The sequence below is a fragment of the Prunus avium genome, chromosome 8 (genome assembly GCF_965620075.1).
Source record: "Prunus avium chromosome 8, drPruAviu1.hap1.1, whole genome shotgun sequence".
Classification (NCBI taxonomy): domain Eukaryota; kingdom Viridiplantae; phylum Streptophyta; class Magnoliopsida; order Rosales; family Rosaceae; genus Prunus; species Prunus avium.
In genome coordinates, this window is record NC_142291.1 from 8,160,393 (window position 1) to 8,232,481 (window position 72,089).

The window sequence follows — 72,089 nt, forward strand, 5'->3', positions numbered from 1 at the left end:
TAGATGGCAAGGCCCATTCACCGTGGTCAATGTTTCTCCCTATGGAGCTGTGGAGATTCAAAACCCTAAAGATGGCTCAACTTTCAAAGTAAATGGACAACGTTTAAAGCCATTCTATGAGGGAGTTTCAGCTGGCATCCAAACTGGCCATGTGGTAGATCAACTTCCCTTCGTACCATCAACTTAGCTGATTGCACAATGTCTTGCCAAGACAGTAACTAAGGCGCTTCTTGGGAGGCAACCCATGTGTTCAAGAAGAAGGTGCTCGGTAGCAATCGACCTAATCGCATCAAGGGGAAGCATTTCAATCCTTTCTCTTTACTTGTTTTGTTTTTATTTTAGTCATTTTAAGTTTCTGTTCCTTTTTATAAATAAATAAATATAAAAATAAAAAATAAAAATAAATTTTTTTTCATATAAGCTAACTTTTGGTAACCCCAGTGAGCACCTCCGTCAATACAGTGTCTAGGAGTTCTTTAGGCGACACCTTCGGTGTCTAAGAAGTTTGGGTTTTAAGCGGGACCATTGTGACCCCTCCAACCTTCCCGGATCCCCTGGCTGTGTTTTCTGAGGCCCTTAACTGGTCATCCATGAGTTACTTATATATTCATTTTTTTTATTTTTTATTTTTCCTAAACCTTCTTCTAAACTTTTCCCTTTATCATTTGTTTGTTCTCAATCATCTTTTGTATGCTTTCACATTGAGGACAATGTTCAATTCAGGTCTGGGGGGAAGGTTTTCAATTTCAATTTTCTTATCCATTTGTGTTTTCAATTTTCGTTCTCTTGTCACTATTTTTTTTAATTTTTTTTTTAATTTTTTTAAAGAATGTCATACAATCAATGCTATGGAGCTGCTATTTGAGGTTTTCATATCAGAATTTTGCACTTCACAAAGCTTTTGCTCTTAGAATTCTGGTGGCTAAAGTACCATGCTCAAATTCTTGAAGGAAAATAGTGGAGACTACCCTAGTGAGCTATATCGAGCCTAATTGCTTTCTTGAGAGGGTTTAAAGTGTTCTATTTCTCATCCATACTTATTTTCTTCAATTCACTATATTGATCTCATCATTTCATTTTGATTGAATACTAAGGATGATTCTCTTTTACAGATATCATGTGCTTGCTCTCATTCATGAATGAACTCATTGAAGTGATGCTAGGCTATGTGTGTATAACTATTCTATGTGCTTTCTTTTCACCCTACCCATATGTGTGTTCCATTAGCCCTCTTGAAGCCAAACACTTAAAGCCTTTTTCTTCTATCACCCTCATCATTTCCCTACCTTTGTATCTCAATCTGAGATACTTGACCTATTGTAGCCATACCCTAGTAACTTAGAAATATACCAAGGTTTGCCAACATAAAGTTTGAAGCAAGGAAGTTGCAGCCATGTACCTAAATAAAGATGATGTGAATCTGTGCAATGAAGTTAATGAAGATGCAGATCAAATCAACGAAGATGAAAGTGTTTCGATTTGATCTAGGTGTGAAAAATAAAGTCCATGCCAGGTGATACCATGAAGTTTGCTGTCATGCCAATCTAAATCAATGATACCTTGCAGATTAATGAAGCATGCAACCTTGGTGTGTTCTTAAGTTATTTGTTTTTCCTTCCAATTCTTCCATTTCCCCTAAACCTTAGCCTTTCATTACAACCTTGTGAAAGACCTAGCTGATCTTTGAGGATGTATTCATGTGTGATGGTAAGTATGTGTGTATCTCTATTCTTAGTATTTGATTCCTTTCATGAGATCTAACCCAATTTGTGCTTCTATTTCTTACACTCACTTATGCTTTCTTGAGAGAATTAAACCATAGGTTCTGAGTGATTGAGTGTTTTCTGTGAGAACTAGAGTCAAAGCATATTCTCTATTCAAGGTTTGAGTGTGCTTGCTTTGAAACCGTGTGCCTTTGAGCTATAGCTTCCACTTGTACACACTGATTGATCACATATCTTGGCAACTCTATGGTGTTGGAGGTATGACTAAAGTTTTCTTTCATTTTCATTAGTTGATTTCAAAGTTTATTTTTCTAACCACTTTGTTTTGTAGACTCAGTAAAGCGTTTGTGGGTATCGTATCTGTTAAACCCTCAGGAGACACAACTCCTCCTACTAGGGATGCCTAGAGGTTTAAAAGCTTGTTGCATACGCTCAATGCAATCGAGTTACCTACGAAAGTGGTCTAGTTAACTTCTTGTTTTGTTTTTACCTTTGTTTTTCTTTTGTTTTGCTCGAGGACTAGCAAAATCTAGGTTTGGGGGTGTGTTAAGCTCATAATTTCATACATATACATGCCCAATTTACTTACTTCTTTTGCTTAGTTTCCTATAATTCTGAGTTATTTGCCTCTATTTGTGTGTTTTGTAGGCCAATAGAGTAAGAGAGCATAATTCATGCAATTCAAGCATGTTTAGGCCTGATTTGGATGAATGGAAGAAGAGCTTAAAGACAAACTCATTTTGGCTACAGCCCCCTGCCAGTCCAGTTCCGTAGGTTATATTGCAAGCTTTGTTTCAGCAACCTACACAGCTCGGATGAGGCAGAATTCTTCATGAAAGTTGTTCCAATGGGAGTGTACTATAACATATCCAAAATTCAGCCCCATTGGATAAATCTGGAGTCCGTTACCTAGCAAACACAGAACCATGCTCAGGATGGATTTTGTCAGCGAGCAAAACGAGTTAGCAATTTGTTTTGGCCTTAACTTCTTCATCCGAGCTTGGATTGGGCCAATACTTGTGTGGTTGGATCAAACACATTCTGAACTTCACAATATAAATCTTAAAGTCATCATTTGAGTCAGCCTAGCCCAATTCGTAAGCCCAAGAAGTTGCTGGTCATGCTGACATGAGGATGAGCTGGTTGGAAGCTTGGTCATGGTGAGCTAGGCATGAGCTATTATAGCTGGTTGGAAGCTTGGTCATGGTGACATGAAGATGAGCTAGGGCTGCTGGTGGGATTTATTGGTGAAGTGCATCAACCAATTCAGATTTTATAATGCAAGTGTTGTATGCATTAGTGAAGTGCATCAACCAATTCATCTTTTATAATGCAAGTGTTGTATGCATTAGCCATATTGAATTCAGATTTATCACTCCCCTCTCCCTATAAATACCACATCCATTCCACATTCAAGACACAACAAATCCTGGGATTCACAACCCCACAATTCACTCCAACCATCCTCAAACACTCTCACAATCCCAAACACTCCAACAATCACCAAAACAACTCCAGCAAACTTCTCTTCTATTTCCCTACAAATTTCATCTTCCTTAGCCATCACCACTCACTCAAACTCATCCCAAATCACCTCCATATCCTTCATACATCTTTCTAGAAGTGGGGAAGCTCTTGGAGAAGCAATAGAAGTGGAGAAGCACTTGGAGAAGCCTTGGACACCACAAGAACTTCAGAAAAAGGGTTTTTCTACTCTTATTGCATTCATTATGTTTTCTCATTTCTGTTCAAGTCTCTTTTCCATTATGAGTAGCTAAATCCATAACTAGGGCTTCGATGTAACCTAACATGAATATTCTGGGTTTATAAGTTTGGAGTTTCAAGTTTGATTCATGATTCATGTTCTTATTCATTATGCTTATAAGTTAACATGCTTGTTTGAATGATTGATCACCATTAGAACTTGTTTGTTAACTATCTTGGTTTGAATTAAGAGTATACACCATACTTTAATTCAAATTGAACTATGAATAGGAAGAGTATGTATGGACATTCGACAACAGGGATTAGATACATACTTGGTTGTTTAAAATGTTCTTCTATGCTTAATGGGTTCCTAATGCTTAATTTTAGGTTAGACAACAAATGATCAAATTAGGGAATTAGGAACACAAGGTTAGGACCAAACACCATGGCCTAATCATACTTTAGCTAGAGTCAATCTTTGAATCTGAATTAGACTTGTTACTTGAATCTTTATAACCCAGAATTGAATTGTTATGGTGATTCGAATGCCCTAGTCTCAAAATCTGTTTTCCAACTCTTAAAACCACTCCTTGTTACATTTGTTTACTTGTTTTTGTTTGCAATTTCATTTTGCTTCTTTTGTTCAACAATCACAACCACTCTTGTTTTAAATTCTGTTTTAGACATAACCTCCTACTTTCTTGAATTTGGTAATCTAAGTACATAACTAGTTTTAACTTCTCAGTCTTCGTGGGTACGACCTCGTACTTGTCTTGCTATACTACTAATTGCCCCGTACAATTGCGAGTTAACATAATATTAACAACAAGTACCCCATATTTGGATTCAAATAAAAATACTAGAAAATCAAATTCCTACCAAATCAAAATATGAAAAATCGGTGTTAGTGCAAAATACGATTTAGGCTAAAAATGATGGCTCATTAAGTCAATATATACTTCATACTAAAATCTCATAAAATCAAGTTTTCTTATTTGATGTGTAAGGAATAAAAGCCGCCAAAAATTATCTTGAGAAAATGATTATTCCGAAAAACTATTTTTCATACTTAGTCAATATTTTGACATAAAACATTTTTTCATGTATGATATGAATGCATGAAGGGACCTAAGGTTTTTTTAGTTTGTGAAATTTTGATTTTTTCTTTCTATTGGGTTTAATTGGGGGAAAAGCTTTAAAGATATTTGCTAAATCGCTACTATTTGTCTATCTCTTGCAATTTTTCTTGCTCAGAATGTATTTTTCTATCCCTTTGTTGAGGACAATTATGATTGCAACCAATAAGCAATATAATTCTTAACATATGTGATATATATATATATATACTATTTTTCGTATGTATTGTGAGTTCGAATTTTTGATTCTTTATAATTTGTAAAAGGCCCCCACACACATGAAATCCTGGCTTCGCCACTGGGGTGAGGCATATAATTGAAAGTAGGTTGGTAGGTAAATCTAAATGATATGCAAAGTTGTTATTGAAGAAAATTGAGGGACCTCAAAAGCAATTGACAATGGGAAAGTAGCCCAACTCCTTATAAATTCAGACTTAGTCCCTTAATTTTTCAATGTGGGACAAATACTCTCAACAGTTAATAATATCCAGGGCATTGTGCGAATTTAAATCCAAGATTATGGAGCTCTTTGGTTCGAAATTTCTTCAGCATCTTCGTGTCTGAGGTTGGACCAAAATCCAAGATTATGGAGAATTCCTCTTCCAACCTAGAAATCAACATGAACATATACGTGCATGTGATATAATGGGAATACTAGACTACAGAAATCATCTGCTTTCTTCGATTGGGCCATGAGCTATGACTAATTGATCTTGACCAAGTCAACACTCATCCAAAAATCCAAGTAGGTAGGAAACCGTGTAGACTGTAACCGAGCCCACTACACAAGATAGAGCAAACTTTAATAACACAAGTTAATCCATAAAGCAACATCACATTCACATCACAATTTCCACAATGTTCATGGTCTCTCAATCCGACATATCAATATCCCATTGGAAAAAAAAAGTGTAAAGCTTGCTTCTTTTGGTTGTTAAATATCTAAAAATTCGAGTTTAATTGGGTTTAACTTGGAATAAAATGCACTGAGAATTTCTGAATTAAAATATGGTGGTTGGGAAGTAAGCCAAAAGTACTGCATGCATTATTCAAGTTGATATTGCACTAGTGTATTAAACCCGCTCATTTTTTTTCGGAGCAACAAAACCTACAATTAATATGTTCTTTTTATTATGGATAAACGCTTAATATTACACATAATAAGTTTAGTAAGAATCAGTTGAGAACTTGAGATATGGTCGAGTATAATTAGTCTCGTTGAACAATAAGAACCAATCAAGCCTTCTAAATCCAATTTCTAGCATACACTCATTCCACAAAAACAAAAGAACAAAAAAAAAACATAATTTTAGCAAGCGGCAACGGAATGAAAAATACAAACAATTCAAACTAATGTGCTAGCTATAGTAGGGTAGTTAGGAACTAATGGTTTTCCACTTTGGTTCTTATAGTTTCAGCAGTTTGAGTCTTGTATTTTAAACAATAATGATAAAATTGACATAATCCTAAGATTGATGTTTAAAAGTTGCTTTTTAAGATCAAATATATATGTATAATCATGAAATATATGATTCCTCACTCTTCCATTTGTATGATTTGTTCAATTCAAAAAAGAAAAGAAAAGAAAGACCTTTAAGCCAACCATGAATCTCGTGGAGGCCTTTTTGCAGGAACATCATTATTATTTTTGTTCTATCCCACTTTCCTGGTTACTACTACAACATTAGTTATTGGTAAAAGACTTCAAGCCATCAGCGACGACAAAGATTTAATCAAAGCAAAGTGGTGTCCTTTTCCAAATCCAATTAAAGACATTTTCATCATTTGGACGCAGAATCTTTTTTTTGTGCGGTGAAAACCAAGGTATTCCCTGCGCGATTGCGGGGACTAACCCTCGAGGTACTGTCGGGCGCAAAGCGGGGACCTCTCCCAACAAAGTCTGCTCTATTCGCAAGCGCCTGAGAGACGCAGAATCTTTGAGTTGTCCGAAATTACCTGCTTTCCAACCCAAAAATTATAAAATAAGAATACAATGCGTACACATATTATTGTCTGACAAAAAAGGAAGCAATAGTATTTCAATATTAATTGTAAGTAGAGATGATAAAAGACTGAAAGTAAGTTGGTGCGTAAAGCTAAATGACATGCAAGGTTGTTATATAATGTGAACTTGAATCCGAGATTATGGAGCTTTTTGGTTTGAAATTTCATCAACATATCTCTTCACGTTCAATCCAAGATTATAGAGGATTCCTCTTCCAACCCAGAAATCAACATGGCTATACAAGAGCACAGGCCACAGAAATCATTCCTTCTACTGGAGACCAAGTCAAAACTTATTTTTTTTATTTTTTTATTTTTTTATTTTTTTGTGAGATGGACCAAGTCAATACTCACCACAAAATCCAAGTTGGAAACCAACATGTAGACTGTAGTCGGGCCCACTAGACAGACTTCAAAGTCAACAAGTCAATGCATAAAGCACCGCAATAAAATCATGGTTACAACCGAGTTGGGCAACATATGCAACTCTATAAAATATTTTGACAGGCCTTAAAATCCAAATTGTTAGTACTGGCTCTCAATCACGTGGATTTTAGTATAAATTTATAGGTGAAATTACTTCCATATTTAAAAGCATAGTAAGTAACGTATTATCTAACCAAAAAAAAGAAGAAGAAGGAATATAGAGTATTTCAATATTAATTATTCAAAATTTTAAAAGTATAGTTTTTTTACTTAATAATATGTGCAAAGATATGTGTATAATACATAAAGTTTACTTGTATTATCTAAAAGATTTGTAAAAAGATACATATATTAAATGTGAATAATTTGTAAATATGTGTATAATAGAATCACTATATGCAAACTTCCTAACTAAATTTCAAAGGATTATCCACACCACTAAGGAGATCATCACGTTAATTTTTTGGAAAATGAAATTCTCAATCTATAGATTACGCGTCATATGAAATGAATATGATTACCATTAACAAGTCTTTAACTTGGTTTTTTACTGTTTTTTTCTTTTGATAGTTATTAGGCTGTGCCCCTTATAGATACCTTACCTAATTGAAAAAAAGGTTAATTGAAGAAAGTTAGAAAAGTAAAAAATAAATAAAGAGGTCCGATGTCATATAATTGACCACTTTTCCTTTTTGGTTAGGGTGAAGCATATAATTGAAAGTAGGTTGGTAGGTAAAACTAAACGATATGCAAGGTTGTTATTGAAGGAAGTTGAGATTCCGCCTCAAAATCAACTGGCGGTGGAGGGAGTAGCCCAACTCCTTATAAACTCAAGTTTGATCCCTTAACTTTTCAACGTGGGACAAATACTCTCAATAGTTATATAATATAAGGAGCATTATGTGAACTTAAATTCAAGATTATGGAGCTCTTTGGTTCAAAATTTCCTCAGCATCTTCGTGTCTGAGGTCGGACCAAACATCCAATCCAAGATTATGGAGAATTCCTCTTCCAACCCAAAAATCAACATGAACATATATGTGCATATGATATACTGGGAATCCTAGACCACAAAATTCATCTGCTTTCTTCGACTGAGCCATGAGCTATGACTAATTGATCTTGGCCGAGTCAGTACTCATCCAAAAATCCAAGTAGGTAGGAAACCGCGTAAACTGTAGCCGGGCCACTACACAAGATAGGGCAAGACTTTAATGTCAACAATTCAATCCATAAAACAACATCACATTCACATCACAATTTCCACATAGTCTTTCAATCCGACATATCAATATCCCATTGCACAAAAAAAAAAAAAAAAAGTGTAGAGTTTGCTTCTTTTGGTTGTTAAATATTTAAAAATTCGAGTTTAATTGGGTTTAACATGGAATAAAATGCACTGAGAATTTCTGGATTAAAATCTGGTGGTTGGGAAATAAGCAAAAGTACTGCATGCATGATTCAAGTTGATATTGCACTAGGGCTTGTTTGGGAGTGCTTTTGGAGAAGCGAAAAGCGCTTCTAAATGGGTGAAAGCGTTTCTGTCTTTTAAAAATTGTGTTTGGCAAAAATTGCAGAAGCGCTTTGGGTGAGATTCAAAAGCACTTGGAGTGGTTTTGGGAGAAGCACTTGGCTCCCTTTAATAAAACTTTTAAAATACCAAAAATACCCATATTTAATTTTTTAAAATACCAAAATACCGTTTCTTTATTTTTTTTTCTCTCTTTTTCTCTCATATTAAAACCCAAAAAAACCAACAGACGGGATATAAGAGTATGCCAAGGCTGCAGTACCAAGAGTTAAGGCAGCAGCAATGGAGCCCTAGACCCACCTCTGTCTTCTTTCCCTTCTCTCCTTGTCACGCCGTGCCAGATCTACATGAAAACAAACAGAAAAACATACATGAGCTAATAACGGGAGGCATATCCAACAGGACCTAAACTACAGTTGGAAACAGAGAACTTGCACTAATGCACATTGAGTAGGGTATGGATGCACAGGTGCATGGTAGTCAATACATTCAAACCCACTAATTAATGAAACAATACATTCAAACCCACTAATTAATGAAACAATACATTCAAACCTACAGAGGGTTACAAGTTAAGCATGGGGAAAATTACAAAGTTCAACTGAAGCGGACCTTGTGAAGGATTATGATTTAAAATTATACTTGGTGAAGTTCATACTTTTTTAAGTCGTGTTTTTATTTTAGGATCCTGTGAATTTTTATTTCCTATGTTTATTATAATATTTTGGAATTCTTTAAATTTGTTTTAAGTACTTTTAAAAGCGTTTTTACTGTGTCAGCCAAACACTCAACAAAATATCAAAAGCTCTTTTATGTAGTGTAAAAGCACTTTTAAATGTGACATCCAAACGACAAACTATTTAATTTAAACAATAATGATAAAATTGACATAATCCTAAGATTGATGCTTAAAAGTTGCTTTTTAAGATCAAATATATATAAGTATAATCATGAAAGATATGATTACTCACTCTATTATTTGTATGATTTATTCAATTCAAAAAAGAAAAGAAAAGAAAGACCTTTAAGTCAACAAGTCAAGCCAACCATGATTCTCGTGGAGGCCTTTTTGCAGGAACATCATTATTTTTGTTCTATCCCATTTTCCTGGTTACTACTACAAGATTATATTGGTAGAAGACTTCAAAGTCAAGCCATCAGCGACGACAAAGATTTAATCTCATCAAAGCTAAGTGGTGTCCTTTTCCAATTCTATTCTACCATGCATATAATTACATATAATGATATGTATATATTAAAGACAGCACAACCTTTCTTTCTCATCAAAACTTTCCCTCATCAGCTAGCGTCTCTCAAAGTAAAAGGTTTTTCCAAAATGAAAACTTTGCTGCATTACTTGTTCCTCCTCTGCTTCATTATCCTCCTCCCTGCAGTTCATAGCCAATGTATTAAAGACCAGCAACAATCGTTACTCCATTTGAAGAAAAGCCTTCAATTTGATCAACCTTCATGGCGAACCCCGCTCATATCTTGGAATTCAAGCACCGACTGTTGTTCTTGGGGTGGTGTTAATTGCACTAGCAATGGGCATGTTGTTGGTCTTGACCTTAGCGGCGAAACTATCTCCGATCCAATTCCAGGATCCTTTGCCAACTTTCCAAACCTGAGGGAGTTGGACTTGCGTGGGAACTACATCTCTTATATTCCAGGTTCCTTTGCCAACTTTTCAAACTTGAGGGTGTTGCACTTGAGCAGCAACAGCATCTCCGGTCCAATTCCAGGATCCTTTGCCAACTTTTCAAACCTGAGGGTGTTGGACTTGAGCTCGAACAACATCTCCGGTCCAATTCCAGGATCCTTTGCCAACTTTCCAAACCTGAGGGAGTTGTACTTGAGTAGGAACCACATGTCTTATCTAATTCCAGGTTCCTGTGCCAACTTTTCAAACTTGAGGGTGTTGGACTTGAGCTTGAACCACATCTCTAGTCTAATTCCAGGACCCTTTGCCAACTTTCCAAACCTGAGGGAGTTGGACTTGAATTGGAACGACATCTCCGGTCTATTTCCAGGATCCTTTGCCAACTTTCCAAACCTGAGGGAGTTGGACTTGAGTCAGAACCAAATCTCTGATCTAATTCCAGGTTCCTTTGCCAACTTTTCAAACCTGAGGGTGTTGGACCTGAGCTTGAACAGCATCTCCGGTCCAATTCCAGGTTCCTTTGCCAACTTTCCAAACCTGAGGGAGTTGGACTTGAGTTTGAACCACATCTCTAATCTAATTCCAGGTTCCTTTGCCAACTTTTCAAACCTAAGGGTGTTGGACTTGAGGTCGAACAACATCTCCGGTCCAATTCCAGGATCCTTTGCCAACTTTCCAAACCTGAGGGACTTGGACTTGAGTAGGAACCCCATCTCCGATCCAATTCCAGGATTCTTTGCCAATTTTTCAAAGTTGACTTCCTTGAGTCTCAGTAATTGTCAGTTGAATGGAACATTTCCCAAAGAGATCTTTCAGGTACCTACTCTACAAACTATTGACCTTTCGGATAATTTTAAACTTGGTGGTTCCTTGCCAGAATTCCCCAAGAATAATGGATCTCTTCAATTGTTGATTCTACGCCAGACAAACTTTTCAGGGTCACTGCCTGAATCAATTGGCAATCTCAAAATGTTGTCTAGGATAGATCTTTTCAAATGCAATTTCACTGGATCAATCCCGTCGTCGCTCTTTTCTCTTCCCTTATTGTCAAAAATAAACCTTTCCTACAATCAATTCTCTGGTGAACTTGTATTTTCTAATGTCTCTTCCAACTTATATACCCTTGATTTAAGCTTCAACCATTTGGAAGGACAAATACCGGTTTCTATATTTAATTTTCGAGGCCTTCAATCACTTCTTCTTTCTTCCAACAATTTCAATGCCTTTCCGTTCAATGGCCCTCAACAGCTGAAAAATCTTATGAACATTGACCTTTCGTACAATAGCTTGCTGAGTTTATACAATGGTACTAATTCCTCATATTCCTCATTTCCTGAAATTATTTCATTGAATTTGGCTGCTAACAAATTGAGAACAATCCCATATTTCTTGAGAAATCAATCCACATTATCCAGTTTGAGCCTTTCAGAAAACCATATCCAGGGCAAGATACCCCATTGGATTTGGAGTTTCAATCAACTTGATTCCCTAAATCTTTCTTGTAACTCCTTGGTTACTCTGGAACCTCCTTTATATATTTCTACGGTGAAAACTGTTGACCTTCATTCAAATCAACTTCAGGGACAAATCCCCACTTTCCTACCATTTGCCAAGTATTTGGATTACTCAAGAAATAATTTCGGCTCTATACCATCAAATATTGGTGATGTCCTCACAAACACACTGTTCTTCTCTCTTTCGAGCAATAACTTGCATGGGTTCATTCCAACATCAATATGCAATGCCCCAAATATTCAGATTCTTGATATGTCTAATAATTCTCTCAGTGGCATGATTCCCCAATGCTTGACTGCAATACGCGATATCAGTGTACTTAACTTAGAGAGAAACAAACTCACTGGAACTATTTCTAATGTTGAAGTTTCTAAAGATAGTTCATTGGAAATTCTAGAGATCGGTAGAAATCAGTTACGTGGCCAGGTTCCAAAATCTCTAGCTAAATGCACTGAGTTGAAGGTTTTAAACATGGGAAACAATAATATAACAGATAGCTTCCCATGCTTGTTGAAGAGCATTTCCACCTTGCGTGTCCTTGTTTTGCGGTCCAACAACTTTTATGGAGGTATTGAATGTCTCAACACCAATGGCACCTGGCCAGGGCTTCAAATCATAGACCTAGCTCACAATAATTTCAGTGGTGAAATACAGGGAATACTTTGGAGAACATGGCAGAAAATGATGGTTACCGAATTTGGTTTCCCATTGACAATCAAAGGCCACAAGCTTAATTCTCCAACGGGCATGGACAACCATCCAACGCAAATTTCCCGTGAGCCAACGGAAGTTTTTTTGGGCTTTGAGTATGGTATAAGTATAACAGTTACCAACAAAGGTTCAGAGATGAATCTGGTAAAGATTCTTTCTATCTTCACCTTGATTGACTTCTCATGCAACAATTTCAGTGGACCAATGCCTAAGGAAATGGGAGAATTTAAATTACTACATTCCCTTAACTTGTCCAGAAATGCTTTCACAGGCGAAATCCCATCCTCATTTGGTAACATGGGCGCACTCGAGTGCTTGGACCTGTCACAGAACAAGCTGACCGGGCACATTCCACCACAGTTGGGAAAGCTTTCTTTCCTTTCGTTCTTGGATCTCTCAAATAATCAATTGGTCGGCAAGATCCCAACTAGCACTCAGTTTTCAACATTTCCAAAAGCCTCCTTTACAGGTAATAAAGGACTATGGGGGCCTCCTTTGACAGTGGATAACAAAGCAGGATTGTCACCACCACCAACAGTGAATGGAAGGCCTCCAAATTCTGGACATCATCATGAGGTTAATTGGGATCTTATCAGTGTCGAAATTGGATTTACATTTGGCTTTGGAGTTGCCATTGGGTCACTCGTGTTCTGCAAGAGATGGAGTAAGTGGTACTACAGAGCTATGTACAACATCCTTCTCAAGATATTCCCTCAGCTGGAGGAAAGAATTGGTGTTCATCGAAGACATGTTCACATAAATCAAAGGTGGTGGAGACGTTGAATTGATTAGGAGGAACAATGCAAGTTTGGACTCCTTGTTGTGCCTAAGGTATTTTAAGATCCAAGAAATAAGAATTGTGCCTGCCTTTCTGGTTTCATATTTTAATTTAATTATGCTTTTTTTTTTGGTTGGTCAAGAGTCTAGTTAGTCGTGGAAATATGTAGTGTGTATCTTTAATATTTTATTTTATATTTGTGGAATGTAGCAAATATCACAAAAATTATGATTGTATGACTCTGGCAAGCCAGCAACAATCAGGGAGGGCTTTTCCAATTCTACCATATTTAAGTTTAAACGGAATTAGAACTTTTGTCATATTTATAACACGAGACTAAATTGATCGGTATAGATAAAAATATAGGAATTATTTTAACATTTAAGTTTTAAATATCAATAATACTATAGGCACCAACTAGTATATCAACTTTTACATACCGATGTGTCATATGAGATAGACTGTCATATCATGTGCCACATCATCTCTTTTAATTTTATTTAATTTTATCATCTTCTAAATAAACAAAATTCATTCTCACCATTTTAATTCAACCCAAATCGGGGGCATATCCCTTCAAATTTGGAAAAATATTGTTGCTTGGTTGCATATCCATGGAACTGAATACTATTTGAGATTAATCCGTGGTGCCATATCATCCTCTCCATTCCATCATAGTATTTCCCCAAATCAACTTGGAATTTCTAGGCCGTGGTTAAACCAGCAAAAGAGAAAAGCCATATCGGCTCCGTAGATGTTTGAAGGATGATAGTGTGGCGGCGATGGTGTTGAGGTAATATTGTTGTGGCGGGGGAGGGATTGTTAAACTGCTTAATGATTTAAATGAAAATAGTTATAAAAAAATTACTAAATTAACTAAATTAAAATTGATGATGTGGCACGTGACATGACAATCCATGTTATATGCCATATCAGTTGGTAACCAAAAGTTGGTATATAAGTTGATACCCGTAGCGCTACTGTTTAAATTTATGATTTCTGAAAGGGGTGTTCTATAAAGTTTTTAATTTGTAATTCGAAACAAATTGAGGCAAATCATGTGTATCGTATCAAATTTTGAAAATAGTAATTTGAAACATATTGAGGCATTTTGTTGAACACATTGTGCTCGGAAGACATAAAGCGAGACCCGACAAACGTGAACCCGGGCAGGGGCAAACCAATGTGGTCCCAGCCCTTCCCCCTCCCTACTTTTATATTAAAAATAGAGGTAATTACATTTTTGGTCACTAGGTTTATGATCGAATTTAAATTTGGTCACTGAAATTTTAATTTTTTGATTTTGGTCACTGGGGTTAGAGCATATCAAATCCAATTGACCCATTCCATCAATTAAGACGCATGTGGGGAATGCATGCAGGGGCACAATTGAAACTCCACCATTTAAACAATTATTAAATTAAAAAAAACAAAGCAAAAAAATAAATAAATAACTAATAAAGAACAATTAAATGGGCTGGGTTTGTTCGAACCCAAAAACCCCCTCTCTCTTCCCTTTCTCTCTTTTCCCTTTCTGTTTCTTCCCCAACTCTCCCTCTAGGGGTTTTGTTTGAACCCAAACCCACACCCACCTACCCTCATCATCCCACTCCAACGCAACCCACACCCATATACACTCCTCACCGCCTCTCCTTGATTTTTCCCCGGAATCACTAGTTCATCGGACTTGCCCAATCTCTTCGGAATCCATTCTCCTCCGAATTCGCACACCCACTCAACCCTACCATAGATCTACGGCGGAGGTTGGGGTGTTTCAGCTCAAAATTCCTGAGCTTTTCCTTGATGGGTTTGTGAAAATTTTCAATTTTGCTTTCTGGGTTTTGTTGAATCATCTTTTTTACTTCATGGGTGTGCAAAGGAAATGCTTAAGCTTCGTGGGTTTTTTATATCAAATGGAATTTATGGGTTTGAGGTTTTGCTTGAGAGACAGAATTTTTGAGAAATGGGACTCTGATTGTGCGAGAGGAGAGAGGGCATAGAAAGATGGGGTGGGGGAAAAGGCAATAATGCCCTTGTATGCACGCAACACGTGCCAATTAATTGCCAACTTGATTTGCTGACGAAGCTAACCTCAGTAACCAAAATCAAAAAATTAAAATTTTGATGACCAAATTTAAATTCGACCATAACCCTAGTGACAAAAAAATGTAATTACCCTTAAAAAAGATTATATATTAATATCTTTTATACAGTTCTGATCGCTTGGACCACAGCTGTTCAAGAAATTGTGGTTACGGTTCAAAAAAGTTTCTTAAAATGAGTGCAAGAATGAGTAAGTCGTTGAATTTACATCCAACGAATAGTGAACACAAATCTCTTGGGCCCCTGGAGTCCAAGAGATCGAGATTGATCTTTTATAATACTTCTAATGTTTTCTAATGTTTTCTCTTCAAGTTTACATCTTTTTTCATGTTTTAGATCAATATTCTAAAATTTTAGTATACATATTATTATTTTTTACACAAGTCCTTCAAATCTAATAGTCATTTTCACCCATTTCTCTAGATTTGTGGGTATTTATTCTCTTATTCTCCATATAATATATTATCAAGTTAATTTTTTTTTTCTTTTTTGTTGCCAAATTATCAAGTTTCAATTGGGTTCACTCCCTTAATTAATATTGTTAATTTCTCTTTTTTTTTTTTTTTTTTCTCTTTGCCTATGGTTTGTTAGGGTTTGTGAAAATTTGAATTATTCTCTATTGAGTTCAATGGATGTTTCGATTAATTTATAGATTACCAAAGAAGAAAAAAAGTGTAAAGATTTCATTATATATGTATTATTTATGATGTTTTAGTCTTTTTGGTTACTTTGGAATGCATTGTGAATTTGAATTTCTTTTATAAATATTTTGTAAGAGGGTTGCCCATAAAATTCTGGCTCCGCCACTGAACCCAAGAACGGATTAAGGAGTGCATGACATGTTCACAGAAGGTGGACTTGCCACTTTCAAGTGCACCAATCATTATTACCGACATTGGCTTCCAATGCTTTTCTGGTAATGTTAAAAACAACCTCAAAAATGAATAAAGCATTATATAATCTTTATTGATGATGCACTTCCTTGACCTCTAGGGTTGGTTTATCATCAATAAAGTTTATATAATGTTTTACTCATTTTTCAGCTGTTATTGATAACTCTGATCCAACACATTTTATTTAAATTAAAAAGGCTTAGCATATTTTGGGAATTTTTGGAGTATAATCCTCGGGCTTAGGTGTTATATTTTCGGGATCCTCAAGGTACGCGTGCTGTCACGTGTCTCGATTTTGGGGCGTGATTGAAAAATTGTATCAGAGGAAACTTTGTTTTCAAAGGAATTTATGAACAAGAGTTTCAAAGGATTTTAGAAAAATAATTTTCAAGAACTTTGGTTTATATGTTTTAGAAAAATTAGAAGAAATTTTTCAAAAAACCCAACCATCCACTTCCTCATTTCATTTGAGTTCCGTTCTTGAAATTCATATTCTTGATCCATCTGAATCCTATGTGATTAGAAAATATTAAGTCGTTTTGAAGAAAGACTATCGTATTCGTAGGAATTGATTCTTCTCTATAGACTCATCAAATAATATTAAGTTGTGTGCTACTATTTCCACCCACCTGTCTTATTTCCCCACCCACCTTATCTTCAAAATTTAAAAACAAATTTATCTATTTGTAAAATGACTTTTAAGGACTTTAGATTAAAAAAACATCTATTCTTCTTCATCCTTGTCAAACCCCAACCCCTCCCTCTCTCCCTCATCCCGACCAAACCCAAATCAAAAGTCCAATAAAGCTTCAAAATTTCCAACTGGGTCCAATCCAATTCCATCATATTTCTCAGTTTCTAAACCCAAGGGCACAAGCTTTCTGTTCCATTTGCTCAATTTGCTCTTTGTCTTCTTTCTAATTCTGGCATTTCTCTCCGTTATTGTTTTCGTTCTGTGGAGAGACGATGAACATTGAGAGCGATTTTCTTTATTTTTTTTAATTTTTAATAATTCTTTACAGAGGATCCCACGCATTTTGATTGACAGGGGTTGAAGGTTTGAAGTATGCTTTGAATGAAAGTAAGGAGAATTTGCTTGAATTAATAATTAAATGGTATTTTATGAATAATGGTGGTGTAAAAATAGGATTATGTTTTTTCAAATTTACGTGGTGGGTGGGAAGATAAGGTGGGTGGGGAAATAGGACTGCGGGGTGGAAATAGCAGCACTCTATCAAGTTCTACTAGTTTTGTTTCCTACCATTCTTGGTCATGTTGATAAGTCGTTTAATATGGACAATCAAACCAAAGAAGGAATCCTTCAAACTTGGCCGCCATCGTTTAAAGTGGCTATGCCAGATATTCCAGGAAGTAATCCTGACGAAATTAATGCGAAGGTGAATGTGAGCAAAAGAAGCAGAGATTAATATTTTTGGATTGGTTTCTAAAGATGAAACCTTAAAGTTCACTAGAACATCTAAAGTGAACAGAGCTTAAGACTATATTAAACGTATTAAGAAGGTGAACATACCTCATAAAGTAATATGATGTTATACAGTGCTATTTGGAAAGCATATTTTGTGACTCATACCTTGAGTCGAGAACCTTGTCTTGGTCACATCTTAAATCGAGTAAGAATGCAGGATGCTGAAAAAACTACCGTCTCAGTCATTCACTCTCTTGTATTCGAATTTGATCTCTCTTCCTATATAGTAGAGTAATTAAAATACCGATTTATAACTATTTTTTATTAACAAACCAAACAAACATTCACTTTTCTTGTCTGATGAAAAAAATTAATTCATTAAAAAGATTCACATACAAGAACATATCCAATTACACAAAAATTACAATTTCTTTATATACCAATAATCTACAACCCCAATTTTCATCTTTTTTTTTTTTTTCACTTCCCCTTTTTTTCTCTAATGACAATCTTAAAAATTGAGATTAAGAAGTTTTTCATATCGGTTTCTGATTTTTTTGGTCACTTATTATTATGTGCAAAACAAATTTTAGTTAGAGCTTTGATCTGTGTGTGTGTGTAAAGGAACTGGTGCTAGAGCTTGTGCCGTCCTTTTCTTATGTCTGGTTCATTTCTATGCAATTCTTGCATAGAATCAAAAGATAGACAGGAAAATTTGAACCATGAAAAGAGAAAGAATGAAGATCTGATCTTACAGCAGTTGATATGTGATTGGAATTTTTTATTTGTCTTTATAAAACAGCTTAAGATTTTGTTATTTATGAGTTTAACTACTGATTTTCAGGATTTTGGGTTAATCGTTTTATTAGTCCTTGAACTTAGACCCGATTTGCATTTGAGTACCTCAATTTCCAAAATGGTTCCCGTGGTCTTTCAACTTCAGTTTCGTTATGACAAATAGTCATGGCGTTAATTTTGTTAACTTTTCTGTTAAATGCAGGGATAAAATGGTATTTTTGTATCAAAATTGATTAAAATATGAATAAAAAATTAAAATTAAACTCTCTCTCTGCCCCCTATCCCGATTTCTACTCCCCCCAAACTTTTTTGTTTTTTTGTTTTTGTTGTATTTTATCTGATTTTCTTTTATTGTTATTTTAAAGATATGATTTTTTATTCATTTTTTTGGTTTTAATATAAAAATACCATTTTGCCCCTGCATTTAACAGAAAAAGTTAATAAAATTGACGGTAAGACCATTTGTCCTATGAAAGTGAAGTTAAAGGACCAAGGGAACCATTTTGGAAATTGAGGTACTCAAATGCAATTTGGGTCTAAGTTCAGGGACTAATAATATCAAGATTCCAATAGGACTATGTGACGGAGACTGTTAATACAATATAAGAATTGAATTTGTAAACAAATGTTGGGACTAAAAATCAAATAAAAACAAGAGAGGCAGAGAATCCTTGTATGAATAATATGAATTTGGTGACTGCCATTCGTCACCCTAGTTCTCATTTGACCGGTTTGAATAATTTGGTGACACATCTAATCATGCATAATGGTTGTTTGTTTTGACAAGCTTTGACTAGGCTTCTTTGTTTGTGGAATTTTTTTAATTGATTAGGCTTACCCTTTTGGGGCGGTTATCTAGTGAGAACACCTATATGAGAACATTACATGAGAACACCGTTGAATCTAATCTAACTGTTGCGTGAAAAGCAATTATAAGTGAAACTATTGCACTAGAATGAGGCCTTCTTCTCTCTCCTCCCTCCGATCATTATAGGCATCTATTGGTTGGTGGCTGTGATCCATTGGGTGGACACCATTGGAGATGATTTCCTATGCAGTAGACGGGGTTATGGGGTCCCAGTTAATATCTATCTGGGCATCTGCAACGAATCGTCAGAATTTCTCAAAACCTTTGTTGAAAGCCACAGACATTGCCTGGCCATGCTTGTCGCCTCCTTTGTAGGTGCTCAAAGTTTCGTAAATAGCATCCTCCTCTGTCATATGCAAATCCTCTACTTTGTGCTTTCTTCTTTGGACACAAATTATGTGCTTCTCTTTTTTGTAACGCGCTTTGTTAACTTGCTGCGTCAAATAAGCAAACTTCTGTTCAGTTCCAACACACTTTTCAGTCCAATAATGCACCAAAGGAGGAGTTGTGTTCCAGTTTGTTCTTCATATCATTTATTTCCAGAGCGGGATCATCGGAGTCCCCCTCGCTTGCAGAGGAGGCTGGAAGAGGAAGAGTTGGTGGAGGGGACCTTTGGATATTCAGGGGCATATTCTCATTACCCATTGGAGTACCCTTGATTCGCATTGGTGCTTGAACCGGCTGGCATGTTGAACAAATTTCAGATTTGGGGATTCGGCTGAAAATTCAAATTTTAAACGAAAAGTCGATGCACACCAATTGGGGGATTTCACTCATCTTTTAAAAAAGCAAGTAGGCTGGTTCCCTTTTAAGGACTTCAGATCACCTGTACCCAAATTGCATGTGCCCTCCTTGTCTCCTTGCCTAATTTGTTGACATGTGGCCCTTGACTTAACATAACAATGGTTGTTAACTCCCATTAGAGAACAAAAAAGAACAAAAAAGGGCGAAGACTCTTCTTTCTTCGATTCATCAAGTCATGTCATACTCTCAAATCTCACCACCCACCAATCGAACATGCTCTTAAATACTCAAAATCTTTTTTTGTTTTGTTTCATTTGCTCTTATTTTCTCTATCGCTTTCAATTCAGTGCTTGAGTAGATTTGATATGATTTTTTTTTTCTCTATTCATATATTTTGATTTGGTTTTGGTATATATTCAGAGTGGGTTATTTATCCATCTGGTTGTTCATTCATCTATCAACACTTTTTAGAAATATGTTTATGTTTTTAAGTTTTGAAATCGGTAATAGAAAAAGAGATGAAGGAAAAGCAAACAATCACAAGAACAATTAGCAAATAATCCCAACAACAATGTTTTCATAAATTCTGAGAAACCAAAGGGAAATGTGTTCAGTTCAATAGATACGAACTGTACCTGATCAAACACGAGGGAAACCTGCGTTGTAGTTAATGTTACCCTATTTGGGTTTAGAAACCTAACTTAAATCCAAATGACCCTAGATTGGGTCAAGATTTTAATCAATTCGGGCCTAGTGATATAGTTTGGGCCTGAACAAGCCCTTACTTTTAGACTAACATAGCCCTATTCGGGCCTTGACCTCAATTTTGGGTCCGAATAATAGGCTTGAATAAAATAAAGGCGGGAAAGTAGACTATTCTATAAGGATATATGTAAAAACAGTTAAATAGCATATATTTAATGAAATAACTAAGACAAATTTCAAGATCTCTCTATCCAATTTTAACTTAACAGCAAAGGAAAGATAAGAGTCACAGATTTCTCTATTTAACTAATTCAAAACACCGATTACAATATAGGAAAAAACTAGAGATTTCTCTATTCAGTTTGAGCAATACACATGTCTATAACAATTCAAACTGATTATTTTAAAAGAAATCATACCATGAATATGGCAGAGCGACAAAAGATAAACGCAGGAGTTGTCAAATGGTTATCTGAATATTAAGTAAGCTTATTTGAAAAGATCTTGAGCTTTTTCAAGTATTTTTCAAGATGTTGCGTCTAGTTTTTGGAGAGAGTCCCTTTCTGATGTTGCGGAGGCTCTATATTTATATGCAAGAATTCCCAATGATGAAAGCTAAAAGATGATATTTGGCTGCTATCCAAAGTTAGCTGTCAAGTCGCCATTAATGGTGACAATCCTTCTTCAGACCCTCACGTGGGTCGATGTGTAACGGTTACCAATTTTTTTAACTTTAGTGTGGATCAAAGTTAAGGCAGCACTGCTGGCCTCTACTAAATTTTTACCCACTGTTGGCCCAAAATCAAAAAGGTTCTTTTGTCTTTTCTAAACAAAAGATATTGAAAGATATTGGGCATGGGCTTAATAAATCTTTTATGAGAATCAAACCTTTTTTGGCCCATTTTCCAAATACGGTACAAACAGGTTGCCATAGAACATCTATATATAAAGCAAAATGCACTTGGTTAATGCAAACATTAAGAATTGAAATTATTAATTAAATGAGGATAATATGAAAAATTCACACTTTTTCATATTAAAAGAAAAATCAGATCATGGATCCTATTTTTATGGAACACAACTACTTTTTTTTTTTTTTTTTCTAAAATAAATTTAATTTAATTTTTTAAAAAGCCTCTCACAGGCGTGAAAGCGTCTGCGGATAGGCTAGTAAGCGTTGGAATATTAGGTACTGATTTCGATTTTAGGGAGAAGAGGGAAGGAGAAGATAGGACATCAAAATTCTCTCTGCAAAACTGACTGTGCTTGCCCAATATACAACCCAGCCATTCTCATTCATATATATAAAAAACGATTTACATCAGGATTAGTACAAAATTGATATGCCAATGTGTGTATGACACTTGGCTATTTCCTATAGGAATTTTAGCCACAAAATCTCAACCATTCAAGTGATCTAAGATGTTACTTAGTCACCACAAGCAGTAAAACAGTACAAGTAAATATGTAAAACAATTTACACATCAACACTCCTTTCTAAATGTTTTACTGATTTAACTCCAAGTAACTCCCTCAGATAGCAAAACCTTTCCCTTGGCACTGCCTTTGTGAAGATGTCTGCAATTTGATCTTGAGCTCTGCAATATATCAGATCCACCACTCCTTGAATTGCATCTCTGATGAAATGAAACTTTCTTCCTATGTGCTTTGATCTTTGATGGAACACCAAATTCTTAGACATAGCTATAGCAGAAGTATTGTCACACATAATTCGTGTAGCTTCTAGTTGCTCCTCTCCAAAATCACACAACACAAATCTTAGCCAGATTGCCTGAGTTGTTGCTTCAACAGCACTTACATATTCAGCCTCTGCAGTTGACAAAGCAACACTGCTTTGTTTCACTGAGGCCCAAGAAAATGCACCACTGCCAAATGAAAAAGCATACCCAGATGTGCTTTTCATATCATCCTCTGAACCACTCCAATCACTATCACAAAATCCAATAAACATAGCTGATTTTCTAGACTCATATTCAATACCAAAGTCCAGAGTTCCTTGTACATGCCTCAATACTCTTCTTGCATCTCCAAAATGCTTCTTTCAAGGACCATGCATAAATCTAGCAAGCAAACTAGCTGAATACATGATGTCAGGCCTAGTTGCTGTTAGATACAGTAAGCTTCCAACTATTTTCCTGTAGGTCTCCTCATCTGCAAGTTCACATTCATCTTCTCTTTTAAGCTTTTCAGTTGGAACCAGTGGTGTGCTCACTGGTTTGCAGTCCTTCAAGCCAAATTTATTTAGCAGAGTCTTGGCATATTTCTGTTGGTGAATGAAAATTCTCCCTTCTTTCTGGATTACTCCCATTCCAAGGAAGTGATGCAACAAGCCAAGATCAGTCATCTCATACTTGTTCATCATATCCTCCTTTAACTCTTCCAACATCTCACTACAACTTCCAGTGTAAACAATATCATCTACATATATTGACACAATAACCGCACCCATACCTTCTTTGATCTTCACATATAATGTAGCTTCACTTATGCTTCTTTGAAATCCACACTTGAGTAGATGAGTGTCAATGTCACCATACCAAGCCCTTGGTGCCTGCTTCAAGCCATAGAGAGCCTTTCTTAACTTATAGACTTGTTCGTGACTCCCTTCCAACTGAACCAGCCATGTGAGATTGAATCGATTTAGGATATGAAGATTTTGCGTTGAAATCTTCGAATACCCGCAGCGGAATCAACACCTAGATTCAAGAACGAACATGGACCATGTTGGAATATTAGGTACTGATTTGGATTTTAGGGAGAAGAGGGAAGGAGAAGATAGGACAGCAAAATTCTCTCTACAAAACTGACTGTGCTTGCCCGATATACAACCCAGCCATTCTCATTCATATATATAAAAAACGATTTACATCAGGATCAGTACAAAATTGATCTGCCAATGTGTGTATGACACTTGGCTATTTCCTATAGGCATTTTAGCCACAAAATCTCAACCATTCAAGTGATCTAAGATGTTACTTAGTCACCACAAGCAGTAAAACAGTACAAGTAAATCTGTAAAACAATAGACACATCAACAGTAAGTTATGATCCATGAATATCTAGAAAAACTCCTTTATGGTTAAATTGAAATTGAAATATGAGAATGCTCCACACAATGAACTTGAGAAACAAACAATCTATCATTTGGAGATATCCCCAAAGCTGTTTCCAAGATTTAAAAATAAAAAATAAAAAATAGGGTGCCAACAGTTAGTATCGAAAGCTTGATCTCCAACAACTATCACTTTCTTTATGAATCCACTGTACTGAAAATGCTACTTGTTTTCTATTCGCATACACAACTTATTTAGATGGATCAAAACTAAAAAATATCTACATATATTAAAGAGCCGACATTTTCTCTTCTCAGAACCCTAACTAAGCCAAGCACCGCCATCTTCTTCTCTATATCCATGGAACGTACGGAGCTTTTTATTGAGGAGAACAACGATCTGCCTCGTCCACCGCCGGATCTTGGTGTTGAGGAGAACAACGATCTTGTAGTTCTATATGATTTGGAAAAATCAGAATCTCTCTACATGGTATCTTCTATTCCATTTTTATGCGATTTCCTTATTTCTCTGGTCTCACAGTTCCTTCCATATTAGTATTTCTTAAACTTTTCGTCGATACGGAGTAATTACGACCATTAGATCAATTGTGTGGCTTCATGAACATGAACGTGAACATGATTATCATCATCATCATATAACTGAGTCTGAGTAGGAGTAGAATAGCGATGGTTATTAGAGGGTGAGAGTTGAAGAGGGAGAGATAGAACAGAAGCTTTAATGTTTGCTTTCACTACAACTAAGGGGCTGTTTGAGACAATTTCAATTTCAATTTAATGTTTGTTTATTGCTTTGCTTCTTGTTGTTGGGTTTCTTCCATATCTAGCATTTTTTTAATTCTCATTAGTCTTGTCTGATGTTTCAATGATTGTTGTGGCATTAGGGATTCTCTAAGGTAGCTTATGATATAAACAACAAGCTGGATAAGCTTGTCTCGTTGATTGCAGGCGGGAATTTGCTTTCCTCTCCTTCGCACGAGCCACCAACTGATGAAATTGGCAATCTGGAGCTGCTCAAGATTCTTTGGAAGGTGAGTGGGAAGGTTGACGTGCTAATGCACATGTTGGGCAAGTAGTGAGAGCATAACTCTAAATCCAATTCAGTTCCAAAGCCCTGTTATTCCTTTAAACTCTTATTCCATTATTTCACCCTTCCAAAGAATCTCAAGCTGTGAAATTTCCTCTATGCTGACAAAATGTCGTCGAGATACACTTATCCCGGCAAATTTCCTTTTAGCCCGGAAAATCCGTCGGTAGACTTATCCCCGCAAATTTTCTTCTATGCCGACAAAAATGTTTCTTTACTTCTATTTTGTTCTTATTGACCTGATATCATAGAGAGCTTCGCTTCCACAGCTAAAATTTCAGGGGACATTTTTCAGAAAACGTTTTTTTTTTGTGTGGACGAATTCAGAAAGACGTATAGATTTCTTTCTTTGATAGAATTCATTAAAAATCTGAGAAAAAAAATACACATTGTTTTTAATTTATTGGTTAATTGGGAAAAAAAAGTATTTTTTTTTTGGACGAATTCAGAAAGACGTATAGATTTCTTTCTTTGATAGAATTCATTAAAAATCTGATTAAAAAAATACAATTTTTTTTTTAATTTCTTGGTTAATTGGGTCGGGCTGCAGCGAAAATTTATGAAATGTAATCATAATCAAGTAGACAAGAATGCCAATATTAATTAAAATAAAAAAGAATCATTACCTTCAGTGGTTCAAACGGATACTGCCTCCCTACTGCTTCAAGCTCCTTTTGACAAGTTTCGTTCAAAGTGTCAAATATTGTAACAAATAAACGGTCAACGATATCCATCACTTGCAAAAACAAGCATTTAACTGGTCAATAACTCACATCCATGGTCATATTGGGTACAAGGGATAAGACCTTAGACATTCAAATTCTACCTCAGAATAGTGCCAATAGATCTCCATTTCAACATCAAGACCAGTAAATTCACACAAATGCCTATGGGTATGTGAGTCCTCATCTCTAAAAACACTACTGTTGTTAATATTATGTTAACTCGCAATTGTACGGGGCAATTAGTAGTATAGCAAGACAAGTACGAGGTCGTATCCACGAAGACTGAGAAGTTAAAACTAGTTATGTACTTAGATTACCAAATTCAAGAAAGTAGGAGGTTATGTCTAAAACAGAATTTAAAACAAGAGTGGTTGTGATTGTTGAACAAAAGAAGCAAAATGAAATTGCAAACAAAAACAAGTAAACAAATGTAACAAAGAGTGGTTTTAAGAGTTGGAAAACAGATTTTGAGACTAGGGCATTCGAATCACCATAACAATTCAATTCTGGGTTATAAAGATTCAAGTAACAAGTCTAATTCAGATTCAAAGATTGATTCTAGCTAAAGTATGATTAGGCCATGGTGTTTGGTCCTAACCTTGTGTTCCTAATTCCCTAATTTGATCATTTGTTGTCTAACCTAAAATTAAGCATTAGGAACCCATTAAGCATAGAAGAACATTTTAAACAACCAAGTATGTATCTAATCCCTGTTGTCGAATGTCCATACATACTCTTCCTATTCATAGTTCAATTCGAATTAAAGCATGGTGTATACTCTTAATTCAAACCAAGATAGTTAACAAACAAGTTCTAATGGTATCAATCATTCAAACAAGCATGTTAACTTATAAGCATAATGAATAAGAACATGAATCATGAATCAAACTTGAAACTCCAAACTTGTAAACCCAGAATATTCATGTTAGGTTACATCGAAGCCCTAGTTATGGATTTAGCTACTCATAATGGAAAAGAGACTTGAACAGAAATGAGAAAACATAATGAATGCAATAAGAGTAGAAAAACCCTTTTTCTGAAGTTCTTGTGGTGTCCAAGGCTTCTCCAAGTGCTTCTCCACTTCTAATGCTTCTCCAAGAGCTTCCCCACTTCTAGAAAGATGTATGAAGGATATGGAGGTGATTTGGGATGAGTTTGAGTGAGTGGTGATGGCTAAGGAAGATGAAATTCGTAGGGAAAGGGAAGAGAGGTTTGCTGGAGTTGTTTTGGTGATTGTTGGAGTGTTTGGGATTTTGAGAGTGTTTGAGGATGGTTGGAGTGAATTGTGGGGGTTGTGAATCTCAGGATTTGTTGTGTCTTGAATGTGGTATTTATAGGGAGAGGGGAGTGATAAATCTGAATTCAATATGGCTAATGCATACAACACTTGCATTATAAAAGATGAATTGGTTGATGCACTTCACCAATAAATCCCACCAGCAGCCCTAGCTCATCTTCATGTCACCATGACCAAGCTTCCAACCAGCTACAATAGCTCATGCCTAGCTCACCATGACCAAGCTTCCAACCAGCTCATCCTCATGTCAGCATGACCAGCAACTTCTTGGGCTTACGAATTGGGCTAGGTGATCGGTTCATAATTGTATATCATTTTGTACCCTTCTAGCTTATGATTTGGTTATGTTTTTGAGTTAAACTTGTACTTTTAATCCTTTTTGTGTTTATCTTTCAGCTTTAGGGAACAATGATGGCTTTGGATAGGAAATGATGCAATCCATGCATGTTAAAGCCTGATTTGGATAAAGGGAAGAAGAGCTTAAAGACAAACTCATTTTGGCTACAGCCCCCTGCCAGTCCAGTTTCGTAGGTCATATGTCAAGCCTTGTTTCAGCAACCTACATAGCTCGAATGAGGCCACATTCTTCATGAAAGTTGTTCCAATTGGTGTGTACTATAACATATCCAAAATTCAGCCCCATTGGATAACTCTGGAGTCCGTTACCTAGAAAACACAGAACCATGCTCAGGATGGATCTTATCAGCGCGGAAAATGAGTTAGCAATTTGTTTCGGCCTTAACTTCTTCCTCCGACCTTGGATTGGCCCAAATAACATATGGCTGGAAAGAAGACATTCTGAACTTCAATTTAGAGTGCTTAAAGTCCTAATTTGATTAAGATAAGCCCAAGTTGTAAGCCCTTGAAGTTGCTGGTCATGCTGACCTCAGCATGTGCTGGTTGGATGCTTGGTCATGGTGAGCTAGGTATGAGCTATCATTTCTGGTTGGAAGCTTGGTCATGGTGACATGAAGATGAGCTAGGGCTGCTGGTGGGATCTATTGGTGAAGTGCATCACCCAATTTAGATTTTCTAATACAAGTGCATCACCCAATTTAGATTTTCTAATACAAGTGCATCAACCATTTCAGATTTTGTAAAACAAGTGTTGTATGCATTAGCCATATTGAATTCAGATTTTCACTTCCCCTAGGCCTATAAATAGGGAAGTTCTCTAAGCTTGTAAACACACCCCAAGGGGGGGAGCTCTCAAACACTTCTCTAGAGCTCCCTTCCCTTCTCTCCCTCAAATTCTCTTAGTTTCATTTTCTAGTTTTCAATTGTTGTAATGAAATATTTGTGCTGAAATTCTCCTTAAGTTTTTCTTAGTTCCAATTTACTTTTCATTATGTAAATTCTTTTCTTTAGTTTTTCAAGTTTGATTAGTTTCCAAGTTTCAATTATGGTTCATGTTCTTATTCATTATGCTTATAAGTTAATATGCTAGTTTGAATGATTGATCACCATTTAGGCTTGCATGTTAGCTATCTTGGTTTGAATTAAGAGTATACACCATGCTTTAATTCGAATTGAACTATGAATAGGAAGAGTATGTATGGACATTCGACAACAGGGATTAGATACATGCTTGGTTGTTTAAATTGTTCTTCTATGCTTAATGGGTTCCTAATGCTTAATTTTAGGTTAGACAACAAATGATCAAATTAGGGAATTAGGAACACAAGGTTATGACCACACACCATGGCTTAATCATACTTTAGCTAGAATCAATCCATTAATCTAATTGAACTTGGGAACTTATCTGCTTGAGTTAGTTATTTCTTTCTTCCTTGTTTTATTTTTTTCCTTTCTTTTTCATTTCTGTTTTGTGTAGGGAAACTAAATTGGATCATTCAATCACCAATCCCTGTGGAATCGACCTCGCACTTACATACGCTAAACTACCGAACGGCTCGTGCACTTGCGAGTATCACAAGTTGAGGATGCAGCTTAATCCATTTTGGTGCAGCTGAAATCTACACAACACTAGGCTGAATCAAATGAAGACTTTAAGATGTCCATTGTGAAGTTCAGAATGTGTATGATCCAACCACATAAGTATTGGCCCAATCCAAGCTCGGAGGAGGAAGTTAAGGCCGAAATAAATTGCTAACTCGTTTTGCTCGCTGACAAAAATCCATCCTAAGCATGGTTCAGTGTTTGCTAGGTTACGGACTCCAGAGTTATCCAATGGGGCTGAATGTTGGATATGTTACAGTACACACCCATTGGAACAACTTTCATGAAGAATGCGGCCTCATCCGAGCTGTGTAGGTTGCTGAAGCAGATCTTGCAATGTGACCCACGAAACTGGACTGTAGGAAAAATGAGTTTGTCTTTAAGCTCTTCTTCCATTCATCCAAATTAGGCCTTAACATGCTTGAATTGCATGAATTATGCTCTCTTGCTCTATTGGCCTACAAAACACACAAATAGAGGCAAATAACTCAGAATTATAGGAAACTAAGCAAAAGAAGTAAGTAAATTGGGCATGTATATGTATGAAATTATGAGCTTAACAACCACCAATCTCAAAAACACGGCCAAAGTCACCACAGATGGCCATCTGTTTGTGAAGCTGGGGTGATTGGGCTAGGCAGGCAGGTTGACCCTTGTAGTCGAGTCTAAACACAGCAGCACCGCCTTCACTTGAACCAGGATTAAGTTTTGGCGTGTGGATTTCGAAAAACTCTTTAGATAACAAGAACTGCCTAAAAATCTACACAATAACACAACCAATTACACATAGAACTAAACACTAACAACAAATATTCTTGAACTTACAAAAGAGACAAACACAATAAACACAAAACATGTATCTTCAAACAAAACTTACAGTTCCAACTTGACTCTGGATGCGAAATATCCCCAGATTCGCCGGTGTCCGCAAGTCAAGAGACCTATTATTCAATCGCGTGTCTTGATTAACGCGAACAAATTTCTCTCTAGCCTAAAAACACAACAAACAATGCAATAAATACACAGAACTAAAACAAAACAAACAAAAAAAACCAAGTAATTGACGAAATTTCAAGAATCCAATTCATAAAAACCTCTCATCTTACTCTCTTAAATGATCATTGTACCTGCAAAGCTTTTTCGATTTCAGCATCACTTCGAGCAGCATCCTCAATGTTAATAGGTAGCACAACAGCCTTAGTCACACAATACAATTTCCTCACTTGAACCTCCACCTAATTAAAGCAATATTTCAAATCACTAACCTTCTTTCAAGAACTTGGGCTCAAAACCATTCATTTTAATAATTTAACTGACAACATTAGGAAGAGAGAAAAAAGAGGATTATAATCAAAATTATAAAACAAAAAAATACCTATTGTGTGGTGCCCTTTATCTCAACACTAGGAACAGACACAAGACCTTCAACATCGATGATTGATTCGCGGCTCAAACTAGAGACGTACTTCACCATCTGGCGGCTCACAGTATCAGGCTGGACTGTCACCACACACTGCACGGTGAACTCTCTCTCTCTGAGGACCACAAACGATATGTTCTTCCCGACGGTTCGAATTGTTGGTTTTAATAAACCCAGAACACTTTCAAGAATAAAAACTCACTTAAGATATTGAACTGTTCTTCACATTAATTTCAAAGGAAGGTTACAGTTTTAAAGGGAAAGACTGAAAACAAATAACAATAACTCTCCCACGATCACATACATGATTTTGTGTAGAGTTCTCATCCCTAAGCAACGGAAGCAAACCTAATCGTGGTGAACAACCTCATCCACGACTCCTAACAAACTAGGACTTGTGCTTGACTAAGTCCCTACATAATTAGTCAGCATTATTTAATTTAAAACTTAATTAAAACTTAACTAAAACTCTTAACACCCTCCCTTAAACTGATTTCTACTGAAACAGTTTAGGGTCTTGATACCATCACGAAATCTTCTTCAGCTTCTTTGACCATCACATATCCTGCCAAGTTTTCAGCCCACTCCTTCTCAAGATGTTTGAGTGACTGCACTCTAAGTAGCTTCCTCAATTTCTCGAAAGGAGGCTGCTTGAGTGACTTTGTTAGTATATCAGCCAATTGATTTCCACTCTTGCAATACTCAAGCTCAACTACACCATCATTGCACAGATTTCGCAGAAAATGAAAGCGAACATCAATGTGCTTACTTCTTCCATGCATTACAGGATTTCTTGATAACTTTATGGCAGAAATGTTATCACAGAAGATGATTGTTGAACCCTCTTGCTTATCACCAAGTGCTTCCAGCATCCTTCTCAACCAAATAGCTTGACATGCACATGAGGCAGCTGCCACAAACTCAGCCTCGGTAGTGGATAAGGTCACGATTTGCTGCTTCTTTGAGGACCATGTAATTGCTCCAGAATTTAGCATGAAAACATGTCCTGAAGTACTCTTCCTATCATCGATGTCCCCAGCATAGTCACTGTCAGTGAAGCCAACAAAATCTGAACCTTCTTGACTGTTGTAGAACACTCCATAGTCAATTGTTCCCTTTACATATCTTAGAATCCGTTTTGCTGCATTCAAATGCATCTCAGTTGGTCTCTCCATGTACCTGCTGATGACACTCACACCATACATTAAATCAGGTCGTGTGAAAGTCAAATACATAAGACTTCCCACGATTTGCTTGTAGAATGAACTGTCCACTGCTACTCCATTGATATCTTTACATAACTTCAATCCAGGCTCTAATGGTGTTCCAATCTCTTTGCAATCAGCCATTTTAAACTTCTCAAGGATTTCCTGTGCATATTTCTTCTGACAAATAAAATTCCCAGCAGCCTTTTGAATGACTTCAACTCCCAAAAAATAACTCATCAGCTCGAGATCAGTCATCTCGAATTCCTCCATCATAGACTTCTTAAACTCTTTCATCATCGCAACATTGTTACCAGTATATATCAAATCATCAACATATAAGCAAAGAATTAACATTTTACCTCCAATTTCACTCTTGACATAGAGTGAGTGATCATAGGGACATCTCTGAAACCCAAGCCTTCCAAAATGATTATCAATTCGACTGTACCAAGCACGGGGTGCTTGTTTCAGTCCATAAAGTGCCTTCTTCAGTTTATACACTTTTTCTTCTTCTCCCTTCTTTACATAACCTTGTGGTTGATCGACGTACACTTCCTCATGCAGTTCTCCATGCAAAAACGCTGACTTTACGTCCAATTGATAAGTCAACCATGAATTTTGAGCTGCAAGTGAGATTACCAACCTTATTGAGTCTTGTTTAGCCACGGGAGCAAACACTTCCTTGTAATCAATGCCATGCTTTTGCTTGTATCCCTTTGCCACCAAATGAGCCTTGTGCTTGTCTATTTCTCCTTTCTCATTAAGTTTGGTTCTGAAGACCCATTTGACGCCAATAGTCTTGTGTCCCTTAGGCAAACTTGTCAGCTCCCATGTATTGTTCTTTTCAATAGACCTTATTTCACTTTCCATGGCATCTTTCCACTTCACCTCCTTTGAAGCTTCTTCAAATGTGATCGGATCACTGTCTACAAACAGTGCAAAATGAGCACTGTCATCATCTGAGCTTGTGTAGATTGTATCGTAATCCATCATCCAAGCTGGCCTTTTTCTCGAATCTTCACCCCTTAGATTGTATCTATTTTCTTCAACTTGCTGTGGTGCTTCTTCAATTTGAGGTGAGACTTGAGCCGTGGTGTTTTCACCATCAAAGACATCATCAACATCATCAACTTGTATCTGTTGCATGGTTGTTTTGTTTGTAGACCAACTCCATTTTGCATTCTCAACAAACACCACATCTCGACTAATAATGATCTTCTTAGTTTCAGGATTGTATAACCTGTAGGCTTTGGACACATCACTTACACCAAGAAACACACATTTTTCACTCTTGTCGTCCAGTTTCTTCCTTTTCTCATCTGGAATGTGTGCATATGCTATGCACCCAAACACCTTGAAATGCTCTACAGAAGGCTTTCTTCCATTCCAAGCTTCTTGGGGTGTCATATTTTTAACAGAAAATGTGGGACTTCTGTTAAGAACATGAACTGCCCAAAGAATTGCTTCAGGCCAGAACTGCTTTGGAACTTTTCCCTTTGCTAGAAGGGTTCGAACCATGTTGAGTATGGTTCTATTTTTCCTCTCTGAGACCCCATTTTGCTGTGGCGTGTAGGCTGCAGTAAGCTGCCTTTTTATTCCATTTTCATCACACAAAGCTTCAAATTCTTTTGAACAGAACTCTCCTCCACGGTCAGTACGCAAGCACTTGATTTTCTTCTCAGATTCATTTTCAACAAGAGCCTTGAACCTCTTGAATGCATCACACGCCTCTGACTTCTCATGCAAGAAGTAAACCCATGTTTTTCTACTGAAATCGTCAATAAATGAGATAAAATACCTTTTCCCTCCATTTGAACTTGGATTAATTGGTCCACATAGGTCCGAGTGAACCAATTCCAAAACTAAGTGAGCCCTTGTTGCTTTCCCACTTGGAAATGTTTCTCTTGGCTGCTTTGCTATGACACACTCCTCACAGACCTTAGTTTGGATTGTGATTTTTGGCAAACCAGTCACCATCTTCTTCTCATAGAGTGTTCTTAGTCCATTGAAGTGCAAGTGACCAAACCTGTGATGCCACAGCCAAGTTTCATCATTTTCTTTTGCAACCATACATGTGTTTACACTCTTAAGCTTCAAAGGAAACAGCCTGTTTGGTGACATCTTCACCACTGCTATGGAGCCTCTCTTTGGATCATATATTTCACATTCTCCTTGAAATATGGTGATCCTATACCCTTTGTCTTGAAGCTGTCCAGCACTTAGAAGGTTTGTTTTCAGATCAGGAATGAAAAAGACATTTGAAATTGTCTCAGTGAAATCATTTCTGGTCCTGATTTGAATCTCTCCTTTTCCCATCACGTTCACTGTTGACTTGTCTCCAAAACTCACAGTTGTACGAAAGCTTTCATCCAAATTAACAAAGGATGGTTTACACCCACTCATGTGATTGCTGCAACCAGTATCCACATACCAAGTTTCCTGGTCATAATTTTCCATGACATGAAATGCCATCAGCAGTGTTTCTTCCTCCTTTTTCTCAATGAAATTTGACTTCTCTCCCTTCTCCTTAGGAAGCTTGGTGTAGCACTCATTTTTGTAGTGCCCATAGTTACCACATCTGTAACATTCAACCTGTGATTTGTCAAATTGCTCTTTGCCTTTGCCTTGACGATCATCATCTTTCTTTGAAACATAAGATGATTTGCTATCATCTCTATTTCCAAACCGTCCACCATCTTGATTTCCTCAACCTCCTCTTCCACGACCACGCCCACCTCTTCCACGTCCTCTTCCTCCTCTTGAACTTGAAGATTTAGTGAAGGTGGAAGCCTTCAAAGCTTGCTCTTGGGAGCCTCCACGGTTGAGCTTCTGCTCATGAACTATCAGGGAGCTTTGTAGCTCATCAATTGACATATTCTCTATGTCATTTGACTCCTCAATGGAGCAGACCACGTAGTCGAACTTGGGAGCCATTGATCTCCAGATTTTCTCCACGACTTCATTGTCTCCAATCTTGTGATCATGGATTCTCATCTTGTTAGCCATTGACATAGCTTTTCCAATATACTCATTCACAGATTCTCCATTCTTCATTTGAAGAGTTTCAAAGTCTCTTCTTATGGCTTGAAGCTGTGCTCGCTCACTTTTTTTGATCCTTGGTACTTCTTCTTCATTGACTCCCATATTTGGTGGGAGGTATCCTTCTTGAGAATGGTTTCAAGAATGGATCTATCAATCGCCTGGAATAGGTAATTCTTTACCTTTAAATCTTTCAGTTTTAGGTCATCGACCTTCTTTTGTTGTGCCGCTGTCAAAATACCTTCAGGTATATCAATTTCCATTTCCACAAGGTCAAAGTACTCTTTGGACCTCAGGAAATTTTCCATCAACATGCTCCAATGGTCGTAATGACCATCAAACTTGGGAATGGCTGGCTGCACAAAGCTTTCAGTTGCCTTCTCACTTGACATTGTTTCTTGCTGAGATCCCTAAACCTGGCTCGTATACCAAACGTTGGTTTTAATAAACCCAGAACACTTTCAAGAATAAAAACTCACTTAAGATATTGAACTGTTCTTCACATTAATTTCAAAAGAAGGTTACAGTTTTAAAGGGAAAGACTGAAAACAAATAACAATAACTCTCCCACGATCACATACATGATTTTGTGTAGAGTTCTCATCCCTAAGCAACGGAAGCAAACCTAATCGTGGTGAACAACCTCATCCACGACTCCTAACAAACTAGGACTTGTGCTTGACTAAGTCCCTACATAATTAGTCAGCATTATTTAATTTAAAACTTAATTAAAACTTAACTAAAACTCTTAACACGAATTGTCTGCGCTCGGCCTCGAATCCACACTGAGCAATTCTCCAATGCATTGGTCAGAGCGCCGACCTTGGTCGGTCAGCTGACGTCCTCCACTCTCTTCGATTGTATCTCCTTGAGCGGAACGTCTCCGTAGTTGGCTGCAAGTCGGTCCTCCTCGTCGACGGTAAGAGAGCTTGCTGAGGCGGCCAAGGCTTCTTGCTCTTGGCGCCTGCATAGCTTCTCTTGCTTCGCCGCTTCCTTCTTGGTGGCATTTTTGCTGACGGAGGCTAAGTCTTCATTGGTCGGAGTTTGTGAACTACCTTCCATACCTGATATTTAAACCCTAATAACAGCAAGCATCACAAGTTAACAACAGTTTATTGCAAAAAAACAAAAACCATCCAATTAACCTAATCCAAAAAAATATATCGTTGACATACTTTAATTTAAAAAATAAAAATAAAAAAGCAAGAAACCTTCATCATAACAGTCAAAAAAACAGAAAGCGAGAACTTAACCATCGAAAAAAAATAATTGAAAACCAAAAACAGCAAGCAATCATTCATCATAAGTAATTGGAATATTATAGCACATTTATCAGCTGCTCATCAAATCAATCATTCATATTCAGACATAGGCAGCAAGTCCACAAACAAAAATATCAACACCAAACTTTGCAAGCAATCCTCAAACAGAGAAAAAAAATTGACGGCAAGAAAAAAAATGCAATTTTTTTTAATAGAAACAAAGTTTATTTAGAAGGAACGAGGGAGGTACATCGAAACCAAAAGCCCGAATGAAGTTACAATTTTAAAATGCAGCATCGAAACAAAAAAAAAACAAAAAAAAAAAACATTTTAAAAATCCTATTTTTTTACAATTTTAACCCCACTTTTAAAATAAGTTTGAACAATTATGGGTTTAGGGTTTTACCTTGAGTTGACCGGGCACGGTGACTATCTTGAAAGTGTTCAAGTCGTTGACGAACAAATTAGCGGATTCCAATCTCTGAAAAATAAAATACATTGGAGTATTTATAGCGAACTAAAACCTGAAGACAATAGGATAAAAATCCCTCATAAAGCAGAAATCATAACCCAAATAAATTAGAAAACTAAAGGTCTATTTAGGGAAATATTTTTGCTCACTACTTTAACCTAAGGTGTACTAACTGAAATCATGGAAAATATCATTAAGAAAGAAAAGAATGAAAACACCTTAAAGTTGCAAAACTCCAAAACCCTAGCAATTGCTCTCCACAATGTCACGTTCAAAAACCAAAAAGAAGTCCAAAAATTGTCGTGAAAAAGAACTTAAATACCTCCTAATACCCAGCTGCCCAATCCCCACAAGGAAACTAGGTTAAAATAAAATAATACTAGGATATAAAGTCCAAATTGGATTAGGAGAATCTGCCCACAATCTGCCCAGCCAAGTTTTGGCCTCAAATCTCCTCCAAATCCGGCCCAAGATAGCTTGTTTTAAAGATAAAAACGTTCTGAACACTTCTATAGAAGGCCACGAACCCATCTGAGGTCATCTTGGGCTCCAAAAATGCAATAAAGGCCAAAAACATCACTATCCCAGCACCGCACATTGCTCTTTTATTTTATTTCAATAAAATAACCGCTTGGTAGAAAAATCTGAATTTTCGATACGATCAAGCTAAGTGACTCACGAACATCCTCCAACTGGAATCACTCCAAAATTCGTCCATTTGATTATGTTTTGCTTCAGAGGAAGTCGAAAGTCCTATATTGGAAATATAATTCAAAGTATCAAAATTCTTCCAAATATTAACCAAAATATACTAAGAATTGGGTTAAATATATAATATAAAATATACCCATCAGTTATGTCAATGGACACGTGTCAAGTGTTGGTGAGGGTTTTCCCAAAACATACTGGAATCCCTAAAATTGACGCTAGCTTATTGTGATTAATAATTGTAATTTCACTTAAAATGAACACCACGTCTTAAGAGTTGCATGGTTTTTCAAAGGGTTTTCACAAAACATAATGAGTCTTTCATGTTCAGATTTGATCTGAACGTCCGGATGGGTTGCATGTTAGATATACGTTCTATGTTGGAGGTTCCAAGTAGAATATAAATTAGGAAAACCTAACCTTCAAAGTGGCATGTACAAGTCATAAGTAATTGGGTTAATCCAATTTCTTAACGTCAAAACAGATTTAAGTCAAAGGCCCAAAAAACGTGTTTGGTAGGTCAATCAGGCAAGCCTCCTAGGTAAGGAATTAAAAAAGTACAGATTAAAGTGCAAATACTGTTCCAATACCTGTTGTAAACTTGTAAGTTGTAAACATCTATGTTAAGACATAAACACCCAAATCACGTCAGACTTCAAACACCCAAAAGACACAAGAACATAACAAAGTCAACTAATTTTTTGAAACTAGGGATTTTAAAAGCACGTTATGAAATTAAAGATAGTGGGAAGTAGGAATGAATCACATATTTCTTGATGGTGACAACAAACCTGTGGGACAAACAAATTTGTCAGGGTAGAAAAAGAGAATCACATATTTCTTCCCAATGTATTCAGTTGCAACAAACCCAAAAATTAAAATTACAACATTCGATTGCATGACAAAAACGAAGAGTTAAAGATTTGATTTGACCTTGATGAATTCTTGGTGAAAAACAACCTCAGTCTCAAATTCAGGAGCTGCGTTTCAAACCAGGAAGCCTCAAAATCCAAATACAAACAAAAAGTTGTCCAGGCATCGTTTTGTTGCTGCTTAGGTGTTGCTGTGCTGGGCTTTTAGCCCCCTTGTTACCAAAAAAAAAATACAAACAAAAAGTTAACTTAAAGCTCTCAGATGTGAGATGAGAATAGATAAAAAGTGAAGGAAAGTGAAGTTGCCTTCTCTGAACGAAGCGTTGTTCTTACTTGCGCTCAAAGAACAATGATAAAAGGGAGGAATGAGAGAGGTGAAGTAGGGTTATGGAATTGGTTTTGAAAATAAAACGTATATGAGCTTTACAGGTTTTTATTTTTATTTTTTTTTTTGCACAATTATATGGCCCTCAAAGTTGGGCGGTTTATTTGGTTCAACGAGAATTAGGGTAAAGTATGAGACATTTTTAAAATAAATGCATAAAAGAGAAAATGATTAAAAAGTCCCTTGGCTGACTCTATCGTCAAATAACAACTCTTTCCAAATTGTTGTTTCCGGTTGGTGCGACTCGTGTGTTAATTAATCAGGAATTAGAATTAGAATTAGAAATTGAATTCTAATTATGGAGAATTCATGCATTTACTTCACGTCAATGAATTAAAAAGTAAGTGAGGTCCACATAAATTAGGAATTCCTGATTTTGAAGAAATTCAAATCTTGGATGGGGGATGCAATTCTAATTCCTAGATAACTAACTCTTTAGGTATCCATCTTTTTTATTCATTATATCCTCATACAATTTTCAAATTTTCAAATTTGTCATCTACCTTAACCCAACAACGAGGACATTTTAGTAATTAGCATAACTCCTACCTTAATTCCATATGGTTTAGGAAAAAACTTAAATAAGAATTCAAAATCTAATTCTCTTCAACCCAACTCTTCCACAATTCAATTCCTCCTAATTCAATTAGGAATTAATAAACATGTTAAACCAAATCCACTTTTTTAATGAAGTTGGCGCCTTTATTTTACAACAACATGCATTTTACCCTTTTGGCCCATGACGTTGCACAGGCACACTAACTCCCATCTCCCTTTTGGTCAAATGGCATCACTGTTTAAAGCCTATGAATCTGATAACTAGAAATTACCTTGTTATCACGCGCGTATTACCTATTTCGAATTTTTCGCCCAACTCCCTTGAAATCGACTCAGCGATCTCTTTAGCTCTCTCTCTCTCTCTCTCGTTCGCTCAGTATTTTTTTACAGATCTCGTTCGTTTTCTCCATAGAAATCGAACTGAGCTCTCTCTCTCTCTCTCTCTCTCTCTCTCTCTCTCTCTCTCTCTCTCTCTCTCTCTTGTTGACTGTTGGTGTGTCTCTCTGGCTCTGTTGCTGTTGCATTTAACAGTACCAAATCTCCTAGGGCAGCAGATTATTCATTTGAGTTAAGGTACGAAATCTCCTTCTTCAAACCCTAAGTTCTTGTCTTTTTTCTTTTTTTAAAGTTCGACTCGCAATGGCTGCCCTTTCCTATCCATTTCGAATTCTTCGTTCTTACTCAATAGGTTCGTATGTTGTTTCTTTTGATTATTAGCACTGTCGTTTCCTTCTTCTTCATACATTTGGGTTTTATATATTTAGTTTAATTTTTTACTTTATGCAAATGAAATGGAGCAGAATTGGAGCCTCTATTAAAATCATAAACCAGGTTCTGTATGTTTGTGATTCTATGTGCTTGGTTGGTAATTGTTATAGAAATGAATTGTAAGTCCTAAGTCTATGTACTATAATTTTTTGGATTTATATTCTGAAATTATATCCTGGTTTTTTCTTGGACTTTACTGTGATTCTGGGTTTTTCTGTTCATGTTTCATTTTCTTTCTCTAGTTTATTTATTTATTTTTGGATAAGAAACGAAATTTTTATTAAAAACAGTGGAAAAGTACATCTGAACTTGATATACTTATTTTCTGCCGCATTGGATCATTGTGTTTTTTCAAGAGACAATCTTGCTATTTATGATATTATGATTTCATTTAACTGAACTGAGCTTTCACCCTGAAAAATTAGAGTCTGCTTCTTATAGTAGTGATCCTTCTATTAATAGGGAGTGGAAAAAGAAATTTCTTTTGTCATGATGTCATCAAAATGGGAAGAAAGGTTACACTGAGTGAGCAGAGTTCAGTTAGAGCTTTTTTGATGTTGTTGTTGTTGCTGATTTTATTGCCCCATGAGGATGTAAAGCAATTATTGGTGCTGAGAATCTACTTCTTATGGTATTGATGCTCTGTTAATTGGGAGCAGAGGGAGAGAACTTATTTTTGTCATTTTTATAGATAAATATAGAGAAAGTTGAACTCACAAGAATTCTAATTAACTTGCCCTTCCTTAGGCACTTCTTGTAATTAACTTGTCCGAGTTTTGTTTCTTGGTATTTTCTTGTTGTGCAAACTGAAGCGGATTTTGTTTGGATCTAGATTTTACTATCATGTTTTACTTTTAAGTTCTTGGATAAGTTGGTGGGTAAGTGCATCTACATAACCCACATTCTATTGTTTTGTCAGATCTGGGATACAGCTGGCTATGAACGATTTTAAAGTTTTGGTGTAGCCTTTTACTGTGGGGCTGATTGTTGTGTTTGTAAGTTCTTTCATGCCCTTATTCAATAACACTAACCTTGGTCTGACATAGCTTCAGTAGGTAAGATAGAAATCTTATTTTCCTATGCAGTCCTTAAACTCTCTCTCTCTAATGGGGTGAGATTTCGAAAAACTCTTTAGATAACAAGAACTGCCCACTAATGAGTAGGTAATCGACTGCTAGGGAAGGGACCTCTACTTATATGCATTTACTTAAGTTTCCTGCCCATTAAGAAACACATAAGTAATCCAATTTGCATTAGGATAGGTTGTTTTAATCCATATGGAATTAGGAATTCTCTAGGTTGTTGTTTCCTATTAAAACACTCAAAGGAAAAGAACTGCATATAATGTTTAAGTCTATACTCCTAGATCAGTGCAAACTGCCAAGTCCTTATATGATTAGAAGACCATAATCATGTAAGATAAGATTTTGTCTTTCGGTGTTCTTGTCTATGATTTAATTCAATAAAATCAGTTGATAACCTTAACAACTGGAGGGAAGAATTTCTTATTCAGGTATGTTTTGGGGTTTTTATTTTGTGTGTGGCTATTTTCTTAAGAATTGCATCACTTACAAACCCTTCCAATCATCGTTTCTTCTTTCTGGATTAGGTTTTGGTCGTTTATCAAGTACAATACCAAAATCTGGTGAGATGCTAGTTGCCATAGATGCCTATTAAGTTCTGAAAAGAATTATCTCCTTATGTTGATTTTTCATGCAATATCTCTTGAAGGAATTGCATAATAAACAAGACTGTGAAGATAGGAAGAAACATGGTTATCACAAATACTGATGTTAGTGCTCCTTCTTTTGAAATTTAAGACTTGAAATGCTCATGCAACTTAAAAGAAATTTTAATTATTTCTGACTTAAAAAATTGCTGGACAAAATGCTTTGAACATGGAGTTGTAGAAGCAGATGTGGCAATGGAAGGATTTTATATTCGGTCTGGAATCAGAGTCATACTGAAGAATGCAACCATTAAAGATGGAACTGTCATTTAAATCCATCAATTTTACTACAGCGTACTTAGATTGAGCCTTGGTGACAGTACCTTGATGAATTTCCTCATGTGTGCTTTTACTAAATTTGACAGTACCTTGATCAATTTTACTAAGTGCAGTTCTATTTTGTATCCATCATTCTGAAATATTAGCTTGAGTATGAGTTAGGCGGCATACATATTTTGTATTCTATTTTGTATTTTGATTTGTAGGGTGGAGGGCTAACATTGCCAATGTATTAAAGTTCTTATTATATTTTAGAATGTGAAACTTGGAAACATAAGCTTATATACGGAAACATAAACCCAAGACCACTTGAGAGCACACCAAAGATCTGGACCAATCGAACTGACACCCCATTGGTGATGACACTATTTTTTTGGCAACATTCATATGACAACTTTTTTTTTCTTTTGTTTTGCCAAGGTCTAATATATTTTTGGCAACTAATTCAGAAATGTATACAAAGTTGTATCCTTTACGTAAACTGATTCAACCCATTGGTGGTCTTGATCTCATATTCTCAATAAATATGCATCTCAAACATACAGTAAAATCTTCAAAATAAAAATAAAAGAAATAGTAAGAAGAGATAATCAGACATCATAGAAGAGATAGTACCCGAGAGGGAGGGTATAAAGGGTCGGTGGGTGCCGAAGCCTGTGGTCCGTGGATGGTTGACAGAGCTACGCTTGGAGTTGAAGTATTCGGCCTTGGCATGGATGGTAGCCAGCTCCATTGAGCCAGCGTAATTGTTCCATGGGTTACTGTGAACCAAGTACTGGAAGTTAGATTCATGAAGCTCACTTTTGAAGGTGCCGAAGGCAGCACGACTATCTGTCTCTAGGCAGCGAGAATACTCGTTGCTGAAGCAGGCAGCGTACTCCTGAAGAGGCTTGTCCTCACCTTGTCGAATCATATACAGATCGTCTGCGGAATACAGACCATCAGTCTGAATCATGAAATGGTCCAAGAAGGTCTGCTTCAGGCGATCGAAGGAGTTAATGGTTTGAGGGTTTAGTCGGTAAAACCAGTTCAAGGAAGCTCCGGTGAGGGTGGAGAGGAAAAGGAGGCACATGCCTTCATCACTGAGACCCTTGCATCCTAAGGAGGACTAAAAAGAATGGATGTGGGTTAGGGGGTATTCCTTACCTATGTAGAAGGCGATTCGAAGTGGCTGAACGTCCTTTTCCTGTCGATAGTTGAGGATATACTAGGTAAAGGGACCAAGGCATGGCTTCGTCCAAAGGGGCTGATGGATGCGTTGTTGCTCATCCTCAAAATGGTGGACCTTCTAAAAAAGAAGCCGCATGGTATGGTTGGTATGAGGGAAGCCATCTGGTGCCAAAGATTTGTTCTGCTGGGGGTGCGGAGGTGGATAAGTTTCCCATTCTTCGAAAGCTTTGGAATGGTAAGGCTCCCAGTCCTCCAGGTGGTAAGGTTCCCAATTGTCCGAGTCACCAACCTCCTCATGGGTAGGTAAATGAGTGGGCTTCGGTGGGGAGCCAAGGTGAGCGACTTGTGGGTCATCGAGATTGATAGGAATAGGGATGGGCTTTGGCCAAAGCTCTGAGATGCGATCCCTACAATCCTTGTAAATCTTGGTTGGGGCATGAGGCTTATCCTTTGGTGAGGAGATTTGGAGAGGTCGTGACCTATGGATGCCTAGAATCGGAGGTCAACTTAAGTAGAAGTGTCGAGTTTTCAGCAGGGCGAGATGATTTGTGGTCCTTTGGTAAAGGGAGACGCTACAGAAGAAAATAAGGAAGAAACAATTGTCAAGCTTCGGGCACCAGTGTTTTACCTGGGCACTATTCCTCTTTTATAAGGGAGTGAAATTGAGAGTTTGCACATAGTTTCGATGTGGGACTTTGTGCAAGTTGTTGTGGTGGGGACACGTGTCGATGGTTCTAGGTTTTGTAGTTTGATAGCTTCGGCAATTACCTTTGGTAGGCAATTGCTATGTCAGAGGTAGGTGTCTTTGATAATTGAGAGAATGAGGTCACTGATACCTAAGGTTTCTTAGAAGTGTACTACCTTCGACAAGTAATGGGTTTGTTTGCGTGTTGGTCCTCTAGTGCCAGATATGCTCGGTTGATTATAGTACAAATACTCCTTGTGAATGAAGCTGAGTGATATCTCCCGCAAATGTGAACAACTTGTTGGAATCAATGTTTTTCTTTGAAGCTTTAGCCCTTACCATACATAAAATCTTTGATTTATGACTCAAGTCCCTTAAAACAAGTCTAGCATTTCTAAGCTTATTCACAAACTTTGTGACTTCTCAACAATAATGTCAGATGCTTTCCCAAGGTCAAATTGAAAGTCTGCTATTAATATAAAGGGAAATGCCAGAGTGGGAGATTCCTTAAGAGAAACATTACCACCAACTGAGCCTACAACTGGCTCTTCACTTTCCTTTTACTCCCTACCAGAATACTCAGATAGTGAACTTGTTCCTTTCAAGCAGGTATCCCTTTCCTCAGTAATTTGAGAAGCATTATACCCCCAAACTTAGCTTTTTGCTTGTCCTCAAGCAAAACAAATCTAAACAACAAAAATAAATAAATAAAAACTAATAAACGAAAAACTTTAAATAAAACCTAACTAAACAAAATTTCCATTCAAGTTTCAATCCATAGAAAATGCTAAAAATCAGAACATCTTTTCAACAGCTTCAACCAATCCCACTACAGAGTCTAAGCCATTTAGAGTCAATTAGAAAAGAATTCACAAATTTCCTTTGGTGTAAAGTGAACCATCATAGTTAAGGAGACTCGACTAAAACCCTTACCTCTCATCCCTTTTATTCAAACTTCACACACTTATTTCACTTTTGTTTTTTTTTTTGTTTTTTTTGTTTTTTTTTTCTTTCTTTTTTTTTTCTCTTTTTTATTTATTTTTAATAATGGTGGTCATGCAATGTCGGATCACTTAAGCTTTCGATCCAACCCATGTAGCGAGCTTTAGGTCAATGACTCCCACACCAACTAAGGCTTTAGGGCACTAGGTGTAGAACACCCCTAAGGACTTATTAACCCGAGCTGGAAAGGCTACGAAACCAACTAACCACCCTGCCCCATGCCAAAACTCTACCGTTTGACTCGAGAATCACTGCTGATTAGGCAGGACTGGCCCGGTTACTAGCAAAGCGTCGGGTGAGGCAATTATTACTTTATAACACATACTAACTTTATTTTATATAGAACAAAAATTAAAACACACTTGGACAAAAAGTAAGTATTTTGATCTCACTCCCCACAAACCATGTTGGTGTGATGTGCAAATTTCAAAGTGTAATTCATGAATTAGTATCCAAGCAACAATAAATAGAAAAGACTCTAATGAGGGATTGATCTTCACCATGTCCATTTGTTCTAACCTTTAAAATAATCTACGGATATTAACTTAAAACGAAAATTTTAAACAAGACTCAAAAAATTTAAAAATCTAAAATTTACTTTCCCACCCCCAAACTTAAGTCACACATTGTCCTCAAGGTGTGGAAAATAAAATAAGGAAGTTAAGAAAAATAGCAAAGCCAAAAATAGAACAGAGAAAGAAAATGCGAGCACCAATAAAAGAAAGAACCGAAGAAAAAGTTAAAACAAGAAAAGAAGGAGAAGAGCACACCTGGCAAATTGTTGAGGAGTCACTAAAATTGAACAGCAAGAGTGGACGCTGGCCATTACCCACTTGGATGAAATGTTGAAAGTGTTGTCTGTAGCTCTTTTTTTATTTTTTTCTTTTCTTGTCTCTTGTTTTGAATTGAATTGACGCACCCAAATGGGAATGGACGCCAGCTAGTAGCCTCCATCAGTCTCTCCGTCGTCATTTATCGCTCAACTTCTCCTTGGCAGATCAAAAAGAAATCGAAATCTCTCTCTTGTGGTTTTCTCAAAACCCAAACCCTTCCCTCTCTCTGTCAGCTCAATCACCTGCGCCCACGATCGATTTGGTTCTCTCTCTTTTGTCAAAACACAGAACGCTCTCTTCCCTTAGCATCCTTGAAAAGAGTAGGCCAAAACAATCCACTTTGCAAGATTTTAGCTGCTGTTCTTTTAGGGCCAAAATGTCCCCCACAAGCATACTGATGTGCAAACTTTAAAACACTTTCATGCTCTTCTTCTGGAATACACCTGCGAATAACTTGGTCTAAACAATATTTGTACAAATATGGTTCATCCCAAAAATAATACTTTGCATCTGCCAAAAATTTCTTTTTCTGCTGGAAAGTAAAATCTGGATGAAGTACCCCTCTAGCCAAATAATTAACTAAATCAGCAAACCATGGGGAAATGATATGGGCAGCAAATAGTTGTTCATCTGGAAAATTTTCATTCAAAGGCAGCAAGTCTTCTTCTGCAGAAATTGGCACAATCAACCTGGACAAATGATCAGCCACAACATTTTCACTACCCTTCTTATCCCTGATTTCTAAGTCAAACTCTTGTAGTAAAAGAATCCAACGAATTAATCGAGGCTTAGCATCTTTCTTCGACAACAAATACTTCAAAGCTGCATGATCTGTGTAAACAATCACCTTAGCCCCAACTAAGTAAGAACGAAATTTTTCTAATGCAAAAATAACTGCCAACAATTCCTTCTCTGTGGTCGCATAGTTCAGCTGTGCATCATTGAGAGTCCGACTAGCATAATGAATGACTTGGGGAAGCTTATCTTTCCGCTGTCCAAGAACCGCTCCTACTGCGTAATCTGAAGCATCACACATCAATTCGAAAGGTAAACTCCAATTAGGTGCTGCAATAATGGGTGCTGTAGTGAGGAGTGTCTTTAACTTGTTGAAAGCCTCCAAACAAGCATCATCAAAAACAAAAGGAGCATCCTTAGCCAATAAAGTACACAATGGTCGGCTAATCTTGGAGAAATCCTTGATAAACCGTCTGTAAAAACCAGCATGACCAAGAAAAGAACGAACACTTTTAACAGTTGTCGGTGGTGGCAGCTTTGCAATTACATCAATTTTGGCCTTATCAACCTCAATACCCTTGTTAGAAATCAAGTGGCCCAGGACAATCCCCTGCTTAACCATGAAATGACACTTTTCCCAATTTAGAACAAGGTTTGTCTTAATGCATCTGTCAAGAACTAGGGATAAATTGTTCAAACATTCATCAAAAGAATCCCCAAAAACAGAAAAGTCATCCATAAACACTTCAACTACCTGTTCAACCAATCCGGAAAATATGCTCATCATGCATCGTTGAAACGTTGCAGGAGCATTGCACAAACCAAAGGGCATTCTTCGATATGCAAAAGTCCCAAAAGGACATGTAAATGTTGTCTTCTCTTGATCCTCAGGTGCAACTGGAATCTGGTTGTACCCTGAATACCCATCCAAGAAACAATAGAAAGCACGACCAGCCAACCTTTCCAACATTTGATCAGTGAAAGGCAATGGAAAATGATCCTTTCTAGTACCAACATTGATCTTTCTGTAGTCAACACACATACGCCACCCAGTAGTCAAACGTGTAGGCACAAGTTCATTATTATCATTCTTCACAACTGTAATTCCAGAACGCTTGGGCACCACTTGAGTTGCACTAACCCACTTACTATCTGAAATTGGGTAGATCATCCCAGCATCTAGAAGCTTCATAACTTCAGTACGAACAACTTCTTTCATAATTGGATTCAAACGACGTTGAGCATCAATGGTGGGTTTTACTCCATCTTCCATCAGAATTCGGTGCATGCAAATTGTAGGGCTAATCCCTTTAATGTCTGCTATAGTCCAACCAATTGCATCTTGATAATTTCTTAAAATACGCAGCAATTTTTCTTCTTCTGTTGGTGATAAGTCAGCAGCAATAATAACTGGCAGCGAAGAATTTGCACCCAGATAAGCATATTTCAAGTGTCCTGGCAGTACTTTTAAATCTAGTTTAGGTGGTTGTACTCTAGAGGGCTGCAACGGTTTTTTCGGTTCCCCTAAACTCTCAAAAACGTGCCTCCAACGGGGGTGTAGAAAAGGAGCACTTTCCAAAGCTGAAACATACTCAAAAACCTCTTCATCTGCAGTGTTTTTATTCTCCAACCCATGCAACACCTTTAACAATGGATCTGATGTCAAACGGGGCATAATTTCAGCATGCATTAAGCTGTCTAACATGTCAACACGCATACAATCTTGCACATCAGCTGGCCTTTTGGTTACTTCAAATAAACTGAAAATAACGGACTGATCTTGCACTCTAAGTGTAAGTGTCCCAGCCTCAACATCAATTAAGGTTCGAGCAGTAGCCATGAACGGACGCCCCAAAATAATCGGTGTTTGCATATCTTCATCCATATCCAAGACCACAAAATATGCAGGAAGATAGAGATTATCCACTTTAATAATGAGATCTTCAATAATTCCCCTAGGGTAAGCAACTGAACGATCCGCTAGTTGTAGAATAACTGATGTAGGCTTGATTTCTCCTTGTCCTAGTCTTTGAAAAACAGAAAAAGGCATTAAATTAATACTGGCACCCAAATCAATTAAAGCACGTTTAAAAATAGAATTTCCAATTGTGCATGAAATTGTAAAACTCCCTGGGTCTTGTTTCTTTGGAGGCAGTTTGTGTAATAAAACTGCGCTGCACTGTTCTGTAAGAATGACTTTTTCAAAATCCACTAGCTTCTTTTTCTTTGTGCAAACATCCTTTAAAAACTTAGCATAAGATGGAATGTTCTTAATTGCATCAATCAATGAGAGATTTATCTGAACTTTGGCCAACGTCTTCATAAAATCTATCAATTGTTGATCTTTAACTTTGGGCTTCAACCTTTCGGGATAAGGCATTGGAGGCACATAAACACGTTCTGCAGTTTCTGCATCACTTTTTTCACTATTTTCGGATCTGCCAATAGACTTTGTAGAATCTGCAACAATATCAGATTCTGCAAAATTTTCTGAATTTGTTTGTGGCTGTGATGCTGCCTGCGAATTTCCAGCACAAATTTCACCTCTATTGTCATAACTTTTACCCGAACGGAGAACTCGAACTGCCTTACAATCTGCGCCTCCCCTTGGATTATGTTCAGTTTGGCTAGGAAATGTACCCGGTGCTCTTTCTGAAACTTGGAATGCAATCTGCCCCATTTGTTTTTCTATGTTTTTCACTGTTGCTTGCAGATTTTGGAATTCTTGACTGGTGGCGTTTGCTAATTTTTCAATTGCAACCTCCCAAGCAGCCTTAGGCGCAACAGGTTGCTGTACCTGTTGTTGAAATTGTGGCCTTGCAAGCTGATCTCTGTCCCACTTAAAATTAGGATGATCTCTCCAACCCGGGTTGTAAACATTTGAATATGGGTCATATCTTGGACGTTGAAAATTATTAAATGCATTAACTTGTTTTGCTGCAAATTCCGGATAAGCATCTTTATGCGGACAGCTCAAAAAATCATGGGTTGTCACATTGCAAATGCTACAGGCAGCTGGTAAAGGCTGCTGTACAGCAACCTGTGAACCTGGAATTCTTTGTAATAACATGTCAAATTTTGCATCAAATCTTTCAAGCTTTTTCTCCATTTTTTCAATTTGTGCCGACATATATGGAGAACCATTAGACATCTCAAAAACAGACCTTGAATGTGGCTGCTCAACTGCCCATTGCTGTGTATCTGCTGCCATTTTTTCAAATAATAAACAAGCCTCTTGTGCATTTTTATCCTTGTACGAACCTCCGCATGAAGCGTTGACAAGAGTTTTTGTTGTCATATTTAACCCTCTGAAAAATATATGCACTTGATCCGTACTGCTAATACCAGAATGTGGACATTTTCTATTCAACTCTTTAAACCGTTCCGACGCCTCATGAAACTCTTCATTTGGTTTTTGGGCAAAAGATAAAATTTGAGTTCTCATGTCGAGAGTCTTTGAAGCTGGATAATACTTGTTTAAAAATTTCTCAATGAGTTGGTTCCAAGTGCTAATGCTTTCAGATGGAAGTGTGAGGAGCCATCTCCTTGCTTGATCTTTCAATGTGTATGGAAATAAACGAAGCTTAATAGATTCAGCTGAAAATCCTTTCACCAAAATATTCTTGCATCCCATTAAAAATTCTGCAATGTGCATGTTAGGATCATCGGTTGATAACCCATGAAATGTAGGTAGAATACTCAACATGTGATGCTTGATTTCGAATGTAGACCCTTCCTCCACTGCTGGATATGTAATGCAACCTGGTATGTTAGTTGCATGAGCTGTTAAAGAATTACCCAAAGGATCACCAGCCTCTGGAATAACAAAAGCCATTGTTTCTTTACTGTGCAGGTCCTCAGAATATAAAGACTGCAGAAAAGTTCCTTGGAGTGAAGGAACCCACAGCAAATTTTGCTCCCTGCTTCTCCTCCTTAAAGATTGCTCAGGTTCTGGATCAAACGGAAACAATTGCTGAACTGCTGAACGTGTGCTGACCATGCACAGATTGTAATCTGCACTGCCTTGCTGTGATCTGTAAAAATAAAATAAAAACGAAAATTAGTTTTATTTATTTATTTATTTATTTTTAAATTTTTATGTACAGCAATAATTAATGCAGAATCTGATTAGAACGAATTATTTGAAATAATCCCCGGCAACGGCGCCAATTTCTTGATAGGCTTTTCAGTACCTGCGCAAACAGGGTTAAAACTCCTACAAAACTTGCAAGAATGACAAGGTTATTGTAGTATAAATGATTCTCGCAAGGTCGTTCTCCGCAGGGATTATTAAATAACTCGTAGCAACCAAATTCTAATTAATTATTGTAAAAGAGAAAGTTGTGATGTTTGATTTTAAGACCTTAACTTAAAACGAATTTAACTAATAAAAATAAGGCAATATGCAAACTTAAAGCTAAGGGCAAGAGAAACAGTTGTGTTTTTAGAAATCAAATTAAGAAAGCACTAGGGATCCGCCGTCACCTTAACAATTCTATATAGTTCTCCCAATTACTTATGACCTATACATGCATATTTCGAAGGTTAGGTGTTCCTAATATATGCCTACTTGGACCCCCAACATAGACCTTATATCACACATGCAATCCGTCTGTGGTATTCAGATCAAATCTAAACATACATGACTCATTAAGTTCTGTGAAACCTTTTGAAAAACCATGCAACCCTTAAGACGTGGTATTCATCCTAAGTGAACTTGCACATATTAATCACAAGAAGCCTTCGTCAATTTCAGGGACCGACCTCCGACCAAAACTGCATCAAATTACTTTTCTAAACATCCTAATGGTGATCAAGCATCAAGACACTTAGATAGTTTAACCCAGTGATGAATAATTCGAAAACCTGCATGCATATAATCATAAGAAAATTGGATAGAAACTACATATTCTTGCTAAGGCTCGTGGCCTTACCCTAGCAAAAGAGAGTTAGTTACGCATGTTCATAATAAAAATAATCAAGTTCTTCATTCAAATAATAAAGATCGAAAACACCTTGAAGTAGAAATTCTTCACAAATCCTAGCAAAGTCGCGTTCAAAAGCCAAAAAAGAGAAGTCCCCAAAATTCTGTGAAATAGAACTTAAATACTCCCTAAAACCTAGCTGCCCAGAACCTGCTTTTCTATCCCCACAAGGAAACTAAATAAAATAAAATAATGACATGACATAAAATCCAAATTGGACTAGGAGAATCTGCCCCCAATCTGCCCAGCCACGTTTTGGCCTCAAATCTGATCCAAATCCGGCCAAATACAGCTCATTTTAAAGATAAAAACGTTCTGAACACTTCTCCAGAAGGCCACGAATCCATCAGAGGTCATCTCGGGCTCCAAAAACGCCATAAAAGCCCAACACGTCACTTTCCAGCACTGTACACTGCTCCTTTATTTTATCGCCAGAAAATAACCGCTTGGTAGAAAAGTCTGAAATTTTGATACGATCAAGCCAAGTGACTCACGAACATCCTCCAACTGGAATTACTCCAAAATTCGTCCATTTGATTATGTTTTGTTCCAGAGAAAGTCGAAAGTCCTCTATTGAGAAAACAATTCAAAGTATCAAAATTCTTCCAAAATATGAACCAAAATGTACCAAGAATGGGGTTAAATATATAATATAAAATATACCCATCAAAACTCCTACAAAACTTGCAAGAATGACAAGGTTATTGTAGTATAAATGATTCTCGCAAGGTCGTTCTCCGCAGGGATTATTAAATAACTCGTAGCAACCAAATTCTAATTAATTATTGTAAAAGAGAAAGTTGAGATGTTTGATTTTAAGACCTTAACTTAAAACGAATTTAACTAATAAAAATAAGGCAATATGCAAACTTAAAGCTAAGGGCAAGAGAAACAGTTGTGTTTTTAGAAATCAAATTAAGAAAGCACTAGGGATCCGCCGTCACCTTAACAATTCTATATAGTTCTCCCAATTACTTATGACCTATACATGCATATTTCGAAGGTTAGGTGTTCCTAATATATGCCTACTTGGACCCCCAACATAGACCTTATATCACACATGCAATCCGTCTGTGGTATTCAGATCAAATCTAAACATACATGACTCATTAAGTTCTGTGAAACCTTTTGAAAAACCATGCAACCCTTAAGACGTGGTATTCATCCTAAGTGAACTTGCACATATTAATCACAAGAAGCCTTCGTCAATTTCAGGGACCGACCTCCGACCAAAACTGCATCAAATTACTTTTCTAAACATCCTAATGGTGATCAAGCATCAAGACACTTAGATAGTTTAACCCAGTGATGAATAATTCGAAAACCTGCATGCATATAATCATAAGAAAATTGGATAGAAACTACATATTCTTGCTAAGGCTCGTGGCCTCACCCTAGCAAAAGAGAGTTAGTTACGCATGTTCATAATAAAAATAATCAAGTTCTTCATTCCAATAATAAAGATCGAAAACACCTTGAAGTAGAAGTTCTTCAAAAATCCTAGCAAAGTCGCGTTCAAAAGCCAAAAAAAAGAAGTTCCAAAAATTGCTGTGAAAAATAACTTAAATACCTCCTAAAAACCAGCTACCCAATCCCCACAAGGAAACTAGGTTAAAATAAAATAATACTAGGATATAAAGTCCAAATTGGATTAGGAGAATCTGCCCCCAATCTGCCCAGCCACGTTTTGGCCTCAAATCTGCTCCAAATCCAGCCCAATATAGCTCGTTTTAAAGATAAAAACGTTCTAAACACTTCTCCAGAAGGCCACGAACCCATCTGAGGTCATCTTGGGCTCCAAAACACAATAAAAGCCCAAATCGTCACTATTCCAGCACCGCGCACTGCTCCTTTATTTTATCACCAGAAAATAACCGCTTGGTAGACAAGTCTGAAATTTTGATACGATCAAGCCAAGTGACTCACGAACGTCCTCCAACTGGAATTACTCCAAAATTCGTCCATTTGATTATGTTTTGCTCCAGAGGAAGTCGAAAGTCCTATATTGCAAATATAATTCAAAGTATCAAAATTCTTCCAAAATATTAACCAAAATATATTAAGAATGGGGTTAAATATATAATATGAAATATACCCATCAAAATACCCCCAAACTTAACTTTTTGCTTGTCCTCAAGCAAAACAAATCTAGAAAATAAAAACTAACAAACCAAAAACTTTAAATAAGACCTAGCTAAACAAAATTTCCATTCAAGTTGCAATCCATAGAAAATGTTAAAAACCATAACATCTTTTCAAAAGTTCCAACCAATCCCACCACAGAGCCTAAGCTATTTAGAATCAATTAGAAAAGAATTCACAAATTTCCTTTGGTGTAAAGTGAACCATCGTAATTAAGGAGACTCAACCAAAACCCTTACCTTTCATCCCGTTTATTCACACTTCACCTACTAACTTTACACATATTTTTTTTTCTTTGTCTCTTTTTTTTCTTTTTTTTTTTTTTTTTTTTTTTTTTTTTTTTTTTTTTTAGTAACAGTGGTGGTCGTGCAATGTCAGATCACTTAAGCTTTCGATCCAACCCATGTAACGAGCTTTAGGTCAATGACTCCCAAACCAAATAAGGCTTTAGGGCACTAGGTGTAGAACACCCCTAAGGACTTATTAACTCGAGCTGGAAAGGCTACGACACCAACTAACCACCCTGCCCCATGCCAAAACTCTACCGTTGGACTCGAGAATCACTGCTGATTAGGCAGGACTGGCCCGGTTACTAGGCAAAGCCTCGGGTGAGACAATTATTACTTTATAACACATACTAACTTTATTTTATATAGAACAAAAATTAAAACACACTTGGACAAAAGGTAAGTATTTTGATCTCACTCCCCACAAACCATGTTGGTGTGATGTGCAAATTTCAAGGTGTAATTCATGAATTAGTGTCTAAGCAACAATAAATAGAAAAGACTCTAATGTGGGATTGATCTTCACCATGTCCATTTGTTCTAACGTTTAAAATAATCTATGGATATTAACTTAAAACGAAAATTTTAAACAAGACTCAAAAAAATTAAAAACCTAAAATTTACTTCGAAATTGATTTAGTACTAGCAAGAACATCTGTTTTCTTTAAGAACTTCATTATGCCAAGTTGAATTTTGGCTCTCCTAATAACATCAAGGTTTTTTGTATAAAACCCCACAGTGGTTAAGTAGGGGACAATATCGATGTTGCTAGTGGTGGGCCAAGGAAATTAAAGAATTCACTTAAACTCACTCATGCACGCACACAGGGGTTCGAACCCCTCCCCATTCCAAGATCTGTAGCCACTTAACCACCACAGTAGTCATCACTTTGTGATTATAAATTATGGAATCTCGTATTTATAATACTTGCGAGTTGTTTCTCAAAATAGAAATTAACATAATTACTTATTATTTTATATTGTTGATCAGTTACTTAATTACTTAATATAATTTATTTATTTTCTATTTAATCCCTTTAATGTTATTGATTATTTTATTATTCATTATGAGTACTTACAATACTAAATTCCCCTTCAAATTGTTGCTTACTTACTTAAATTTCTATAATCATTTTCTTTATTTCCTATTTAATTCTTCCTTGGATAAATTTATTTATGTTCTTAGTTAATTTTCAATCTTCACTATTATTTTTTAAGCATGGTAAAGTGCCTATTTTTCATGACAAATCAAGTTGGTTTACATTTTTAATTATTTTTCAATTTTTGATAAATAATAAATATAATAATGTGTACAATGTCCAGTGAATAACGTGAAACAAGGTTACTTATGTATCTTACCATGCAATTTATAAAGTGTAAAATATTGTACTAAAAAATGATAAATAAATTACTAGGGGGTGTTTAATTCTATTTCATTAATTACTCCAGATTTTCTAAGTCACAGAGTTTGTTAGCTCGCAATATAATCAACTTAAATCACTCAAACCCACTATGCAATGCATTTGCTTCCAATTTTTTTGTGTCAAAATAATAGATGATTGACTAAATAAACTTCTTCTCAAGTTTCATTAAAAATTTCCATGTATTTATCACAATTTCCGTGGTTTTTATCCAATTTTTATCGGTATCGATATTTTCCCGATATTTCCATCGATATTTCCGTGATTTTCAACCACTGATATTTCCGAAACTATTGATATTTAAGACCTTGATTACAAGAAGCAAACTATAAATTGGATATCCCTATTCGTTCATGATAACTTTAATAAAAACCATGATAAATAATGTCATAGAAAAAACCCAATTGAAGACGTGATCTTTGCTCCACAACAACTCTAGGTCCAGGTCGTCGTCTCCGTCTCTCATTTAGCCCTCGTACATTGAGTAAGGAAGTCCTAATAAAGTTAGGATTTCTTATGTATTCAACAAGGGAGATAAAGAAATACAAATCAATTAAACTAATCAAGTCTCCCCAAGCCACTTGGAAAGCTCCTCTACATCAATTGCAACTCAAAACCAGCCCACATAGTAAAATTCCCTATTTCATTTCGCTTAGCCATGTCAGCTTACCAATCGACAAACCGGTACCACGTAATTGCCATTCCAAGTTGCAAAAACCAATTGCGTGACTAGTAATTGACAAACCACCTCTATCATTCGATTCTTCTCCATTTAAGCTTCAAATTGCTTCTAGGTTTTGTTGGAAATTAGATAATTATAATATTAGTTGAATATTTAAATATTTAAATTTATGGTTGAGTGAAAAAATACAAGAGTCAGTTTTGCTCGAACAATTGCATTGTTTCAAATGCAACTGATATTATTTGTTGGCATTCAAAAGCAATTGCTTTGTTGAATGCGGTTATCAAATATAGAAGCATCTTTTGCTATCAAAAGTTGCGTTTATTGGTAGATACCCCTCATGGGTTCTTTACAAAAGAAGGAGTTTTCCGCACTCATGCTATGTTATCAATCTTCAAGCTTCCTTCCTAAGTGTCTTGACAGTACAAATATATAATTGGATCGTCAGAGTCTTAAATTGAACTGCTTCAATTTAGGATTATCAATTGTTGAATCCTGGGATATGGACGTCTATAGAACTGTGAGCACAAGGGCAGGGGAGAAATCTGTCTTTAGGACATTGCAATTCTTGTAAGCCTCAATCGCTAAAGTTGTCAGTGTTTCTACACATTTGTGTTTGTTAATTTACATTCATTCCAAGTAAATTTGTTGTATATTTGATGGTTACAATTCTGTGGAGAATTCTTGTAGTCTATATTCATATTTTCTATTGTTCTGCCAACAATCTAAAGACAGAGTTCTTATGGAACAATGAGAAAAATGAATATGCGGAAGACAGAGAATTGATCCAATTGAATTGGGCTAGTTGATGATATGTTGGATGATGTATATTGTTATGTTCTTGGGATAGGGCTCATGTGATTGGGCGATTAGGTACAAGGAGTTTGTATGTAGTTTTCTTCTTACGGCCACTTATGGTTTCAGCAATATTTAGAAGACTCAGTTGGGATAACAATTAGCCACTACTACAAAAAAAGGCAAACGACGACGGGAATTCACTGTCGTGAATTTGGTTTTCAAACCGTTGTAAAATCGATCGACGTCTTTTGCAAAGTAAAACCACGACGCGAAATCACCGTCGTTGTTATAACAAACAACGTCATTAACAAAAACACAACCGACGTCTGTATACTGAAAAATGAACCAAAAAATTGTCCTGGAGAAGAATAGACGACCTATTTTATACAACCTCCGTCGTGTAAAAGAATACAATACGTCTTTAAATAAATAAAATATGACGTTATTAAATCATACGACGTCTAATATATTTATATAACCGTCGTGCAATAGTAATGCCACTTCGTTTTTTCCATTAATATTGACGTGGAAATAGCGGTTAGGGTAAATCACCGTCGTTGTTGTAACAAACAACGTCATTTACAAAAAAAAACCGACGTCTGTACACTGAAAAATGAACCAAAAAATTGTCCTGGAGAAGAATAGACGACCTATTTTATACAACATACGTCGTGTAAAATAATACAATACGTCTTTAAATAAATAAAATATGACGTTATTAAATCATACGACGTCCAATATATTTATATAACCGTCGTGCAATAGTAATGCCACTTCGTTTTTTCCATTAATATTGACGTGAAAATAGCGGTTAGGGTAAATCACCGTCGTTGTTGTAACAAATAACGTCATTTACAAAAAAAACCGACGTCTGTACACTGAAAAATGAACCAAAAAATTGTCATGCAGAAGAATAGACGACCTATTTTATACAACATTCGTCGTGTAAAAGAAAACACTACGTCTTTAAATAAATAAAATATGACGTTATTAAATCATACGACGTCGAATATATTTATATAACCGTTGTGAAATAGTATTGTTACTTCAGTTTTTCCATTAATATTGACGTGGAAATAGCGGTTAAGGTAAATCACCGTCGTTGTTGTAATAAACGTCATTTACAAAAACAACCGACGTCTATATACTGAAAAATGAACAAAAAAATTGTCATTTAGAAGAATAGACGACCTATTTTATACAAACACAGTCGTGTGTATATATATACTACGTCTTTAAATAAATAAATTAGGACGTTATTAATATTTACTACGTCTTATATATTTACATAACCGACGTGGAAAATATGTTAGGCTCATGACTTACGACATATTTATTTCTATAAACGACGTAGTATGTGATATACAACGTCGTGATCATGTAAAAGACAGCCGTGTTTCTCTATTTATACGTCGTCTTTAGTAAAATAATAGTCGTCTAATCCATCCAAGACGTCGTCTTTTGTAATGTTCAGGTTCGATATCTGTCCTTTTAGACGTCGGTATTATTGTACTGAAGTCGTGTTATTTGTAATTACATGTCGGCTCTTTATCCTTCTCCGACGTGATATCGTTAATAACTGTTTCACAATAACGTCGTCTTTTTTCACTTTTAGTTCGCTTTTAGACGTCGGTAAATTCAATGCCGTCGTTGAATGCTCCAAAACGTCGTTTTTTATTGACAATTTTATGACAACAGACGTCTGTTTTTCACAGTTTTATAAGGACCGTCGTTTTATAATACTGAACTAGTATTTTATGTACTGATTGTTTTGTGTCCAAAACCTGCATAATGAAAGTGAAGAAAACACATTACAATTTATTATAAAATTAATGTCATACAGTAGTGCTGTTTAGGGCATAAATAATTTCATAAATTACAAGAGCATCATTCAATCCATATATCTTCACACCCATCTCGAATATTTTGACTCCCAAACTCACCCACTAGTTCATCAAATGTGTCAACATTTGGCATCCCTCTAGTAAATGGCTCACACTCAATTCTCACATCACCTAAGACATCATCACCAATAACATCATCATTATATTCTCTATTAGGCGCTGATAACACTACCGACCAACCATGATGCATCGGGTCGTCAACAAAAAATACTTGTTTGACTTGAGAAGCCAAAACAAATTGGTCATTCCTATGTCCAATTTTACTCAAATCTACAAGGGTAAATCCAAGTTTGTCGACTACAAGGCCGGAAGTACTATCTATCCAATCACACCTAAAGACTGGGATTGTAAACTTTTGGTAGTCAAGGTCCCAAATTTCTTGAATGACACCATAAAAACCCATATTTGAGAGAATTGGGTTTTTATCCTTGGCACTAGCAACTTGCATGGTATGTGCAAGTAAATAAACTCCACTATTTTGAACTGTCCGCACATCATCTTGTGCCTTGATGTTAAATTTAACACCTTTAATAAGATAGCTCCTATATAATGGCACTGCCATGTTTGGACCAGCTGCTAGCCACCTTAAATTTTCTGATACCCCATGATTGCCTCCCTCATCAAGTTCACTTTGAACCTGCAAATTAATCAAATCTTAATTCAATCTAACATAGAAAGAAGAAAATTAAAAGTCCAATATGTTATTGAATAACATATACCTTGAAGTGTAGCCATTGAATGAAAGTGCTATTGTGCTTATCTTGCAGCCACTTTGTTCTCTTTCTAAATTTTGGATAAGCGGCCTTGATGTGGATCATATGTTCCCTACATGACACGAAAAATTCAAGCATTACAGTCCCAAACATATAAGATAAACATAAGGAATAATTTAAAATGGAAACTTAAGGAATAAAACTCATACTCGATATAAGGTAGAACTTCCTCCGTATTCTCCAAGACATATAGATGTGCTTGGTTCAACAGGTCCCGATCAACTAAGCTCACTGTGCAACCTGATAATGGCTTTGAAACTCCTATCCTCTGACTTGATGGCACTCCAATTGTACTAATATCAGATAAATGTTCAGTGCAATATTCTACAGCTTCTTCAGCTATATAACGCTCCGCAATGCAACCTTCGGGATGAGTACGGTTCTGAACATACCCCTTTAGAACTTTCATATATCTTTCGAACGGATACATCCATCTAAAATAAACTGGCCCACATAGACGAACTTCTCTGACAAGATGTACTACTAGATGAACCATGATATCGAAGAATGAAGGTGGAAAGTATTTTTCAAGCAAACACAAAGTAACTACTACATCTTCTTCCAACTTATCTAGCTTGGAAACATCGACCATCTTTGCACATATAGCATTGAAGAAGAAGCACAAACGAGTTATTGCATACCTTGCAGGCTTCTCTAAAACAGAACGAATTGCCACAGGGAGCAATTGTTGCATTAAGGTATGACAATCATGTGATTTAAGGCCAAGAAGTCTTGAATCTTGTAAAGATACAAGATTTTTTATATTTGAAGAATAACCTTCAGGGACCTTCATACCAAAGAAAGAATTGCAAACCGCTCTCTTCTCTACTCTTGACAAATTCCAAGGCCCTGGAGGCAAACGAGTACTTCTTTCTCCATACTCGGGTTGCAAATCAGTTTTGACCCCCATGTTCAATAAATCTAACCGAGCAGCAATCCCATCTTTATTTTTTCCAGGGATCTCCAGCAATGTACCAATGATACTATCACAAACATTCTTCTCAATGTGCATAACATCGAGGACATGCCTCACTGGAAGGTATTTCCAATACTCAAGATCAAAGAATTTTGACTTCTTCTTCCAACAAACTCTGTCACCATCATTTTCACCTCCACCTCCCCCTTTTTTCGATCCCCATATGTAATTAATATCTTCAACCATATGCAGCACTTCTTCTCCCCTTAATGGCTCCAGAGGCGTGCCATATTCAGGTTTCCCATTAAAAGCTGCACGTTGCCTTCTATATGGATGATTAATTGGTAACCATTTTCTATGCCCAATGTAACAAATTTTATGGCCATTTTTCAACCTGTGACTAGGTGTATCATCGCCACATATTGGACAAGCTTTATATCCTTTAACAACACAACCAGATAAGTTTCCATAGGCGGGAAAATCATTAATGGTCCACAGTAATGCAGCTCTGAGTGTAAAATATTCTCCTATGTGTGCATCATACACTCCTCTAATCCCATCCCACAAAGATTTTAAATCATCAATCAAAGGCTCCAAGTAGACGTTTATATCATTTCCGGGTTGTTTAGGACCGGAAATCAATAAAGTCAACATCATGAACTTTCGTTTCATGCACAGCCATGGTGGGAGATTATATGTAACTAAGATAACTGGCCAGCAACTATATCTGCTACTTAGAGAACTGTGGGGATTGAATCCATCAGATGAAAGAGCCAATCTCAAGTTTCTCGGCTCATTACCAAACTCGGGCCATTTATCATCAACAAGTTTCCAAGACGGGGAATCCGCCGGATGAGACATCTGACCGTCAATTGATTTTCTAGCAGCATGCCAAGTCAAATTCTTAGCTGTCTCATGTGATTGAAACATCCTTTTAAACCTTGGAATTGGAGGAAAATACCACAACACCTTCGCTGCCACACCCTCTTTCAAGAATCCATCTTTGGTTTCCTTCCACCTTGAGATACCACAAGTAGGACAATTAGTTGAATCTTCATACTCCTTCCTATACAAGATGCAATCATTGGGGCATGCGTGGATTTTCTCATAACTCAGCCCCAATGCACACAAAGTCTTTTTTGCCTCATACAAAGAGGCCGGTATTGTATTTCCTTCTGGAAGCAACTCGCCCTGAAGTATCAATAATTCTGTAAAACATACATCACTCATCCCATGTTTTGCCTTCAAATTATACAACTTCACTAATGCCGATAACTTGGTGTACTTTCTACAACCAGGGTACAATGGTTGATCTCCATCCCCAATCACATTAGCAAACTCATAAGGATCGGATCCAAAATCACCAAAATAATTATCATCCATCTCTATTTCTTCAGACACAAAACTGTACCTACTATGGTCATCATCTTCTTCAACATTTCTACTAGCATTACTAGTTGCAATTGGTTCCCAAGGTTCTCCATGAAATGTCCAATTCTTATAGCTTTGGTCAACTCCATTAAAGTATAAGTGATCCCTTATAATTCCAACCCCAAACAATTTCAAATTCGCACATTTAACACATGGACAACGGATATGCGTTGTAGTTAGAAGATTTTCTACAGAAAATTGCAAAAATGCTTCCACCCCTAACTCATATGCCTTCGATCTTCTATCCGAGTGCATCCATGACTTATCCATCTCCGACACTATATCCTATTATCTATAATAAGGTGAAAAGACAAGCAATGACTATCACTATAGCAGATTATATAAGGTTTTAATAGCAAATAATATAGTAAACAGACGACGGTTTTTAAACAACAACAGACGTATTACACATATATAGACGACGGGTTTTAAAAAAAAGTCATCTAATGCTAGCAAGAAACACACGCCAGCGAACTTGAACCACGACGGTAGTTAAAAACTGCGTCGTGGTATATATTTACAAACGACGGTTTGTTAAAAAAACCGTCGTCGTAGGCATAAAAAGATATCGAAATCCCAGTTTATTTTCAAGAACCCAAAATATATTCAGAACACAACATATATAAGGTGAAAAGACAAGCAATGACTATCACTATAGCAGATTATATAAGGTTTTAATAGCAAATAATATAGTAAACAGACGACGGTTTTTAAACAATAACAGACGTATTACACATATATAGACGACGGGTTTTAAAAAAACGTCGTCTAATGCTAGCAAGAAACAGACGCCAGCGAACTTGAACCACGACGGTAGTTAAAACAAGCGTCGTGGTATATTTTTATAGACGACGGTTTGTTAAAACAAGCGTCATCGTATGCATAAAAAAGATTTCGAAATCCCAGTTTATTTTCAAGAACCCAGAATATATTCAGAACACAACATATACATTAATTTTTATGTAGGGTATTAAGAACACAACATATACATTAATACTAAGAACGAAACCAACATATACTAAGCATGAAAACATTAAATCCATTCCCGATTCATAATAACAGAGAGTATTAAAAGATCCGACAACATTAAACCCTAAACCCGATTCATGAAAACATTAAACATTAAATCCATTAACCCATACCGTTGACAACATTAAAAAATCACAAAACCCTTTACCACAGAACTGAATATCATTCAATGAATTTACAAGCATGAGATTAGGGTTTGCACTTACAGGTAGGCAGAGCTCACAGCTTATGGCCAACTTGGATTCGACGGAGTTGTAAACTTGGCCAACTTGGATTCGACGGAGAGACCAACTTTGAATTAGAGTTGAAGTGAGAGAGCGGAGCGAAATGTTTTAGGACACAGAAATTTTGGCAACTTGTATAAGAGTTAGAGCGAAATCTGAAAATTTTAGGTCGAGGTGAAATTTTTAGAAAGCGCGCTTTTTAAAAAACATCGACGGAAACAAAAACACAATCGTGGTTAAAAGTTCAACCTAAACATGACGCTTATTTTAAAAATGACGTCGTTGTAAATATCCTTACGAGTATTTCGAATTAAATAGAATAAAATATTATTTTAAATTCCACAAACCACGTCGGCGTTAATAAATTAACGACGTTTTAAATTATAATAAACGACGTAATTTTTAAACAAACGTCGTTTAAAGTTAAAACCATGGCCATTTTTACACAGAAAACGACGTACAAACCATTTTCCACGACCTAAACGTGTATAATGAATTAATACACGTCGGTATATTACAAAAAATGACGTGTTAAATAATATACCATGACGCGAGAGATTAATTTATCGACTTATTATTTTGGAGTATACTACGACGGTACCTACAACACTACTGTCGTGTTTATTTACCACGTCCTAAGTTCAAATTACCGTCGTATTTTTTCAATTTATACGTCTGCCTTCTCTGTAAACCGCCGTCTTATTTTTATAGATTTTTAAAATTAATTAATTTTTCTTTTATTTTGGGAATATCTTTCTTAACACAAAACAAAATTTAATTCTCAATCCTCAACAACATTTTCATCTTAAAAGGCAAATCTCTTCGTGTTAAATATTTACACAATATATGTACACAAATTTGGCAAATACATCTGAAAAATATATGTTCAACTGTTTCTTCCTCTCATATGCAAGCTGGGCCCTCTCCTTCCTCTTGTTCTTAAGCTCCTGCACAGCCTCGATTCCTGAAAATCAAAATCAAAATCAAAATCAAAATGAACAAAGTGTGAACCCTCACTCCTCGATTCCTGGTTACATTGTAGTCCCCTTTTCCACAGTGATCAACTTCAAAACTCCTATGTAGCAAGGTGGAACCAGCCTTAGAACCTGTTGTGGGTTGTGCCTTTGGGGTGAAGCTGGGAGAAGGCTTGAGGTTCAGAATGAATAGACACCACCTACTCATTTTGAACCTCAAGCCCACTCCCAGCTACAGCCACCACCTGAGTCCGTCTCTGCGAGCATCAGGAACACCAATGCAGGTTCTAAAGCTGGTTTCACCCTTGCTACACAGGAGGATGTAGCAAACCCATGCTTGGTCTTGTGAGGAATCATTCTGCAAACCCATTTGCTTTCAGAAAGACAATTTCTTGTGAGGAATCATTCTGAAACCCTAATTGAAAACTGAGAGTTAAAAAACGCGTGAAAAAAATCATATTTAAACAAATTATCGAAGTACAACGTCGGTTCTAATATAAATAGCGACGTCATATTTTAATAATCAACGTCAGTTTAGATAAACAAGCGCCCTCATAACTACGTCGGAAATCCAAAAGTCATTTGGCTAGTATTAAAAAGAGAACGATGTCGTTTTCAGAACCCCAAAGCAACCACGTCGGTTTATTAAAATACACAGTCGTTCGGCAGTTGTGATAACTACGTCAGTTATGAATTATTTACCGTCGTTATAACTATATAATACGACGGTTTGTAAACCCTTTTACGTCGCTTTGTAAAAACTATGACGTTGTTATGTGTGTACAACGTCATTTTAAAGAAACCACGGTTTAGAAATGAGCCCTTCGATAATCATCGACGGAAAACAAAAAAACCGTCGTTAACAATATAAATAAACATGACGCTTATTACATCTATACCCTAAACCCTAAACCCTAAACCCTAAACCATAAAATATAAACCCTAAATTATATATATATGTTTAAATAATTTTAGAAAAGGGTTTATGGTTTTACTGCCTAATATATATTAACCATAAACCCTAAACCCCAAAAATAAACCTTTATCCCCCTAAACCCTAAACTATTAAAGTATAAGTGATGTTGTGACTCATGAAAACATTTTTCTTTTTGGTGGTAATTTTAAATTTGTATAACTCAAACTTAATTTTTTAAATCTTAAGGGGGAAGAAAATATCGCAATGACTTCATAGGAGTTGACGTTGCATTTTTTGGATTTATTTTAAATTTATTATGAATATTTCGAATTAAATAGAATAAAATATTTTTAATAAAACCCACAAACCACGTCGGCGTTAATAAATTAACGACGTTGTAACTAATAATAAACGACTACATTTTAACAACAAACGTCGTTTAAAGTTCAAACCATGGCCATTTTTACAAAGATAACGACGTACAAACCATTTTCCACGACCTAAACTCTTAACCTCTTGCCATCTAATGTCAAGAAAACAACGTCGTCTATATAACCAATAGCGTCGTTTTAATAATAATTTACGTTGCTTTTTAAAAAAATATGACGTTGTTATATGTGTACAACGTCATTTTAAAGAAACCAAGGTTTAGAAATGCGCTCTTCGTAAATCATCGACGGAAAACAATAAAACCGTCGTTAAATATGACATCTATACCCTAAACCCTAAACCCTAAACCATAAAATATAAACCATAAATTATATATATATTTTTAAATAATTATAGAAAAGGATTTATGGTTTTAGGGCCTAATATATATTAACCATAAACCCTAAACCCCAAAAATAAACCTTTATCCCCCTAAACCCTAAACCCTAAACCATTAAAGTATAAGTGATGTTGTGACTCATGAAAACATTTTTCTTTTTGGTGGTAATTTTAAATTTGTATAACTCAAACTTAATTTTTTAAAGCTTAAGGGGGAAGAAAATATCTCAATGACTTCATAGGAGTTGACGTTGCATTTTTTGGATTTATTTTAAATTTATTATGAATATTTGAATTAAATGGAATAAAATATTATTAATAAAACCCACAAACCACGTCGGCATTAATAAATTAACGACGTTTTGAATTATTATAAACGACTTAATTTTAAAACAAAACGTCGTTTAAATTATAAACCATGACCATTTTTGCACATAAAACGACGTACAAACCATTTTCCACGACCACAACTCTTAACTTCTCGCCGTCTAATATCAAGAAAACAACGTCGTCTATAGAACCAAGAGCGTCGTTTGAACAACCTTTTACGTCGCTTTTTTAAAAACTGTGACGTTGTTATGTGTCTACAACGTCTTTTTGAAGAAACTACGGTTTTTCACAACATGAAAACCTCAACAAATTTACAGGGACGTTGATTTCAACAAAAACTTGCTAATTCTAACCAATTTTGTACAAAAACTTGTCTAATTCTAACAAAATTTGTACATTTTATAAAAATGTTTAAGTATGCTAAAATTCCTCTACTCCATATGAACACACACAAACTCTGCCCATTCTTCCCTAACTTCTTCAATGGCAGCTTGGGGGTATGGCGCTTGATCCTTTCCTTTGGCAAACTGCAGTCCATAAACAAAGATTAATCTCACAGACGACGCTATTATTCATTTACCGACGTAGTATATATATTCAACGACGGTATTTTTAATTTACCGTCGTTGATAATATAAAAACCCACATAAAAATAAATGTGAAAATTTTCTTCTTACCGTCTTCTCAAATTCCAGGGAAGTATCCTTTATGATGTCTCTCATAAAGCGCATGACATAATACCCGCATCCTACACTGCTTGGTTGCTTTGGAGTGCCGGGCAGAGTTTTCCAAAGAGGTGTTTTACGGCCTACTCTGCCTATGTGTGTATTATACATTTTTAGAGCAGAGTTCACTATGTTTTTCCCGTCCTCATCCACAACACGATTTCCAGGCAGTGGATCCAGAAAATAGACGGTCTCCTTCTTTGCTCTGACAATGATCAAGACCCAATGACGGCTGCACAAAATAAATATAAAGGTTAAATAGTTTTATATGCAGAGCATCATACAAACAAAATTCTGTTTTTTGTTTGGAGACTAACCCTGGATTGTAAGGCATCAGCAAAATCTGTTCACCATCTGTTTTTTGAAGTCGATTGGCTACGAGACGTGATCTTTCAGTTAATGAACTAGCGTCGGCACTAACTACAGCAGGGTCGATAAAGCCAACCATGTTCACCATATTTGCAGCCTTCAAATGATCAAATAGGCACCTAAATAAATGAATTGAAACCATGAGTGTTTTTTTTTTCAACATAAAGGAGAGTGTCAAATGAATATTTGATATGGACAAACCTCATATATACTGCAACGACAGTAGCCCCAATTTCTTCCATGCCAGCAAATTGGGTAATATCTTCATGCAAGACGAAGGTGTTACGATCTATGCCAAACACCTCCTTCTCAATAGTAAAGCTCATAACCTTCTCCTGAGGCTTTAGTGTCGATTCAACATAACTACAAAGGGATTGTAAAGAAGATGGCAACTCCAGCTTTGAATAATCTGGTACTTCAGTACTCTGTTTGAACAAATAAAGCAACATAAAGTGACGTGGTAAATAAATAACAACGATGGTTTAAATAACAAAACGTCGTCTTAAAATGAGTTACACGACGGTAAAAACATACCGTCGTAATGAATACTTTATTACGTCGTTTAAATAAAACCGACGTCTAATTCAAATGCAAAATTCATAATTAATGAATTTACCTTTTCAATTTTCTTTTCTCCAACACTGGATTGCTGTTTTAACAAATAAAGAGATATATATATAAGAAAGATTGTACAACAATTTAAACATTCAACTAAATAAAAAATGGCGTGGAAATTTAAAACAAACGACGGTTGAAAGAAAATATAGACGTCTGAAAATTGAAAAACAAATGAAAAAGGCAAAGTTAAGAGAATTTACCTTTTCATCTTTCTTTTCTTCAATCTTTTCACCATCCCCAGATTTCTGTTATAAGAAATAAAGAAATATATATAAGACATAGTACAAAAAGGGCAAAAAAAAAAAAGTAAAAAAATTAAATTAAACCGTCGTGGTAATAATAACAAACGACGGTATTTAAGAATTACAGACGTGTATATTTAATCAAACGACGGTAAATAATAAACGTTGTGGTATTTCATATACTACGACGGTATCTAAGCTTGTACAACAATTTAAACATTCAATTAAATAATTGCAAACGTGTAACATTCATTAAACGTCGTGGTCATTCCTTTATTGAAAAAAAAATGAAAAAAGCAAAGTTATGAGAATTTACCTGTTCAACTATCTCAAGTATCTTTCCTTCTACTCTCTTTTCTACTTCCCCTGATTTCTGTTTTAAGAAATAAAGAAATATATAAATGACATTGTAGAAAAATTAAAACAAATAAATAAACCGTCGTGGTAAACATTAACAGAAGACGGTATGAAATAATTACAGACGTCTGAATAACATCAAACGACGGTTTAATAAAAAGCGTCGTGGTATAACTTTAACACGGCGGTAAATATAAACAGAGAAACAGAGAATTCAAAGTTCAAAGACGTTACCATTTCCTCCTGCTTTTCCCCATTCTTGGCAGTATCCTCCTCAAATTGTAGGGCTCTAACATCAAGTGCCCCAGAGCAGCTTGCTTTGTCTGACATTGGATTTTTGGGACTTTGCCCTTGGATTTGGGACAATGTATTCAGTTTCAGCACGCTTGGATCAAAATTGGGGATGATTTTTGAAAGCTGACTCAGCAAATTTTCCCTCTCAGCTTCTACCAATTGCTTGGTCCTAGCCTCCATCTTTAAACTCTCTTCCCTTGATCTAGCCTCCATTTTCAAAGTCTCTTCTTGAAGGACAAGTCTTACACTTTCCTTCAATTGATCAGCAAACCTTACCTTCTGTTGTCTAGGTAAATTGAAGTATTGCTTAGGGGAAACCCCAGCCCCTACCCCTCTAACTCTTCCTGGATGCTCGGGACCCAAAGCCAATGTCAAAACATCATTGGATCCTGACAGAGAAAGAGTGCCTTCAGAGACTTGCTTTTGCAAATCATCCTAACAAAAAGACATAATAAAAAGTCAGAATAAGGAAACAAACGACGGTTATTTATAAAAAATAGACGTAATATAATATTTCACACGACTCAATAACATAACAATCGACGTAATATAATATTTAAGACGACGCTAACTAAATACCGACATTATTAATATATTAACACGACGTCAATAATAATCCACCGACGTCTTATGATATAATTACAAAAAATAGAGCATGGATTCCAGATTCAGACCTTTAACGACGCCTTTTAAAATATTTCGACGTAGTAAAACTTTTCACACGACGCAAAAATATAACAGCAGACGTAATAAATTTTTTAAAACAGAGTGAGTAGGCTTACAATTAATTTTGCTTTCTCTGCAGTCTTTGGATCCGGGATGTTACCATGTTTGTCTTCTCTTGCTTTTTTCCATAAGGTAGATCGATCAATATCTACCCCAGGCATGATTTCCTTCAAGTCCTCCTTAAAACCAACATATCCTTTTCGAGACAATCGATGATTGTACTCGAGTTTCTCCCTCCTCTGTAATTGTTCTTCATGCACAGCCTCAAATTCTTTAGATAACCTTGAAGCTACAAAGGCATCCCATTGAGCTTTCTCTATGAATTTGTATGTTTCAAGGGGCTGCCTTAATCTATCCTGCTCCTTGATGAATGGAAGGATATGAAACCTCGTTAGTGTAGACTTGAAATCCTTCCATTTCTTGGCGGCAGAAGATAGCACCATTTGCTTGCCCCCTTTACCAACCACAAAAGCCATGTCAACGGCTTCCCAAATCTGCTCTTTTATATCCTTGGATATTTGAACCCATTTCTTGTCCACAAGTGGGACTCTGGAGCGTGCCAACACACCAATGTAGGACTGCATCTCATTATGTGCACGGCCATATGGTTTCCCTTCTTCATTGTACTCAACAACAGGCTTGATTTTCTGAATTTTTCTCTGCACAACACGGGGCATTGTGCTCATACCCCGAACTGACTTTGCCTCCTCAGAAATAGTTGCCGTGCTGGCTGGTTCTGTCTCAGAAGATGAAACAAACTTCATCTTCTTCGAGGCCTTGGTTTGAGGATTTACAACTCTAAGCTCCTTCTTCGAGGATTCATTTTTTTTCAAGCCAGACTCCCTACTTTGGGATTGAGAAACCATGGTTACAGACAAATTAAACCTGCAAGTGAAAATATATCAGTGAAATTAAGAAAAACCACGACGATTATTTATAAACTACGACGTATTATAATATTTCAAACGACGTAAGAACAAAACAAACGACATAATAATAAATTTACACGACGGTAATTAATCACCGACGTGATAAAATATTACAACGACGTCAATAATAAACAACCGACGTCTTATGATATAATAAAAAACAGAGTATTAAATATTACAACGACGTTAATAATAAAAATTCACCGTGGTATTGAAAATAAAACGACGTAAATATTAATATACCGTCGTCTATACCACAAAAACAAATTAGGAACAACGTAAAATATTTTCAGCAGAAAAATAATTAAAAAGATTTTCGAAACAAAAACCATTGTTCAGAGACATCAAACATGCGATGAATATATCCTTAAAAATCAAAAACAAAAAAAGGATATCATTTTAAAAAACAACGACGAACACTTTCACACAACGCTAGGGTGACTGACGAACCGTCGTGGTCTATAAATCTAACCACGTAAATAACAAGCCACCGTCGTCTTATTTAGTTGAAGTAAAAGAACCAGAGTAGTGTTCAAACTTGGAAACTTTTCGTCTTTGTCTGCAAATTTTATCAAACTTGGAAAGAAAAAATGTAAAAAGATTTAAAAAAACGAAAATGATATGCGCATGCAAAACAGGAACAAAAATCCTTCCAGAAATGCTTACCCTTTGCTTGCGATGAAAGCTTTCTTCTGGAGTTTGGTGTTTCAGTTAGGAGATGAAGACGAAGAGGAGATAAGCTTGAAAGTTTGAAACAGTTCTTGGAGAATGAAAAATGAGAAAAGCTTGAAAGTTTTTCTCGGGTTTGGAAATAGTATGGGTCAGGAAGTCGAAAAGTTTAAAATAATAAAAAACCATTTCATAAAAACGACGCTATTAATAGTATGCGCCCTAGTATGATACATTATACGGCACTATTGTTAACACTGCCCTATAATATTACTTTAAACGACGGTATGTTTTAATGAAACGACGTTTTTAAATCGAATTACACGACGCATGTTTCTTCAAAAAAGATGAATCGTCATTTTCCAATTTACCCAACGACCTTATATTCAATAATAACGACGTGAAAAATTAATACCACGTCGTTTTAATTACTCATACCGACGTGTAAGTTTTTTAATTACACAATAAATTAATTTTCCAAAAAATTACAACGTCGTTTTTATATAGCGTCGTTGTTAAATAATTTATACGACCTTATTTTAAATTTAAACGACGTGTATGTTATATATAAACGTCGATAATTTAAAAAACCGACGTGATATATAAGATTTGTTTATAAATAATGGGTTTTCTGTCTTTCTGTCGTCTTCATTTTTCAATTAGGGTTTCAACTTTTTCTCAATTCTCTGGAGGCACATCACCTCTTTGTCTCATCTCGCTTTCATTTTTCAGTTTGGATGTTGATGTGTGTGCGCGTTTATGTATCTGAAAGACACAAACACGCACACATCATCTAAAAAATTGTCTTTCTGCACAGAAGGAGAACAAGGTCTGCATCAGCCCTCTTTCTCAGCTCCTCCATGATGGGGTTCTCTGGGTTGATCTCCATGGTCTTCTTGCTCGACATGTACCCAGCCGCTCTGTTATCCCTCAAGGCCTGAGCCTTCATGATTCTTTCCATGTTGGCAGTCCAGCACGGTCAGACGGTCAGACACCACAACCTTCTCCACTCTATCACCCAAAACATCCTTCACAACCTTGCAGAGTCCCTCAAACTTCTCCTTCAACTCTTCCTTCTTCTTTGCCTCATCTTCACTCTCATCAAGCTTGAGACCTTCCTTGGTGGCTGAGACAAGCTTCTTGCCCTCAAACTCCTTGTGAGAGTAATTGGCACATCATCCACTTCTAAAACATTGCCTTTGTTCATTCTGGTTCGATTATGATGAGGAACAGAGTTCATTCTGGTAATGATAGACGAATAATGGCATAAAATTTGTACGTCGTTAATTTAACAAATCGTCGTGGTTAGTACAATTATGTGACAGTAGAGTTATGGATACCGTCGTAGTATATTATAATTAAAAAGTCGATAAATTTATATTTACAGTCGTGGTAACTTAATTTAAATCGGCGATTTTTTTTGTAATTAACCGTCGTAGATTCCTTTGAATTTATGCGTCGCTGACTAAGAAAATTGGGTCGTGTTTATTAATTTATTAACACGGCGTCTTATTTTTATATCGTCGTCTTTACTTTCTACGGCGGTGATTTCATAGATGCAATCGTTG

General features: G+C 36.3%; 3 protein-coding genes, 1 non-coding gene and 1 pseudogene across 4 annotated transcripts; 3 read left to right on the plus strand and 2 right to left on the minus strand.

Annotated features, from left to right (window-relative positions):
- Positions 1–9,783: 9,783 nt before the first annotated feature.
- LOC110754859 (uncharacterized) lies at positions 9,784–13,470 on the plus strand. Its single transcript, XM_021955981.2, has one exon. The coding sequence runs from the start codon at positions 9,865–9,867 to the stop codon at positions 13,195–13,197; it is 3,333 nt and encodes a 1,110-aa protein (XP_021811673.2). The 5' UTR covers positions 9,784–9,864; the 3' UTR covers positions 13,198–13,470.
- Positions 13,471–24,105: 10,635 nt separating this feature from the next.
- On the plus strand, positions 24,106–25,182 carry LOC110754863 (uncharacterized). The gene is made up of 2 exons (XM_021955983.2): positions 24,106–24,292; positions 24,705–25,182. Exons 1-2 carry the CDS (start codon positions 24,164–24,166, stop codon positions 24,894–24,896), a joined length of 321 nt encoding a protein of 106 aa, XP_021811675.1. The 5' UTR covers positions 24,106–24,163; the 3' UTR covers positions 24,897–25,182.
- Positions 25,183–25,352: 170 nt separating this feature from the next.
- Positions 25,353–42,660, minus strand: LOC110754860 (aspartate--tRNA ligase 1, cytoplasmic-like; annotated as a pseudogene).
- A 2,895-nt stretch (positions 42,661–45,555) lies between these two features.
- On the minus strand, positions 45,556–49,848 carry LOC148291271 (uncharacterized). Its single transcript, XM_088245741.1, has 2 exons — positions 46,693–49,848; positions 45,556–46,590 (listed from the first exon to the last, which is right to left on the minus strand). The coding sequence occupies exons 1-2, from the start codon at positions 49,846–49,848 to the stop codon at positions 45,556–45,558; spliced, it is 4,191 nt and encodes a 1,396-aa protein (XP_088101867.1).
- Positions 49,357–49,461, plus strand: LOC148291272 (small nucleolar RNA R71). Its single transcript, XR_015827235.1, has one exon. It is a non-coding gene; the product is annotated as a small nucleolar RNA R71 (small nucleolar RNA).
- Positions 49,849–72,089: the final 22,241 nt, after the last annotated feature.

Bases quoted from the DNA above. Each gene is read 5' to 3' on its own strand.
- LOC110754859 (XM_021955981.2), top strand. From the start codon at position 9,865: ATGAAAACTTTGCTGCATTACTTGTTCCTCCTCTGCTTCATTATCCTC.
- LOC110754863 (XM_021955983.2), top strand. From the start codon at position 24,164: ATGGAACGTACGGAGCTTTTTATTGAGGAGAACAACGATCTGCCTCGT. The intron at 24,293-24,704 runs GTATCTTCTATT...TTGTGGCATTAG, and splicing joins AATCAGAATCTCTCTACATG to GGATTCTCTAAGGTAGCTTA.
- LOC148291271 (XM_088245741.1), bottom strand. From the start codon at position 49,848: ATGGCTTTTGTTATTCCAGAGGCTGGTGATCCTTTGGGTAATTCTTTA. The intron at 46,591-46,692 runs GTTCTTGACAGA...ATTTCTAACAAG, and splicing joins GTTTGAACAATTTATCCCTA to GGTATTGAGGTTGATAAGGC.